Source organism: Ovis canadensis, chromosome 13 (assembly GCF_042477335.2).
Source record: "Ovis canadensis isolate MfBH-ARS-UI-01 breed Bighorn chromosome 13, ARS-UI_OviCan_v2, whole genome shotgun sequence".
Lineage (NCBI taxonomy): Eukaryota > Metazoa > Chordata > Mammalia > Artiodactyla > Bovidae > Ovis > Ovis canadensis.
This window is the reverse complement of record NC_091257.1, coordinates 42645781-42716825: the sequence shown is the minus strand read 5'-3', so window position 1 is coordinate 42716825 and position 71045 is coordinate 42645781. Positions and strand designations below refer to the sequence as shown.

The 71045-nt window shown below is 43.2% G+C and overlaps 2 protein-coding genes and 1 long non-coding RNA gene across 4 annotated transcripts; 2 read left to right on the top strand and 1 right to left on the bottom strand.

Moving 5' to 3' along the window:
* Window positions 1-4471: 4471 nt before the first annotated feature.
* Window positions 4472-31924, top strand: SEPHS1 (selenophosphate synthetase 1). 2 transcript variants are annotated; one of them, XM_069547499.1, is made up of 9 exons: window positions 4472-5345; window positions 8063-8332; window positions 13742-13845; window positions 15779-15886; window positions 16541-16695; window positions 18483-18573; window positions 20442-20541; window positions 28322-28534; window positions 30044-31924. In XM_069547499.1, the coding sequence occupies exons 2-9, from the start codon at window positions 8140-8142 to the stop codon at window positions 30256-30258; spliced, it is 1179 nt and encodes a 392-aa protein (XP_069403600.1). In that variant the 5' UTR covers window positions 4472-5345; window positions 8063-8139; the 3' UTR covers window positions 30259-31924. The 2 variants fall into 2 exon arrangements, with proteins under 2 accessions (XP_069403600.1, XP_069403601.1); XM_069547500.1 differs by lacking the exon at window positions 4472-5345 and adding an exon at window positions 5414-6180.
* Window positions 31925-41499: 9575 nt separating this feature from the next.
* PHYH (phytanoyl-CoA 2-hydroxylase) lies at window positions 41500-60159 on the top strand. The gene is made up of 9 exons (XM_069547501.1): window positions 41500-43469; window positions 47301-47359; window positions 48464-48574; window positions 49244-49412; window positions 52216-52297; window positions 53948-54129; window positions 56057-56206; window positions 57849-57980; window positions 59847-60159. The coding sequence occupies exons 1-9, from the start codon at window positions 43395-43397 to the stop codon at window positions 59898-59900; spliced, it is 1014 nt and encodes a 337-aa protein (XP_069403602.1). The 5' UTR covers window positions 41500-43394; the 3' UTR covers window positions 59901-60159.
* LOC138417416 (uncharacterized) lies at window positions 55472-66360 on the bottom strand. The gene is made up of 3 exons (XR_011248116.1): window positions 66108-66360; window positions 65711-65783; window positions 55472-56227 (listed from the first exon to the last, which is right to left on the bottom strand). It is a non-coding gene; the product is annotated as an uncharacterized lncRNA (long non-coding RNA).
* Window positions 66361-71045: the final 4685 nt, after the last annotated feature.

Sequence of the window (71045 nt, the reverse complement as noted above, 5' to 3'; positions counted from 1 at the left end):
TCCGTCCATGGGATTCTCCAGGCAAGAATACTGGAGTGGGTTGCCAGTTCCTTCTCCAGGGGTTCTTCTGGACCCAGGGATCAAACCCAGGTCTCGTGCATTGCAGGCAGACGCTTTAACCTCTGAGCCACCAGGGCAGTTTTCCTTTCAGTTCAGTTCAGTTCAGTCGCTCAGGCTCAGTCGTGTCCCACTCATTAACAATAATCTTTTGACATTCAGACTACTTGCCCTTTGTTGCAAAGCTTCTCTATAACCTGGCTGCCCCCCCCCACCTCACCTCTTGGAACAGTTATCTCAGGGTTATTTGAGTTGCTGCCTCCAGGGCTTGAAGTCCTAAAAATTCCTACCCAAGAAAACATAACTCCCAACTTTTAGGTTGTGAATATTTTTTAAGTTGACAGGATCCTGGTGTTACATTGGTTCATCCAAATAATCCAGGAAAATCTCACCACCACCACCACCCCCAAAAAATCTTTAATTTAATCACCTCTGCAAAATCCCTTTTGCCGACCAAGATACCATATTCACATGTGCATGATAACTCTGGGGACCATTATGCTGCCTACCATAGGTAGGGTTCCCCCATGCATTGCCAGAGAACTCTTCAGAGAGAGAAGACTCTCAGAGAAGAGTCTTATAGGTTTAGTTCTTATTTGCCAGAAGAGGGGGATGTGGTGGTACCACAAAGAACTACCACCTGATGAGATGCTATGTAGAGAAAGCAAAACTGAGCCTGGAGACCTGCAAGTATGTGGCACGGTTGTATGGCTAAAGAATAGAAAGGGGATACCTTCTGGAGATTATATTAGAGAGGACATTAGAAGCTGTGTTGTGAAGATTTTTTTTTTTAACCATATTGAGTCTGAAATGTATTGGAAATGCATTTACTTGACCAATCCCATTACTTTAGACTGTGCTATAGTTTCTTTAAAACTTTAGGGACTTCCCTGGTGGCCCAATGGTTAGGAATCCACCTGCCAATTCAGGGCACACAGGTTCGATCCCTGGCCTGGGAAGATTCCACATGCTGCAAGGCAACTAAGCCCATGTGCCACAACTACTGAGCCCAGGTTCTAGCATCCACAGGTTGCAACTACTGAAGCCCACTCACCTTAGAGCCCAGGTTCTACAACAAGAGAAGCCACCCCAATGAGAAGTCTGTATCACAACTAGGGAGTAGCCCCCGCTCACCACAGCTAAATTCCATGTGCAGCAACGAAGACCCAGCACAGCCAAAAATCAATCAATCAATCAAAAAAACTTTCTCTGACACACTTTTTATCCTAAAGAATAATCCTCATAAATCACAGGTTTTATCTGTTATATCTTTTCAGCGTATGTCAAGATGGGTATATAAGATGTTCCTCTCCGTATCCTTAAAATCATCCACACACACCCATGAATGAATGCCATACTCTGAGAAACAGAGCCAGAGGCACGGAAACCACCTAAAGGTTTGGAGCAGGGAAAGAACACGATCAGGTTTGCCTTGGATCAATATCATTCCCACAGCATTAATCGCTTTGAACTGAATGGAAATCAGTGAAAATGCCATACATGAGACTTTACAACAGTTGAGGGGAGAGACGAGAAATAAACAGAGAGACAGGGACTGTGGGAGGGGAGCGGAGGGTTTGGATATGAACAGTATGAAGGTGGTAGAGCTGATGGATAACAGCACGTGCAGCCTGCCAGGGTTCTGGCACGTGCAGTTCAGCAGATAATCGTCCGTCCGCCAAGATGGCAAACAGAGGGGGAGTTGGTGGGGCGGGGAAGAGTGGGCAGGGTTGGAAGAGAAATAATTGCTTTGGTCTGGAACATGGTCAAAGTGTTTGTGGAACACTCGTGTAAGTACGGAAACGCCTGTGTCTGGGGCTCTGGACTGGGGCATCATCCAGAGCTGAGCTGTCCAGGAGAAACAGGCTGTGAGCCATCTGTGTCATTTTAAAAGGTCAGATGACCACGTTTTTAAAAAAAGGAAATGAATAATATATTTCATATAACCAAACATATCCCTAATATTCTATTTCATGGACTTCCCTGGTGGTCCAGTAGTTGAAAGTGCACCTTCCAAAGGAGGGCACTTGGGTTCAAGCCCTGGTCAGGGAACTGGGATGCCACATTGCAGCAGAGGGGGCAACTAAGCCTGAGCATCACAACTAGATAGTGCCTCAACTAAGATCCGACACAGTCAAAATAAGTTAATTAAAAGAAAAATCAGTTGTCCATTTTTTTATTTCTGGACTCCATGTGGCTTCAAAAGAATATTCTATTTCAAGAGGAATCAGTATAAAAATCATTTATGTTTGTTTGTTTAAGTCTTCAAGATCCAGTGCATTTTCCACAGAGAGCACATTAGATGTGGGACATTCCAAGCTTTCAAAAGGGACTGTGAAGAGTAGTTACTGTATTTATTGGACAGCACGGCTCTAGAAGCACTTGCTGAAGGCAGGCCAGGGTGATCAAGCGCCTGGGCAATGGTGGAGGACAAGGACCCTGTTCAGACATTGAGGGTGATCAGATTTGCTAGGACTGGATTTTACAAGGAAGTGCATGGATGGGTCTAGGAGGAAGTTCAGGAGACCCACTACAGGTTCAGCCAAGCAAAGAATCTTTGTCACAATTCCACCCATTACACCTGATAGATATCATCTTTGGGGTGGGGCTGGTAAATTCGTAGTTGCAACAAGCCTCCAGCAGGTAACATGACCCAGGAGAACCATCTGTTCAGTAGGAGCTGGTAGGACCTGAGACCACAGGGGGATGGTTCTCAACAGGATGTGACTCTGATGAACCCCCAGGGGAATACTCATAGAAAGCTGATGGAGGGAAGCACAGAGAGAGAGGCTTGTGTTTAGGGCAAAGGAAGGGAGGGATGAGAGATCTGGTGGATTATCTGACCCTGAGACATCAAGGCATCGTGGCTTATATGAGTCCACAAACTCCACTTGGCAGAATTTGACTCAAGGTGTTCTGGAGCTGCCAAAGGGCTCCAACCCCAGGGGCTGGGGAGGAAGGAGCGGTTTCTGAGAACGCTTGCCTCCCGCACAAAGCAAGGATCAGCCTCAGCCTCGCCCAGCGATCCAGGTTTGAAGCTCCGCCAGGCTCTGTCCAAGGTCTCTTTCATTTTTTTCCCCCTCTACTCTCATTCCTGGTTAATCTCAACCCTTTCCGGGGCTTCAAACCCCATTTACATGCCGATGGTCCCCACATTTGCATCTCAGACTCAGAGTCCATCCCCACCCCAAGTGGCAGACCTCATTTTACCAACTGCCTTCTGCCTAGAATATCAGAAGGGTATTATAATTTAACATTTCCAAAGCTGAACTCACCTCAAACTTGTTTGCCTGCTAATAGTTCCTGTTTCAACAGTAGCCTCACTGTTCCCCCCAAACCAGAAATCTGGGGGTCATCTTACACTTCTTCTGATAACACATTAAATCATCTGAAATTCTTTCCTAGGTCCGAATTCCTGCAGCTTTGGGTCAGATGCGCTTGACTCTACGACTGACTTGCACAACTCCCTCCTCACTGTAACTGTGGCCCTGTTTTCCCTTCTGGCAGAGAGAGGATGTCCTCCCAAATGTGGTACAGCCTTCTTTTACAAGCTAAGCTTGTAAAAACCAAATCTGCCAAACTCTGTTACCGCAAAAACACCAAACTCAGCATGAGACATGACTCTTCAGAGAGGGTCCTATTCACCTCTCTTGAGTGAGCCACCTTACCCTTAATCTCCCAAGATGTTTTTTTTTTTTTTCTCAGTTGTGACTTTTTTTTTGCTAAAAAGTAAACACACAATACCAAAATGCCTCGGACAACTCACCAAATCGATTTTAAAAGGGCGGACATGAGAGGAATTAAGCGATCTTCATCCCCCTTTCCAGATTCTGGACATCTGGAGTGCTGCCTGGGGAGTGCCTGCACGTGGGTTACCCCAGGCGATTCAGAGGCAAATCTAGGTTTGTCAACCAGTAGGTTATGTCACTCTGACCAAACTCCAACACATCACATTAAAGAATCTAGGCTACTTTGTTCTTTCCTAACTTCCCGAAGCGCTACGGAGAAAAGACCGCGAGGAGCCTGCAACAGCCCAATCTCCTAGACTGCGCCCAGATCAAAACCCTGGGGGAACTTCCAAGCAGAAATTTTAAGAATGAAATAGGCATCTGCGTAGCCTACAAACCTGACAACAGAACCTACAGTACCTTTTGGTTAAAAAAACAAAACAAAACAGAAAAACAGTCCTGCCCCGAAATATATTTGGAAAATGCTGAACCACTCTAGAAAAGATTGGTCAGTTTCCAACTTCTCGGTTTCAAGGGAAGCACGAAAAGGCGTCGTAGGAAAGCATTTTACTTTATTGTCTTCAGCAATGTATTAGAAAGTTAAAAAGCTGAAAAAAGTAATCTCAGAAGCTGAATCTCTCCCTTGGGTGTTCATTCAAACACATGCAGTACTAGGCTGCCATGTTGACTTGGACCTGTGGAGAGCAAACAATGTAACTGAGAAACCTTAAACTCTGACTTCCTACCAAACGCACGAAACGTTCAAGAAACTTCGCAGGACGTGTGCGTGTTCACCAAGGCTCGGGGGATCTCCCGAGCCAGGCTGAACAATGGAAGGGAGAGTCGTTATTAATCAAACGCGCCGTCTGTGTTTCTAAATCTTTCGTCGCGGCAGAGGGGGCATTCCCTCTGCTCTCACCCGATCTTCAAATTGTCTCCGTGCTCATTGTCTGCCGGTAGGAACGACGGCAGCGCTCGGGGAGCAGGTACAGCGTCCCGCAGAACGCAGCACGGTTGAACCTCGCCAGGTTTTGGAAAACATTCCCAGCCCTTCCAGCGGGTCAAGGAAAAGGAGGTGGCCCGGGCGCCAAAGGCTGCTGCCAATGCAACTCGCAACTTTTGAAATCAATCCTTTTTGCATCGTGCAACGGATGCCACCGCTCGTCGGGCTTGCAACCCCCCACCCCTCCCCCGAGACCAATCATTGCCGCGCTCGGGCCTGCACATCGCCCCCGCCCCCTTTCCCGGGCCGCACGCAGCCACCGAGCCTCTCCGGCCGCGGCCCGCCGCCTCTTAAAGGGAGGGAGCCGGCCCTTAAAGGCCCCTCGCGTGCGGCGCACGGCGGAGCGCGGCGGCCCTGGTTCCCGGCAGGGGCCCGCCGAGCCAGGCCGAGCCCCCGCGGCGCCCAGGCGCGGCCCGGGGCCCTCCCGCCCTCCGCGCCGCCGCCGGGAGAAGCCTTTTTATTCAGGCGACGCTTAAGGGAGCCCGGCCGCGCCCGGTGCATTGTGGGAGCGGCGGAGTCCCGTTCGCGGGAGGAGGCGGAGGGCGCAAAGCGAACCGGTAAGCGCCTGGCTCGGGGAGGGGGGGCGAGACACCAGGCTTAAAGGGGAATATTCGTCCGCAGGCCCAAGGCGGCCGTGCGGATCCCCCCGCGGGCCGCCCGGGCGCGCCGGGAGCCGTGCACAACCGGCGCTCTGCAGCGCTGCCTGGAGAGGGGCCGAGCCAGGGCTTGGTGGGGCCGCTTTAAAAAAGAAGCACCGCCCGCGCCGCCGCCGCCGCGGCCGCGGCCGCCGCGCGGGGCCGGGGAAGGAGGGAGGGAGGAGAGGGCGGGGGAGGAGTGGAGGGGGAGGGCGGCGGCGGCGACGCAGGGGTTAATTTTTTCGCCCGCCGACATTTTTTGTGCGGCGGCGGCCCGCGCGCGCGGCGAGAGAGCCAAGCCCGGTCCCCGGGGCGCGGCGCCTTCGGGCCCTCCCCGCCTTCCCCCGGCACCCCCGCCCGCGCGCGCCCTCTCTTCGGCCCCGCGGGCGCCTTCTGATGCCTGGCGCCCCGGCCTGGCCGGCCCGCGAAACCGAAGTCCCATCGCGGCTAGTGGGGCCGTGCGGGCCTCGCGCCCTCCCCGCGGCCTGGGCCGCGCGGTTCCCGCTGCCGCCGGGACAGAGAGCGGGCGGGCGGGCATGGCCCCGTCGGCCGCCCCGCTCCGCCTCCTCCTGGCTGCGCCGCACAAAGAATCCGGGCCCGGGTGGCCTTTAAAGGCGGCAGCCAGGGATTTAAGGTGTCCCCGAGCGCTGCCCTCCGCCGCCCCGACGTGTGCTTCCAGCTGGGCACGCGCCTCTTGCGCCCAAGTCGTCGCGTCCTCCCCGTTGTTTGTTTCCTGGGCTTGGGGACCTTGGGGGAGGTAGGTACCGGGCCTGTGCTGCCCTCTTTCCCGCCCCCACTCACCGCGCTCCCCCGGCTCTGCGGCCCGCTTGGCGCCCTCGTTTGAAAAATTAAAACGTGGCTGGGAAAGAAAGGGTTAACCGTTGCTTTAAATATTCATGTCATTGTTTTAAAGGTGTAAACTGGCGGCTTTGGGGTTCTAGTGGACTGCATATTATGCAACCCACCTCCCCCCCCCCGCCCCGCCCCGCCATTAATTTCACCTTTCTGCAGGCCTCCCCCATCTCCAAAAAAAGTAAGATTTTTTTTTTTTTGGATTGAATACGTCCTTCATTCTATTTGGAATTTGGAAACTCCTGAGTGCCTTCTGGGCTTAAGGTGTTTTCAACTTTTTACTGTTAAAAATCTTGGAAGATTTAAAAGGAAGCTAGTCTCCTGAATTCCAGATTCTCCTCCCCGCCTTTATTTTTGGATAGAGATTGAAGGCAGGAAAATAACTGGATGCCTCGTGAGTTGGATTTTTTCTGCCCCTGGTAGGAGTGAGGCAGTGTTAAGTGCGAGGCATTTGGTGAGAAAAGGACTGTTGTTTTTAAACCCTTCCAAGTCAAAGTGCTGTTGGACTTTCCCAGCTGTAAAATGGCTTCAGAATTCCCAAGTCTGTAACTTGATTAACCTCGCGCCCTCCTTTTGCACAGGTGTTTTCTTGGACTGTCGGAAGGTTCACTCGTTTACAGTTGTATTTCAAACCAAAATCATTGCTCACCCCAAACATGGTTTTCTAAAGACAGTTTGGATGACTCCCTGAACTCAGGCTTTGTGAGATTTATTTTAAATGAGTGACGTGCTTCCCAAGGGATCGAAAACTCTATAAATGGGAATTATGTTCTTAATCATGAATTTTATAGGGGAAACTGACCTTAAAACTTAGGGTGTCTGTTATTCTGTGCCCAATAAAGCATCACTCTGGAAGTTTGTAAACCCCGGGAGCACAGGAAAGGTTTTCATTTAGCCCCAAGGCTTCAAACTTAGAAAGATTTGTTCCAGAAACTTCCAATGGTACCCCAAACTATAAATGCTAGTGATTTAGTACAATTTATCACTATAGATCTGCGATGAAACAGTAAGGAGGAGTAGTATACTTTGTCAATGATGTGTGTTTACTAGTTAGTTGGGCAGCGTTTGCTTTCTAGGAAATAGCACTGAATTAAAACATCAGAGAACTAACTTTCCACTGCTCTCTTGTAGAAAATGAACCTTGCTGTGTTAAAACAGCCATTCCAGGTTTCAAATTGTGTTGTTTAGACAGGCTTCCTATTAGTTTTGGATCATTTTGTGTACTTCTAACTTAGAATCAAGATCTATTTTTCTAAAAATCGAATTTAGCATCATAAAGAATTTCATCAAATGCATATCCATCAACTTCCATTTCAACACAAATGCCTGTTAGGTATTTTATTTTTCTTTTAGATAGCAAAAGGTCTTCCTGAAAAGTCACGTTAGCCAGGGCATCTCATTTCTAAACCATAGTACTTCCTGGTTGATAGGTGAAGTGACTCGTTTTCCTGTAATGCCACCAGCTAGAAGAACGTTGGGGACTTTTTGCTCAAGATGGCACTGTGTCCTGTAAGCCAGCTGGCCCATAGTTCTGTCTTCTTGGCTGCCCCTCACAGCCACAATTATAACACAGACTCAGAACGTGTCTAATGGTACAGTCACTTTTTAAGACTTACCTGGCTTATACATCACTTTGTCAAACCATTCTGGCCCCAGATGGCTGTTTTCCTGTGGTCTTGGTGATTTCAGCCCATTTCATGTTTACTTTTCACTGTCATATATTCACTTGATTCTTGGCAAGTACTGGTGAGAACTCAATGGTCTCTTTGTGTTTTGGTGCTACCCAGGTGGATCTATAAAGAAACCAGCTGCGTAGGAAAGGGAGGGGAGGAGCCCGGCCGTGAGGTGTGTGGGCCCAAGAACCATGTCTGCACGGGAGTCCTTTAACCCGGAAAGTTATGAATTGGACAAGAGTTTCCGGTTAACCAGATTCACTGAACTGAAGGGCACTGGCTGCAAAGTGCCCCAAGATGTCCTGCAGAAATTGCTGGAGTCCTTACAGGAGAACCACTTCCAAGAAGATGAGCAGTTTCTTGGAGCAGTTATGCCAAGACTTGGTATGTGAACCACTGTTTTCTTTCGTATTTCCCGAGTAGAGCATCTTGGATGCATTGTTGTCAATGAGTCAAAAACTGGAGTTCTCTTTTCCCATATTGCCTTAAAAAAAAAAAAAAGAAAAATTTCTCCAAGAAGGATTCAGAGCAAAGCAATGGTGAGTGAAGTCGCTCAGTCGTGTCCGACTCTTTGCGACCCCATGGACTGTAGCCTACCAGGCTCCTCTGTCCATGGGACTTTCCAGGCAAGAGTACTGGAGTGGATTGCCATTTCCTTCTCCAGGGGATCTTCCCAACCCAGGGATTGAACCCGGGTCTCCTGCATTGTAGACAGACGCTTTACCATCTGAGCCACCAGGGAAGTCCTTATTTGGAGGAACTACTTGAAAAGCATCAAGAAATGTGCTCTAACCATTTTTAAACTCTAAAGTATATGATTGAGACAACTGTTAACAGTAAAGGTATTTTTTATTCAATCAGATTAGAAAAGATAGTGGTTCTGCATCCTTGTATAGGACTGGGAGAGCAGTGACTGGGTTGGGGGAACTCAGGGCTCCTCTGCAATAGGCATCACTAGAGAAGTTCCCATGGGAGGAGGGAGAAGAAAAGTGCTCCAGACACAGAAGGCAGGAACACTGGACTGGGTCTATACTTGACCCCAGCTTGACATCGGGACTTGAGAGCTGTGTTTCCTTGACCCAGTTCCTGATGTCCTTAGTGATTTACCCTTCCCCAAACATTGAGCTCAGAAAGAAAGTCTTAGCTGCTGGGATGTCTGTTAGCTTCTGTGTGTGCTTTGTTCGGTGTGTCATGCAAGACTTGTGATCACTTTGCCTTTTGAGTGTTAGTTGTATATTCTAGGAGCTTGTAGATGTTTTGTAGTTACAGTGTGTGACTTGATCAGTTTTCCTGCATAAGATTTTAATTGCATTTCTTTTTGCTTATATATGATCACACTCTATCTCATAACATTGGTTTTGAACCCAGGGTACTCCTTTCTTTCCTGATTGTATAAAGCAGAGTTGCTTTGGGTAGGAGAGAGGAAAACTCACTTCCTGTAGTCTCAGGGCCTGTAAGGGCTCCTAGGAGCTCAGTTAGAAAACTGCCGTTGAGAATTCCCTGGGGATCCTTGGCTAAGACTTCGAGCTTCCAATGCAAGGAGCCCGTGTTTGGTCCCTGGTCAGGGAACTAGATCCCATATGCCACGACTAAGACCCGGTGTAGCCAAATAAATTATAGAAAAAGAAAACCGTCCTCATCTATCTAATGTCTCAGTGTGAAAAAATAACATGTGAATGAGGTAGAGTGGACGTCAGGTTACTTGTCAAGGAATGAGAATATATTGAGAAAATCATTAGATAACTGGGCAACAACAAATGCAGTAAAAACCTCATGGATGGGACTTCCCTGATGGTCTGCTGGTTAAGAATCCCCCTTGCAGTGCAGGGGGCAAAGGTTCAGTCCCTGGTGGGTGAACTAAGATTCCACATGCCTCGGATCAACTAAGCCTGCAGCCTACAGTTACTGCGCTCGTGCGCTCTCGAGCCCGTGTGCCACAGGTACTGAAGCCCATGAGCTATGGAGTCCATGCACTGCAGCTGGAGAGTCTGTGCACTGCAGCAGAAGATCCTGCATGATGCAGTGAAGATTCTGAGTGCCGCAGTTAAGACCCAACACAACCAAATAAATAATTAAATTTTAAAAAAAACCCAACAACTTTATGGATAAAGCAGTGATTCCCCTCTGTAACTGCCCTCGTTGACTTATTGAGCACTCAGGCAGTTGGTCCTTCCAGCAGCCCTGTGGTGCTCAGGAAACCTGGGTAGCCTGTTTCCTGTCACTTGGTGGGGGTCAGAACTTGAAATCCACACCTTTCCATTCCTCTGCTCACCATACTGCTTGTCATCTGATTTTTCAGTACAGACATGTTTGTGGGGAAAGGAGCTGCATCAGCTGTAACTCAGCAGTGACAGCAAGGGAACAGGCCAGGAGAAAGAGATAATAAGTGTTACTCTGTACACTCTTCTTAACCCTCCTGAGCCTCAGTTTCCCCATCTGTAATACGGGCTAATAATACCTGTGGTTTGCAGCTGTTCTGAGTACCAGAAATTATCTGTGTATGTATGTGCACTGTATCTGTACCCACATACATAATATATGTATGTTTTTATGTATGAAGTATGTATGTATACACATAAGTCTGTTGACATGTTTTAAAATTTTGTCTAAAAGTGTCAGATTTTTGGCATTCTAAGGGTAAGCCATAACAGTTGTTAAAGATACATGTTTATTGTATTCTAGTGAACTGTTAGGATAAGTATGTCTTGGAAATTGGTACATGTGGGACTTCCATGGTGGTCCAGTGGCTAAGACTCTGCCCAGGTTTGATCCCTGTTCAGGGAATTAGATCCCATGTATGGCAACTAAGACCCAGCTCAGCCAAATAAATTAATTTTTTTAAAATTCTTTAAAAAAAAAACACTTGGTATATCTGTTGCTGATGCATAAGCTTTATCACATGTTGACAGCTGCTGGCTATGGAGATAGTTTGATGATTTAGGTTATTTTTAAAATTTTATTTTTAATTTTTTTGCTGGATGGTTTCAGTCTTGCTGAAACCTTCTAGAATTCCCCTTCAGCCACTGATTAAGCACACCCTGCTCTGTATTTGAGGCTTCCTTCACTCTGGCATCTTCCTTTATTTCTACCTACGCTGTGCCTCTGTCCTGCTCTCTCATACTTGATATACTCGTTTTGAAAGCGCATGGCCTATCCTAGGCTCACCCTCTCTGTCTTCCTTTCTTGAAATTTGATAGGGGATTTGTAAACCAGTCACTACAGACTAGTGCTGTCCCAAAGAAAGATGAGATGAGCCCCCTGTGTCATTTAAATTTTTCTACTACAGGTAGTTCCAATTAAAAAAAAAAAAAAATCAGGGACTTCCCTGGTGGTCCAGTAGCTAAGACTTCTTGCTCCTAATGCAGGTGGCTTGGTCCAATCCCTAACTGAGGAATTAGATCCCACAACTAAGCATTCACATTCTGTGATGGAAGATCCTGATGCTAAAGTTAAGACCCAGCACAGCCATATAAGTAAATAAATAGTTTTAAAAAATATATCAGTTCAGTTGCTCAGTCATGTCCGATTCTTTGCGACCCCATGAATCACAGCATGCCAGGCCTCCCTGTCCATCCATCACCAACTCCTGGAGTTCACTCAAATTCATGTCCATCGAGTCGTGATGCCATCAAGCCATCTCATCCTCTGTCGTCCCCTTCTCCTCCTGACCCCAATCCCTCCAATAATTAGGGTCTTTTCCAATGAGTCAGCTCTTCGCATCAGGTGGCCAAAGTATTGGAGTTTCAGCTTCACCATCAGTCCCTCCAATGAATACCTAGGACTGATCTCCTTTAGGATGGACTGGTTGGATCTCCTTGCAGTCCAAGGGACTCTCAAGAGTCTTCTCCAACACCACAGTTCAAAAGCATCAATTCTTTGGTGCTCAGCTTTCTTCACAGTCCATCTCTCACATCCATACATGACCACTGGAAAAACCATAGCCTTGACTAGACAGACCTTTGTTGGCAAAGTAATACTCTGCTTTTGAATATGCTATCTAGGTTGGTCATAACTTTGCTTCCAAGGAGTAAGCGTCTCTCTCCTCTTTCACTTTCATCAAGAGGCTTTTTAGTTCCTCTTCACTTTCTGCCATAAGGGTGGTGTCATCTGCATATCTGAGGTTATTGATATTTCTCCCAGCAATCTTGATTCCAGCTTGTGCTTCTTCCAGCCCAGCGTTTCTCATGATGTACTCTGCATATAAGTTAAATAAGCAGGGTGACAATATGCAGCCTTGACATACTCCTTTTCCTATTTGAAACCAGTCTGTTGTTCCATGTCCAGTTCATGTGAATTTAATTCTACTATATTTTAACTTAATATATAAAAATGTCATTTTGATGCATAATTAATATAAAACACTGCTAGCTGAGATTTTTCTCAGGTCCAAGTGTTTAAAACTGAGTGTGTGTTTTAGTGTCTCTTTCTATAGTCCTATAGTTATATGGAAACCGAAAAGGGAACATTCCCTCTTTTCCAAAGTGAATAGTAATGTATTTGGAATACCCAGTTGTTGGAATGATCAATTTCAGGAGAATCATGTGAGTTTAATTGTGGTTCTTGCCCTGTTTCCACTTGAGTGCTGCAGAGTATCATTAGTGGGCATTTCTGTGCACGTGCACCAAATGAGAGGAACTATTGCACACTTTCTGATCACTGGTAATAAGTGTTCCATGGTCACAAATTTGTGAGGCTTGCCATTCTGAAACAAAGTCCTCCATTCCCTAACTGGATCTTCCATCAATAGTTTCTGCTTTGCCATCTAGTATGGTAATAAAAAAAATCAGCCTGCCATCACAGAGTGATGTTTTACCTAACTTGGTTTTATTTCTGTGTTAGTAATAATGGATCAGACCTTGACAGACTGCCCCTGAGACCCAGCCTGTCTGCGGGGTCAATTGTGAAAGCTCACAGGTAGTCCTGTCTATGGGATTCGGGTGTGATTTATTCTTGTTTCATTTGGGATTCTGGGTAAATCTACCTGCTTTTATACTTCCTCCTGATTTGTCCTTTGCCCATTGTGTTGCAAAGTCAAAATGCTTCCTAAGGGCCAGGGGGTGTCCCCTGGAGAGAAGTGTTGGGAAAGCACTCCATTCAGGTGGGAGGCCAGTCTAAACTTAGTGTTTGCATTGCAAGTGATTTTTTTTTTTTTTTTTAAGAAATAGTCTTGACTGTTTCTAAACCAATTTCAGGAAAAGGGAATTATTTCTAAATAGTCCATCAGTTGTAAGATCCCGTGGGTACCACAGTGCTTATGTGCATGCTTGATTGGAGTTGATAAATACTTGTTCTAGCTTTGTCTTTTTTCCTTTTTTGGTCATTTTTTTTACTAAAACGTAGAATAGCATTTTATATGTGTAAAATATTTTACAGATTTTCTGGTGGAAAAACAGAATGATGCCCAAAGATGTACTCTTGGCTAACTATGGAGAAGACAACCCAAGTTCCATCTGTGCTGTTCTCATCTTTGCAGAAACTCTCTATGGTGCCAAGCACGGGATAACAGTAAAAGAAAGGAAGATTTCTCTTCAAGGCATCATTAGAGTCGCAGAATTGTACCATGTTGACATTGAGTCTTCATGACTAACAAATTGTCTTCTCATTTGCTATCTTAAGCTGGTTTTGTTTCACATTTATTTCAGTTATACTTCTTGATAGGAAACACATTGCTTTGTTGGCAGTGAGCAGTGTTTCATAAGAGTCTTGTGCAGAACTCCTGTCAGTACACTGAAGGTGCAAAATGACCCCACTCTTCTGTTGACTTCTGGGTGATGGTGACTCCCATCTTTGCAGGCATCGGGATGGACACCTGTGTCATTCCTCTGAGGCACGGCGGCCTTTCCTTGGTTCAAACCACAGATTACATTTATCCCATCGTTGATGACCCTTACATGATGGTGAGTTTGACCCGACGTACTTTTACATCTGGAACTGCTTACTCTGGGTTTGGAGTGGTGGCTGGGTTTTGTACATGCATGTGTGGGTGGGTTTTTTGTTTTTGTTCTGTACAAACTGTTGTTATTCCTCCCACCATGACTCTGCCATTGTGGGTCCGATTTGACTGGTCCCTTGCTCACACTTGGTACCGTGTGTGAGGCAGGCAGGGCGGATGTAGGGCATCCCCTGGTGCTCTTGCACCTGCGCACGTCTCTCTGTCAGAGCACCTGTTCAGTGTGTCTATGGAGTGATGTGTTTCTAGTTTTCTCCTTTTGTTTCCTTGTCCATGTTTTTCTTTGACATTTGTAAACTCCACTTTCCTCTGTAATAGGACAGATCCTGCATGTCTCTGTCCAGAAATAGAGAGCTTAGCATCTCATCACAATGAACTTGACCATTGACCCTGATTCTGGTCACTCCTCTCGCCGTGTCTGTATTCCATAGGGTAACCCATGGGTCTCCCTGCTGATCATGCTCCGCTCAGATACCCCCGCCTGCTCATGGTGGGGTTGCTGCCAGGAGCCCCTCCATCTACCCAACTGGACCCTTCCTTGCACCCTGGCAGCTGGGAGCAGCCAATGAAGAGATTGGGAACATCCTATCTGTAGGAAGTGCCAAAGGCCCCTCCTGTTGCCAAGGGCACTGGGAACAAGGCGAGGAGGGAGTGTTCACCACTCAGGTCCCAAGACAAGCACATGGGCTCCCAGGAACCTGTTTCCTGCCCACGCAGCCAGCTGTCTCTCCGGTAAAGCAGTGCTCCCGTGCACGCCATGCCCCTGGTGTCCTACCTGACTGGGGGCCCAGGTGGCTGGAACCAGAATGCATCCTCTGCCAACATCTTGCTAAAGGACCTGAGAGCCTAGCACAGAAGGGGCAGCACACCTCTGCAGCCCAGCTTGTGGTTGGCACCTCCCAGCATGCCGACCACACTGCCCCAGTTGTCTCGTGAGTGAGTCACAGGAGGTGATCCAGCTCCCTGCCAACCTGCCCAGAGGTTGTAAGACAACATAATGATAAACCGGCAATGAAATGGCCACTGGAAGTGATAGTAACTTGCAGTTTGATTACCCTTAATGTCAAAAGAAAAGTGTGTCATTTTCTCCTTTCCTGTTTAGAGAAAGGCAACTTAAAAAATTTTTTTCAATCTCTGTCGGCAGGAGAAAATCTTTTATTTTCTGTAAGTAAATTATTAATAATTATTAATGTTATTGATAATTATTAAAATAATTATAAATTATTTTCTATTTTATATTCCACATTTCTATTGAGTACTAGTTCAGAGTTCCTCGATAAAACTATATAGTTTACTGGGAATTGCCTCCCTTTTTCTTTAAAAAACAGTCTGGTTTCAGAGCTAGGTGTTGTTCATTTCTTCTTTTTATTTTAACCAAGATGATTTTCCTGTTTATCTCGTACAACTTTGGAAAGGAGTCCAAAAATTTCTCCGAGTACGTAAAACCCATCTTCTCTGTAACCAATAAAAATTGGCCCTTTTTAAGAATCTGTTCAGGGTAAGTGACCGTTCCTACATTTTCTTTAAGACGGTTGTTTCCCAGCATTTCCACTCTGGCTCCTCTGCAGCCATCTGTACCATGCCCGCTTCTCTCCATCTCTCTGCTCTGGGTTCTGCACCTAAATAAATGGCAGGTTTCTCCTGATGTTTTAGAGTGGCGGAGAACACGGAAATGCTGTGTGCTGCACGGAGGAGAGGCGGTGGCAGGAGCGTCTGAGCTTGGTTCTGTGGTGGAGGAAAGGCAGCGAGTGTGTGAAGCACAGCTGCTGAGGCCCACGTCCTGGAAAGTCCCCTCCCGGGTGCCTCTGGGCAGCCCAGCTCTCTGTGTCTGCCCCGGAAAGTCCCCTGGGGTCCCTGCTCACGTCTGCCTTCTCTTCCAGGGCAGGATAGCCTGTGCCAACGTCCTCAGTGACCTCTACGCCATGGGGGTCACGGAGTGTGACAACATGCTGATGCTCCTCGGAGTCAGTAATAAAATGACCGACAGGGTGAGTAGGAGCCTTCCAGCCCAGGTTGTGGCACCGAGGCCGTCACCCTTCCCTTTGGTCACTGCCTGGATGGCGACATAGACACTGGTGGGGTCGGGGTGTCCCACTGCTCACCTGGAGCATCCGTGGCCTCGCTGCCTGGCCTGTTCTTTGACTCAGAGGTGAATTTCTGTTTAGATTATTTTTGACAGGTGATTGGTTTCATCCCCACCCCCTGCCATAGTTCTCCCTGCGCATAAGAATTGAGCGTTCGGTAGGCTCTTGTCTGCCCCCACAAGGTGCTCTTGGGCCTCTGCTTGGACACAGCCATCTGGGGCAGACGTGGGGTGCATGTGAGCTGGTCTTGGGTGGTTGAGGACCGTGTAGAGAGCGCATTCAGATGCAGGCAGCCCTGAACACCCAGCCCATTTCCAGAGTTTACTTCTCTTGTCCAAGCTCCATTCACATTGTAACCTGCAGCCTCTTCCAGCTTGTGATAAAAGGGCTACAGAGTGAGCTGTTCCTACCTCTTTCTGTTACTCCCTGCCCCTTCTGGAAACTCTGGTTTTATGATCTTTTCTGGTTTATGATCTTTTCATAGCTGTAAGTGTATAGACTCTCTTTTCCAGGTTTTAGCTGAATGATGTGACTTTTAATTTTCCTTTTAAACCCTAGGAAAGGGACAAAGTGATGCCCCTAATTATACAGGGTTTTAAAGATGCAGCAGAGGAGGCAGGAACGTCTGTAACGGGCGGCCAGACAGTGCTGAACCCCTGGATTGTTTTAGGAGGTGTGGCTACGACTGTCTGCCAGCCCAACGAGTTTATCATGTAAGTCATTTTTTTGTTTCATGTCACCTGGCCTGGTTCGCTCCCCAAAATTTCACATAACATAAAATTCAGTTTTTTAAAATATACAATTTATTGGTTTTCAGTATTCACAGGCTTATATAACCATCACCACTGTCCAATGCCAGAACATTTTCATCTCCTCAAAAAGAAACCTCGTACTCATAGCAGCTACTACTGACTCCCTCCTCCCCCACTCCCTGAAATCCACAGATCTACTTTTGGTCTCATGGATCTGCCTGTTTTGGACATTTCATATGAATGGAACCATGCAACAAATGATGTTTTTGTCCAACTTCTTAGCATGTTTTCAGGGTTCATCATGTTGCACGTGTGTTGGTACTTCATTCCTGTTTATGGCTGAGTAACAAACACTCCATTGTTTGGACAGACCACAGTGTGTTCATCCATTCATAGGTCACAGGCCTCTGGGTTATTTCCACCTGTTGTGAGTGATGCTGCTATGAACGTTCATGTGCAGGTTTTCCGTGTGGACATGGGTATCAAAAAGACAGTAAGCAAGTCTTGGTGAGCATGTGGCGACATCACAGACCTTGTCCGTGGCTGTGGGGAGTGTAAAATGGTGCAGCTGCTTTTGTTCCTCAGGGTCAGTAGTCAGCACATGACCCAGTAATTCTTAGATGTCTGTGCCTGGGAACTGGAATGTATGTCCACACAGAAAACTTGGACATGAATGTGTATAGCAGCATCCCCCACTTGTTTACTGTCTTTTTTGATAATAGCTGTCTCGGTGGGTGTGAGATGAAACCTCAGTGGGTTTTGATTTGCATCTCCCTGATGGCTAATGCTAAGAGCATCTTTTCATGTGCCTTCGGGCCATTGCCAGGTCTTTGGAGAAGTTTCTCTCTTAACACAAGTTGTCACTTTTCGTGTTTGACATCCTGTCAAGAAAACCACCTTGCCCTGTTCTCTGAAGGAATCAGAAGCTCTATTTGTGGGGTGGGTTTTGTGAGCGGGTGCCGGGTCCACGTGTTTCACAAATCCAGAAATGTGAAAGGGTGTGCCTGTGGGTTTTTAACCCACTTGGATGATTGTTGTCCAGTGTCGGGGGACCAGACGACTGTATGGACAGTTCCTTGAACCAGGACAAGAAAGACATGAGTGCTAGTCGTTAGGGTACTTAGTGAGACAGGAGTTTTGTTCGGGGGGCAGTCTTTCTGTTTTTAGGGGTGCCTTTTTTTTGATATTTGCCTTCTGTCTTTCAGACAGGGCCCAACCAGGGATCCTGTGTACCAAGGAAACTTATTGGTCATAACTCTGAATTTGACACACTGATGCTAAAATTACGAAAACATTAGACCCATAATCAAACAGCCTGAGAAATCCCACCTGTATCTCTGCTATATAAGTGATTGTAAAACAGAAAGTACAGTGTTTGTTTCAGAAGTCTTGTTGCCTCAGAACCCTGGTGGGTCTGTGTTGAAAAGTACAGGGCATGACTGAATCAGGGCCTGATGATGTCTTTGAAGTCTAAGCAGTTTGCCTTTTTGGGAAACTAGTAAGTCATTGTCCTGAGTGTTGAAGTCGTGGCCTCTCCACTTTTCATTTAATGTTTTGTTTTGTTCATCAGTCGTCCCAGTAGTAAATGATAAAGCTCTGCTGTCAGTACATAGCAGTAGTTGGCTTAAATATGAGTGACTGCAAACACACATGTGGTTTTACCAGCCTTTTCTTTCTTTTGTTTAACCAATGATGAGCTTATCTCCTTGGTTAATTTGATGAGAAACTGCCAGTGTTCTCTTCTTCAGGCCAGATAATGCAGTGCCGGGTGACGTGCTTGTCCTGACAAAACCTTTGGGGACGCAAGTGGCCGTGGCTGTGCACCAGTGGCTGGATATTGTAAGTGACCTTCACCTTCCGGTGGCTTCTAAAATGAGCTCCTGAGGACTCCCCTGGTGGTCCCATGGCTAAGACTCCATGCTCCCAGTGTAGGGGGCCCTGGGTTCGATCCCTGGTCAGGGAACTAGATCCCACATGCCCCAACTAGAGATGCTGCATGCTGCAACTAAAGATCTCGTGTACTGCAACTAAGACCTGGGCAGGCAAATAAATACATAGATATTAAAAAAAAAATTTTTTTTAATGCACTCTTCTAGTTGTAGTATCAGAGAGTATAGTGTCAGTCTAGACCTTATAGAAATCCTGGGAGTTGTCCCTATTCTTTTATTAAATCGAAGTTTTCATGTATTGAGTGCTTAAAGTTCAGAAGTACTCCATAAATAGAATTTGGGAAACAGTTGAGTTTATCTGTTAATTAGTTACTGAGCTGGCTATATCTTATCACTGAAAATTAATACATAAGAGAATGTGTGCAAACTTTGATATTTGAGGTATAAATAAGGCCAGGCTTATTGACAATTTAAATTATTTTAGTCATGAGTTTTTTGGTCATTTCTGGTTGCTTGTTTTATCTTTTTAAGCTAATTAGTAAATCAACATTTTGATAAATAATCATCTTATGGAGAAAGCATCTAGAATATAAAGATATTTATCCTGAGTCACTTTTCTGCTGCACTGTGATCAATCATTCTTCCTTTAAGACTTCCTTGATTGCTGTAGCAACTCAAAAATGAATGACTGTGGTATATTCTCACATCGCTCAGTGCTTTCAGTTTCTGCAGTTAACATCTGAAACGACTAGTCCTGAGAAACAATTGAAAAAGAGTAATTTTATGTTACTCATCAACCAGATAGATCTTAACTTGACAAACAGCAGAGAGAATCTCTAAGGAGGCCATATTTAGATATTTTTCTCTTCTCATTCAGCAATGATGGGGACATTTTCCATCTAGTATGATCACTTGTCAATCAGTCCACAGGACTTTGCTTTTTACCAGTTTCTTAAAGGTGCTCAGAACTGGAAAAAAGCAAGTTTCAAAGACTAAGTAACAGTGTGATACCCTTTCATAAAGGTCGGAAGCAACCAGAGTATTGTTGGGGCATCTGTATGTATAAGGATACTGCTTTTCAAAAGGCAGGAAAATGACAAGTATAAAATTCAGAATCGTTGTTACCTCTTGGGGAGGGCTGAGGGGCAGGGAGTAAGGGAGGTACACAGAGATAGATTTCCGTTGGGCGGTAGATTATTGTGTTGCTAAAAATGAGTGAATTCATGAATGCTGGCCATTAATGGACCATGACTGTATGTCATGAGCCCAGCATCGTGCTGCTAGGCTCTTTGACTATCAGACTGGGGAAGAAGAGGAAAGACAGTGGTGTTTCAGAGGATGTACTGTGTGGTCACTCTCAATGTCATCGGAGCCAATGCTAAGTTGAAGTTCTTTCCCATTCATTTGTTCCTCAAGAGGACTTGATCCCAGAATTCAGGGAGAGTCAGTAAAATATTAACACAGTTAACACGAGAAACATCAAAGTTGTCAGCTTACAAGGGCAGATGCAGAGGAGAACCTAAGGACATTCACAGCTGTCCCGCTGGTCTCACGTCTCCAGTAAACTGCAATGTTGGACTACAGAGGTGCGGCTGAGGGCAGAGAAGATGGCCGTGATAATAACGTCTAGCGGACACCTAAAATGATAATCTCGAGGGTTGGGGGAGTGGGGAGTTAGAAAACTTAATTTTGTGTGCAGAATTAGATAAGTAAAACGCCTCAAGATGACTAAGGAAAAAATAGGCTCTTTCAGTGGTTAGAAACAAAAATTGATCACATTTTTTCTCTTTTCTCCCTCATCTGTGTTCCTGTCATCAGCCTGAGAAGTGGAATAAAATCAAGCTAGTGGTCACCCAGGAGGATGTGGAGCTGGCTTACCAGGAGGCGATGATGAACATGGCTAGGCTCAACAGGACAGGTACGGCCAGGCTCGGGTCAGCAAGCTTTCTGAGACGCAGGAAGGGAGGTATTTCAGGCTCTGTGGGCCATAGTCTCAGTTGCACTGGTTTTTTTCCTCCTCATGACTCTTAACATTGTTTTTTTAAAAAAATCTTAGCTGGAGGAACTGGCCATCAGCCAGGTTTGGCCAGTGACTGCACAACCCCTTCTGTTGGTGCCTAGAGCCCTGGTGGGAATCCAGACACGTTTCGTGTTCTTGACATATGCACGGGGTAAATGTGATTTACCTTAGAGGAAAAAAAATCATATCCTTATTTTAGGAAAGTTTTTAGAAAATATAAAAAGGAAAGGAAAAACATTGTTCATAGCCCCACCACCCCAAAATAACTGCCGTTAATACTTTTATGTATTTTTCTAAGATTTTTATCCATGTTTGGTTGGTTGGTAGTTTACTTTTATCTTACTGTTGATGTTGTAAACTAAAGGTTAGCATACATTTTACTTGTATTTGGAGTTTGGCTGGGGCAGGTCATGGAGTGGCATGCCAGATCTTAGTTCCCTGACCAGGGAGAGACCAAACCCATGCCCCCTGGAATTGCATAGTCTTACCCACTGGACCACCAGGAAAGTCCCTGGGATTTGCTTTTATTCATTTAATATTACTAAATTCTTTTTTCCATATTATATAATTCTAATACACATGATTTTTAATGGCTAGATGTTCTATCAGACAGTATGCTGTAACTAATTTGCCTTTTACCTACTTTTGAAGAATTTATTTTGAGATAAAATTTTTCTGTAATTTTTTTTTCCTGCATTCCAAGAGTATTTCTTTGGCTTAATTCCAAATTAAGTTGAATTGTAATTATTTAATTCTTTGTTTTCTGATATTCTCATCACTTACAACCAAGGTTTTTCATACCTACTTCTTTTAGTGTGCCATGTTTAAGAAGTTTGTGGGTTGTCTTGTCCTTCAAATTAAGTAGTTTAACAGTTAGAAAGTGATTTGTAATGGATTTAGTTTTACTCATATAGGTTATTAGTTTATTTAATTTGTGCACTTAAGATTCCTCTATCCTTAAATTTTAGACATTCCTGATAGGGATATGGCAGAACACTTATGGAGGCATGTTCGGTCGTATGTGGCAAAATTAAGTGTACGTTTATTTTGACCCAGAAGTCCCACTTCCGAGAGTCTATCCCAAAGCTACAGTGGCCAGAATATGAAATAACATGTGTACAACACTATTCTTTGAAGCACCTTTTATAATTGCGAAAGAAGGGTATAATCTAAGGGTCCATCACTAGGTGACTGACTGGGATTATCTGGTCTCCATGAATGAGAGAGCTTTATTACCAGGAGCTATCTGTAGGATATGGCCAGTGAAAAAGCAAAGCACAGAGCATATATGTAGTATGCTGCGTTTTGCATATTCATAAATAAATATGAAGTAATAACATGTATTTTATACTTTCAAAAAGAAACAGTGGAAAAATAAAGACTAACAAAAATTATTATATATACAAGAGAACAGGGAGGAAGCAGACCCTCTGAACATGCTTTGTTTCATAAGTTGAACTTGGAAACAAATGTTTTATGTAGTTTTCTACACTTAAAAATTAAATGAAAAGAGCATATTTTATGAATCCAAATCAAATTTTTTAAGGTTGTCCAACATACGTCTAAGCTAGTGGCAAAACCACATGAAGAATTATTTCAAATCTCTTTGAGCATGGTATTTTCTGTGTACATCCTGAAGACAAAAATCCACAAAAATATTTCATTGTTGTCAATGGGTTTGTGTTTGTGAGAATGTTGTATATTGAGGTAAATAAGTGAATGTAATTAGGAACAGAGACTTTAGAGAGAAGATCAAAGAAGCTAGATTAATTCATCTTTAATTTTGAATTATCAGTGTGAACTCAGGATTATTTTTTTTTCCTCTGAAAATGTTTATTTCTGAACCTGTTGAAAAGACCTAGAAGCAGTGAAGGGTGAAGTCTTATTGCCCCTGGTCGGAAAGTTGCTGTTTTCCACTAAAAAGTACCAGGACTCCCTGGGGAAATGGCAGGCTCCAGCTCTGGGGCAGGAAGTATGGAAGATAAGCTTGATTTCCTGTGCCTGGAAGTGGTGGTGGTGTCACATCCTGACAACTCCAAGGGGCTCCCACTTGATGGGAGCTGGAGGGTACAGTTTGAATATCAAAGACCAGAGTGACCATATCAAGTATCTGAACAAATGATAATTAAAACTTTTTGGTCACCTGGGTCACCAACTTATTCTGAAGTAAAAGTGGTCATCCTCTTATTTTACCTGTCTTGTATGGGGTGAATTTCAGGGAAACTGAATTTTCTAAAGAATTATTTATCAAAATCACATCTAATAAATACAGGAAGAATGGTTGAATTACAGAGTTGCCATGTTTGCTGTCCCCTTGATTAAATGAACCTTATCACCAAACATCAGTGGCTGCTAACAGCTTTTGGCAAAAGGTTCATGTTGATGATATTACCCCCCATCCCCCGTGAAGGATTCTTGGCAAAAAAAAATGAACCTGAGTTTCTTCGAGCCTTGGTCCTAAACGCCAGTACAGGAAATAGGGAAAATGGTAGAACATGCGCGAATCGGAGATCCCCAAATCCAGAATGGAGGAGAGGTTTTAGGAAAAAGTGGCTCAGTTTCCACAAATAAATGACTCTGAGAGGGAACTGTTGTGACGTTTCAGAGAGAGCAATCAATATAGTGTTCATTTTGTTGGTGTGATAATGATATTGTGGCTGTGTTACAAGTTTTTTTATCTTTTAGAGGCACACACAGAAATTCCGATAGCTGAAGGGTTGGCTTTAAAGTTTCCATATCACCTCTCACATCCCCCAACAAGCAGGCAGGAAAAGATGAGACCCCAGCAGATCGGTGGTAACACTTGAGGCTGGGTATTGTTAGGTATGTGGGAATTTGTGGTGGTGTGTTCCTCTCTCTGCTTTTGTGTTTCATTGAAATTTTTATAATAAAAATGAGCAACAGTCATTCCAAAATGATGCTGTGAAAGTGCTGCACTCAATATGCTAGCAAATTTGGAAAACTCACCAGTGGCCTCAGCACTGGAAAAGGTCAGTTTTCATTCCAAGCCCAAAGAAAGGCAATGCCAAAGAATGCTCAAACTACCACACAATTGCACTCATCTCACATGCTAGTAAAGTAATGCTCAAAATTATCCAAGCCAGGCTTCAGCAATAGGTAAACCGTGAACTCCCTGACGTTCAAGCTGGTTTTAGAAAAGGCAGAGGAACCAGAGATCAAATTGCCGACATCCGCTGGATCATGGAAAAAGCAGGAGAGTTCCAGAAAAACATCTATTTCTGCTTTATTGACTATGCCAAAGCCTTTGACTGTGTGGATCACAATAAACTGGGGAAAATTCTGAAAGAGATGGGAATACCAGAGCACCTGACCTGCCTCTTGAGAAATCTGTATGCAGGTCAGGAAGCAACAGTTAGAACTGGACATGGACCAACAGACTGGTTCCAAATAGGAAAAGGAGTACGTCAAGGCTGTATATTGTCACCCTGCTTATTTAACTTCTATGCAGAGTACATGATGAGAAACGCTGGACTAGAAGAAACACAAGTTGGAATCAAGATTGCCGGGAGAAATATCAACAACCTCAGATATGCAGATGACACCATCCTTATGGCAGAAAGTGAAGAGGAGCTAAAAAGCCTCTTGATGAAAGTGAAAGAGGAGAGTGAAAAAGTTGGCTTAAAGGTCAACATTCAGAAAACGAAGATCATGGCATCTGGTCCCATCACTTCATGGGAAATAGCGTCAGACTTTATTTTTCTGGGCTCCAAAATCACTGCAGATGGTGACTGCAGCCATGAAATTAAAAGACGCTTACTCCTTGGAAGAAAAGTTATGACCAACCTAGATAGTATATTCAAAAGCAGAGACATTACTTTGCCAACTAAGGTCCGTCTAGTCAAGGCTATGGTTTTTCCTGTGGTCATGTATGGATGTGAGAGTTGGACTGTGAAGAAGGCTGAGTGCCGAAGAATTGATGCTTTTGAACTGTGGTGTTGGAGAAGACTCTTGAGAGTCCTTTGGACTGCAAGGAGATCCAACCAGTCCATTCTGAAGGAGATCAACCCTTGGATTTCTTTGGAAGGAATGATGCTAAAGCTGAAACTCCAGTACTTTGGCCACCTCATGCGAAGAGTTGACTCATTGGAAAAGACTCTGATGCTGGGAGGGATTGGGGGCAGGAGGAGAAGGGGACAACAGAGGATGAGATGGCTGGATGGCATCATGGACTCGATGGACGTGAGTCTGAGTGAACTCCAGGAGATGGTGATGAACAGGGAGGCCTGGCGTGCTGCAATTCATGAGGTCGCAAAGAGTTGGACACGACTGAACTGAACTGAACTGATTCCCTATATAAGAGAAGTGGTGACCAATACTTTAAAAGTAGAATCCCTTTTCCCTAGTGGCTCAGAAGGTAAAGAATCTGCCTACAATGCAAGAGACCTGGGTTTGATCCCTGGGTCAGGAAGATCCCCTGGAGAAGGGAATGGCTACCCACTCCAATATTCTTGCCTGGAGAATTCCGTGGACAGAGGAGCCTGGCGGGCTACAGTCCACAGGGTCACAGAGTTGGACACGACTAAGCGCCTGACACACACTTACTGACCATAGGACTCAGTGTGTCCCCTTGTCTGCTCGCGTACTCAGAGCTTGTCTAGGACGGCGTTGGGAAGAGCTGAAGTGGAGGTCATGGCTTTGCTGAATGTCCTTGACTGCCCCACTGTGCCACGTGTAGGTGTGTGAATAGTATGGCCTTTTCTCAGTGTTGCTTAGCTAGCACTAGGAACCAGAGTAGGGTCAGTTCTCCTCTCAGCGTGTGTTGTTGAGGATATACGTAAGTAAAAGATTCTGTTGTAAGCAAAGATAAAAGAGAGGTTTGGTGAACTTGTGCTTAGTCACTAAGTTATGTCTGACTCTTTGGGACCCCATGGACTGCCTCCCACCACACTCCTCCGTCTGTGGGATTTCCCAGCCAGGAATACTGGAGTGGTTAGCCATTCCCTTCTCCAGGGGATCTTCCTGACCCAGGGATCGAACCCAGGTCTCCTGCATTGCAGATGGATTCTTTACTTTCTGAGCCACCAGGGAAGCCCAAAGAGAAAAAATGTATATCAAAAAGCAGGTCTTTACTAGTGGTATAGTGGATAAGAATTTGCCTGCCAGTGCAGGGGACAAAGGTTCAGTCCCCAGTCCTGGAAGATTCTTCATGCCATGGAGCAGCTAAGCCTGCATGTCACAACTACTGAAGCCCACACGCCCTAGAGTCCGTGCTGTGCAACAAGAGGAACCACTGCAGTGAGAAGCCTGAGCGCAGCAATGAAGACCTGCTGCTGCTGCTGCTGCTGCTAAGTCGCTTCAGTCGTGTCCGACTCTGTGCGGCCCCATAGACAGTAGCCCACCAGGCTCCCCTGTCCCTGGGATTCTCCAGGCAAGAACACTGGAGTGGGTTGCCGTTTCCTTCTCAAATGCATGAAAGTGAAAAGTGAAAGTGACGTCGCTCAGTCCTGTCTAGCGACCCCATGGACTGCAGCCCACCAGGCTCCTCCGTCCATGGGGTTTTCCAGGCAAGAGTACTGGAGTGGGGTGCCATCGCCTTCTCCAGCAAAGACCTAGTGTAGCCAAAAAAAGAGAAAGCATTTAACCCAGAGCACTTCTATAAACATATGGCGTATTTCATTTCATCAAAAAGACATTTAGTTTTTTAAAAATAAGCAATTCAGTTACTCCCCTCATCCCCAAAATGAAATACATAGGTGTGACTCTAAAAACATGTCCAAGTTCTGTATGAGGAAAACTATAGAACTGATGAAACAAATTAAAGATGTAAATAAATGGAGGTATTCCATGCACATGGATAGAACTCAGTATTGTCAAGATGTCAGTTCTTCCCAGCTGTAGGTATAATGCAATCTCAATTGCAGTTCTAGCAAGTTATTTTGTGAGTATCAGCAAACTGATTCTGAAGTTTATATGGAAAAGCAATGGACCCAGAACAGCGAACACAGTGTTGAGGTTTTGGAGAACTGATACCTCCTGACTTCAAGACTTCATATAAAACTGCAGACATCAAGATAGTGTGTTGTTGGTTAAAAAGAGATCAATGGAATAGAATAGAAAGCTGAGAAATGGGCCCACATAAGTATAGTTGAACTGATTTTTGACAAAGGAGCAAAGGATAAATCTTTTAAACAAATGGTTCTTGAAAAATTAGACATCCATAGGTAAAAGAATCTGGACACAGGTATTAAACCCATCATAAAAATAAACTAAAAATGGATTGTAGACCTAAATGCAAACCTGCTAAACTCCTAGAAGATGACATAGGAGAAAACTTGGGTGATCTTGGGTTTGATAATAGCTACTGAGATAACACCAGAAGCACAAATCCATAAAATAAAAAATGGACAAGTTGGATTTAATTAATATAAAAAAACTTCTCTATAGAAGAGACTGGGGATGAAAAGACAAGCCACAGACTGGAAGAAAATCTTTACAAAACACATGTGACAGAGGACTGGTATCCAGAATTTGCAACGAACTCTTGAGACCCAACAATAAGAAAATCCAATTAAAAAACGGGGGTCGGGGGGAGAGCTGAACAGAAACCTCACCAAAGAAGATATACTGATGGCAAATAATTATATGAAAAGATGCTCCACGTCATGTGTCATTAGGGAACTGCACAGCTGCTAGAACAGCTATAGTCAATACCAAATGCTAGTGAGGGTGTGGAGCAGCCCGTTGCTGATGGGAATGCAAAGTGGTGCAGCTGCTTTGGAAGATAGTTTGGCAGTTTCATACAAAACTAAATCTGCTAATATGATCTAGCAATTGTGTGCCTTGGTGTTTGCTCAAATGAATTGAAAGCTTCTATCCACCCACCCAAAAACCTGCACATGGATGTTTGTCGTAGGTTTATTCAAAATTGCCAAAACTTGGAAGTAGTTGGTAAGTATATAAATTTATATTTATATAAATTAATATTTATTAAAGTCCTTCAGTAGTTGGTAAATATATAAATAAACTGTGGTCCATCTAAACAGTGGAGTATTACTCAGTGCTGAAGAGAAGTGAGCTATCACGACATGGAGGAGCCTTAAGAACACATTACTGAGAGAAAGATATCAATCCAAAAAGATCAAATACTGTATAATTCCAGCTCTGACCTTGTGGAAAAGGCAAAATGATGGAGAAAGTTGAAAGATCAGGGGTTGGAGGAATGGGTGAAAAAGTGGAACTTGGGATTTTCAGGGAAGTGAAAACACTGTGTATGATACTCTAATGACTGGATACATGAGCTCATACATCTGCCGCACGCATAGACATCAAGAGTGAACTCCAGTGTAAACTGTGAACTGGAGTTAACAGTAATATATGAATACTGACCTGTCAAGGTAGCACACTGATGCCGGCTATTACTGTCGGAGAGATGGGTGGGGGCAGGGACAGTATGGCAACTGCTAAATTTTCTGTAAACCTAAGACTTCTAAAAAATAAAATGTGCTAATTTTTTTAATTAAAAAATAAAAGATTAACCTTTCAGTTATCAGGAATGTACCTTGAATTTAGATCAGACAGTCTTAAAAGGTCTTGTTCTTATTTTAGGAGAGTATGTTTGAGACTAAAGCATCTGTAAAATTTTGAGTTGAGGAGGAGTGTTTTCTAGGAGTCTCTGTTCACGACACCAGATGACAAAGGCTTCTCTGTCCTCTGGCAGCGGCAGGACTCATGCACACGTTCAACGCCCATGCAGCTACTGATATCACGGGCTTCGGGATTCTGGGCCACGCACAGAACCTGGCCAAACAGCAGAGGAATGAGGTATCCTTTGTGATTCACAACCTTCCCGTCCTGGCCAAGATGGCAGCTGTGAGCAAGGCCTGCGGAAACATGTTTGGGCTCATGCACGGGACCTGCCCAGAGACATCAGGTACCAGGGCCCTGGCCCGGGTCAGGGGTTAACGCTAGTGAGGCCAGTGGGACCTCCCTGAGGAGGAGGAAGCCAGGTCCAGGAGCAGGGCCCTAGGGTGTGAGGTCTTGGCTGGGAGCATCTCAGCCTGCTGTCATCTGCCACGGTGTCTCATGCCATCCTTCCTGTGATGAGTAGCACTGTTTTCAGTCCAGTGTTGTTTGGTGATGGGATGGGAAGAAGGGAGGATATGGGGAAAATAGGTCATCACCTAGTTTCCATTGGAAACTCAAGAAATAGCCAGTGTATCCATAGGTTACATTGACGAGGCTGTATTTTTTCCTTGCAAAAGTCTAAAATTAGTGTTTTAAGAATGAAATAGTATATGATATCTCCAAATTACCATTTTTCTGTTTGTCCCTTTTTTTTTTTTCCTTTACCTGGACTCTGTTTCATCCTTTCAGTTCCATCCCCCACCCCACCCCCCTTCCTCCCCCTAGTCTCTCTTACTTCTGTTATACTCCCTCTATAACTCAGGAACTGTTTCCCTGTCCTGGTAAAAGAGTTGAAACATCTGGGAATGAAGTAAAGTACCCATGCCTGGACTAAACCCCGAGGTAGTCAGTCTAAGGTGGGCCAGGTCATAAGAAATTCTGACCCCTAGAAGCTAAGACCACGAAACCCCACCCATGCACCCGCCCTGGGGGTGGGGATGGGGGGTTCGTTTCAGGTGGGCCTCTCAGCCATAGAGAGGACCCTGCCACTTCCTGACCTCAGAATTATGAAATCCACTTCTTCGAAGTGTGCTACAAGAGGGTAGCTGAACTGTTGGTAGAACAGTACCTGCTGCCTGGCAGGCGTGGAATCAGAGTGAATAAACTAATGAATATTCCCAACTAACGCAGTCTGTCTCTATTAAAAAATGAGAAGTTTCTCATTTTTTGTAAAAGGTCATATATATTTTTTCCCCGATTGGGTTTCTTCTACTTACAAATACATGAAATTATTTTGGCTTAGCTACTCGGGTACCAGTGAAGATTTATTTTCGCATATTTTGTATTTTTCTATTTTGAAGTTAATGACAGAGCCAGGGACAGAACCTAGATACTTTGAGGCACACACACTTCTTTGGCCTTAGTTTTTAAATTAAATTAAAAAAAAAAAAAAAAACATGAAAAGCCTTTTTTGGTAAATTGAGGACTCCATGTAGAGAATCAGATTGAAAATGAAAAATTCTCTTTTGTTAATCCTTTCAAGTGTTGCCTGGGAAAGATTGGCACCACATACGTTACTGCGTCTCAGACGCTTCACTCCTACACAGCATCAGATGATTCATAAGGAGGGTGTTTTCATGACTTAAAAGTTTGTTGTTGTGTGTGTCTTGAAATATAGTAGAAGTTGAGCAAGGACTCACTTAGCGACTCCACCGCGCAGTCTGTGGAGTAGACGCAGGCAGTGCAGATCTGTTCTGGGGAGACAGCAGCATCACCGCTAACCGTGCTCCTTTTTTCTCCCTTTCCCTTTTGCCAGGCGGCCTCCTGATCTGTCTACCACGTGAGCAAGCAGCTCGATTCTGTGCAGAGATCAAGTCCCCCAAGTATGGTGAAGGCCACCAAGCATGGATTATTGGGATCGTGGAGAAGGGTAACCGCACAGCCAGGATCATAGACAAGCCCCGGATCATTGAGGTCGCACCACAGGTGGCCACCCAGAATGTGAACCCCACACCTGGTGCCACCTCGTAATCTAGGCCAAGGCAGCTGTGTGGTTTTGTTTTTAAATAGCTCTATTTCCTTTATCATCATTTCAATTAAAGACTATAAACAACAACGAAAAATCTCATTGTGTCTACACATCTGGTGACCTTAGGTCGATTTGTGAGTGGATGCAATTAATCAAATAAAATCCATTGCCTTTTTTTCCCGTTACATTAACTGAAGATGCACCTAATCTTGAGGCAGCTTCTGAGTTGAGAATTATATTGTTATCCAATACTGTTGATTCATTTTGAATCTTTAGACACTTATCTCTTGCCGAGTAGGCTCTTTTTAAAGGTGCTTTCACGTAGCACAGACATTGCCTGTCGTAGTGTCATAGCAGTTTGTGTTTTTTCATTTTATGTATATTTATCGTTATCCTCCTGATCCTTTTTGAAGTGTCTGGAATGGTATTCTGGTGGTATTCTGGAAAGACAGGATTGGTGAGGGAGTGACACAGTGGTGTCCCGGTAGCAAGAGGGTTGCATGAATCCTAGTCTTCTAATTCAGGAGCATCTCTTTGACCCAAGGGTGCATTCAGCTAAACCAGGCAAGTGCTTAACTGCATGGAAAGCACTTTGAAGACAAAAAAGAAATGTTCTTTTTTTCTTTTTTTTTGTAGCCTTCCTAATACTTGCAGTAGTATCATTAACTGTTTTCTTTATTGATAGCAAAAAAGGACACTTTTTGCAATGTAATTAGATGTTCAATAGCACAGCAAGGAATTGCCTCTGAAAGGGGGTTCATGTATAATACTCATTTACAAGTCAGCATATAATTAACTACACAAATAATTTTTAAATATAATCAATAATAAAGACTGTTCTGTGGATAGTCGTGTTTAATACATTTTATATTTTGTATAGTGATTTCAGACCTTTTGTTTCCTTAAAATCCAGCTGTTTAGCCTGATTCTTAGCATTATTTTGTCCTTTGTGCCAGTACTTCTCCGTGCACGCTTCCTGTGATCTATGTGGAAACCTGCATTGGCCAACCATGCAGCTCGAACTTCGACTTGTTATTCAAATAAATATTTAATTTTTTTTATTGCTCTTGTATAATCAGATGCCCCGTTTAGTATTATTTTAGAAGCATCAAGAGGGTTTTGGCTAAAATACAATTTATTGGGGGAAAATTAGATTTTAGTTTTATAAAACTTTCAAGTCTTTCACGGGACCTATATTTTCTTGAATTAAATTTTGTAGTTCTAGAACAAATAGGTGATCTAAAAAGGTGTTTATCCGTGTTCCTTAAAAACAGAGGCTTCCTTTTATTTTCACCTACTGAACCAGTAGGAGAGGCTCCTCTCCTCACATGTCACACTGTCCCCGCATGTCCCACCGCCCACTTCTGAGTGCTTCCTGCCTACAGGCACCAAAGTCGAGAATGGCTCAACTTCTTGCCAAAGGAAACCACCACGCGGAAGCAAAGCCCTGGAAGAGGCTCTACCTTGGACTCGCCCTCCTTCAGGAGCCAAAGCGCAGCCTCTTGGCACATGTTACTGGAACTCAAGCCATTAACTTCAGTGTGTAGGACCAAGGGGCTGCAGCAGAACTGAAACTAACTGGACATTGGGTAGGGACTGATAACCGTGTCGGTCCTCAGAAGCTGCAAACTGGTGGTCAGCAAAATAAAATGTGTTGGAAACCTCTGAGTGAGATGAACATACTGTTGAGCTTTCTTTTTTTTTTTTCCCCCTTTAAGGTTCGGTGTGATGGCTAAATCGGAACTACTTTCAGAGTTGATCGTGTCTTGAATGCTGATGGTTTCCTTGGTGGCAGATTTGTCGAGAAAGTGAGCTAATTGAATGATGCTCTGAGGAAATGATCATGAAGATTCATGTTTTATAAAGAGGAAATGCTGGGTATTTAGAGGTCCATGTAACTGAGGAGGAATAACTAGGCTTTACAGGAGTGTTTCTTAGAGAGTGGGTCCAGGTCACACAGGCATTAGAATCACCTGGGGATGCTTGTCAGAGTCAAATTATTGGGCTCCAACCCAGGCCAACAACAAAATTTTGGGGGTGTGGGACTAAGGGAATCCTTAGATGAGCACCCTGTTTGGCTGGGCCACACATGCCAGGGTCCTCCAGTAAAACCCACAGAGCCTTAGTCTTAAAGGTGGAACATGGAAATGCCATTTTGCCTCTGGTCTGTGTGGAAAGAATGGGAGTGGGTGGATTTGCAGGCCTTCAATGAAATAATTGGTAAAATGGGGAGTTCATAGGTTTCCGGACACATTCAAGAATTGACTGAATGAAATTCTGCCACCTGCTGTGGGTTAGCAAACGCTGGGTGAGTCGAGTTCCTGTGTTTCAGGGTCCTTAAATATTTGATGTCCAATTCTGAATATGCAGTTGATGTTTTCAGTGGGTTCTGATGGTCTTTTTAGTCCTATTGCTTTTAGAGGGAGTCTGCTTGGGAGGACTGCATGTAATTAGCCCATTAAATCTTCGTGGGAAGAAATGGAAAAGAACTTCCAGAGTATGAAATAATGGAGGTAAATAAAACTAAGAGAAATACCAAACGGGTAATGGAGCTGTTTAAAATTTGATATATATTTTGTTGTGGAGAAGGCAATGGCACCCCACTCCAGTACTCTTGCCTGGAAAAAATCCCATGGATGGAGGAGCCTGGTAGGCTGCAGTCCATGGGGTTGCTAAGAGTCAGACATAACTGAGCGATTTCACTTTGACTTTTCACTTTCATGCATTGGAGAAGGAAATGGCACCCCACTCCAGTGTTCTTGCCTGGAGAATCCTGGGGATGGGGGAGCCTGGTGGGCTGCTGTCTATGGGGTTGCACAGAGTCGGACAGGACTGAAGCGACTTAGCAGCAGCAGCACCAGCAGATATATTGTGCAACTTGTTTTTTTCTCACTTTATATACCCTGGACCTAATTTCCTGTCATATTTAATAATAGAAATATCACCATTCACATTAGCCCTGATGTTGTATCCCATTGTATGGCTGCAGGATACTCGGACCTTGAAACAGAAATATTGAAGTTATTTCTAATCGTCCAGTTCACTCACTTCAGTTCTGTAGAACACTAATCCTTAAAATGTTGAAAACCCTCTGTTCTTCCATGCCCAAGCTAATCAGATTGGGGGATTTTTCAAGTATTGTAGCTATGTACAGAGCCCTCCAGGGCAGTCTGCTAGAGCTCACTCCTGTTCCAGGCAAGTGTTAGCTCAAACACAGTACTTTTTCAGTAAATTAACAAGAAATTGCTTATGTGGCCTTGCCTTTCTACGGTGCAAGGATAAGCCAGTAGATTGTGAGCAGTATTCTTGGAAACAAATATTTTGGAAATATCCAACCCCCGAGTGGCTTCTCAGGTGGCTCACTGGTGAAGAATCTGCCTGCACCCTGGGTTGGGAAGACCCTATGGAGTAGGCTGTCACAACCCACTCCAGGATTCTTGCCTGGAGAATGCCATGGACAAAGAGTTGGACATGACTGAGCACGCATGCACGCCAATCCCCAACTCCTTGAATCATAAAACAAAAAATCTGGATTTGCTGTATCTTCTAAGGATCTTTCCCTCCTCTGGTTTATGGTGTTTCCTTCTGACCTACCAGCTTCTCTCCCCATCCCCTGTGCCCTCTGTCTGCACTTCTCAAGGAGAAGTGCCTCATGCAGATCCTTAAGCAAGGACAGGTACTCACTATCTTTCTCTTTGAACCCTCTGCTAATATGAATGGTTCCTGCATCCCTCTCTATTTTTCCCTGTAGATGGAGACAGCCCTGGGCAAATTCAGTACCCAAGAAGTGTGTGAAGTTGTGTTGGTTGATTTATCTTCATTTCGTGGCTGATAATTTACCCTAGTCCTCTTGACAGTTTTCAATCCAAACAATTCCACAAGTGATAATTTTATCCACTCATCTGCCAAGTTTGTACATACATACATATATATTTTAGTTTCTAGTTCCTACTAAAAGATTAAAAAACTACACCACACGTTGTCTCAGTTCTTCAACTGGTTATAATTATGGCTGACTTCAGAAATGGGCCTCCAGAAAATAAAGCCCAAATCTCTGTCTGGAATGAATTTATAGGAAGTTTGTCTTCTAACGACAACACACAGCTTAATTATACTTGTGCCGTTTCAGTTCAGTCGCTCAGTCGTGTCTGACTGTGATGCCATGAACTGCAGCATGCCAGGCTTCTCTGTCCACCAACTCCTGGAGCCTACCCAAATTCACGTCCATTGAGTTGGTGATGCCACCCAACCGTCTCATCCTCTGTTGTCTCCTTTTCCTCCTGCCCTCAATCTTTCCCAGCATCAGGGTCTTATTCCAATGCATCGGCTCTTCGCAATCAGGTGGCCAAAGTATTGGAGTTTCAGCTGCAACATCAGTCCTTCCAATGAATACCCAGGACTGATCTCCTTTAGGATGGACTGGTTGGATCTCCTTGCAGTCCAAGGGACTCTCGAGTCTCCTCCAACACTACAGTTTTAAAGCATCAATTCTTCGGCGCTCAGCTTTCTTTATAGTCCAACTCTCACATCCATACATGACTACTGGAAAAACCATAGCTTTGACTAGACCTTTGTTGGCAAAATAATGTCTCTGCTTTTTAATATGCTGTCTAGGTTGGTCATAACTGTCCTTCCAAGGAGTAAGCATCTTTTAGTTTCATGGATGCAATCACATCAGTGATTTTGGAGCTCCGCCAAAAATAAAGTCAGCCACTGTTTCCCCATCTATTTGCCATGAAGTGATGGGACCGGATGCCATGATCTTAGTTTTCATGAATGTTGAACTTTAAGCCAACTTTTCCACTCTCCTCTTTCAGTTTCATCAAGAGGCTCTTTAGTTCTTCACTTACTGCCATAATGGTGGTGTCATCTGCTTATCTGAGGTTACTAATATTTCTCCCAGCAATCTTGATTCCAGCTTGTGCTTCATCCAGCCCAGCGTTTCTCATGATGTACTCTGCATGTAAGTTAAATAAGCAGGGTGACAATATACAACCTTGATATACCCGTTTTTCCTATTTGGGACCAGTCTATTGTTTCATGTCCAGTTCGAACTGTTGCTTCCTGACCTGCAACAGGTTTCTCAAGAGGCAGGTCAGGTGGTCTGGTATTAACATATCTTTCAGAATTTTCCACAGTTTATTGTCCACATAGTCAAAGGCTTTGGCATAGTCGATCAAGCAGAAATAGATGTTTTTCTGGAATTCTCTTGATTTTTCAATCATGCAGTGAATGTTGGCAATTTGATCTCTGGTTCCTCTGCCTTTTCTAAAACCAACTTGAACATTTGGAAGTTCATGGTTCGTGTATTCCTGAAGCCTGGCTTGGAGAATTTTGAGCATTACTTTACTAGCGTGTGAGATGAGAGCAATTGTGTGGTAGTTTGAGCATTCTTTGGCATTTCCTTTCTTCGGGCTTGGAATGAAAACTGACCTTTTCCAGTCCTGTGGCCACTGCTGAGTTTTCCAAATTTGCTGGCATATTGAGTGCAGCACTTTCACAGCATCATCTTTTAGGATTTGAAATAGCTTCACTGGAATTCCATCACCTCTGCTAGCTTTGTTTGTAGTGATACTTCATAAGGCCCCCTTGACTTTGCATTCCAGGATGTCTGGCTCTAGATGAGTGATCACACCATCGTGATTATCTTGGTCGTGAAGATCTTTTTTGTACAGTTCTTCTGTGTATTCTTGCCACCTCTTCTTAATATCTTCTGCTTCTGTTAGGTGCACACCATTTCTGTCCTTTATCGAGCCCATCTTTGCATGAAATGTTCCCTTGGTATCTCTAATTTTCTTGAAGAGATCTCTAGTCTTTCCCATTCTATTGTTTTCCTCTATTTCTTTGCATTGATCGCTGAGGAAGGCTTTCTTATCTCTTGCTATTCTTTGGAACTCTGCATTCAAATGAGTATACCTTTCCTTTTCTCCTTTGCTTTTTGCTTCTCTTCTTTTCACAGCTATTTGTACGGCCTCCTCAGACAGCCATTTTGCTTTTTGCTTCTCTTCTTTTCACAGCTATTTGTAAGGCCTCCTCAGACAGCCATTTTGCTTTTTTGCATTTCTTTTTCTTGGGGATGGTCTTGATCCCTGTCTCCTGTACATTGTCACAAACCTCTGTCCATAGTTCATCAGGCACTCTGTCTATCAGATCTAGTCCCTTAAGTCTATTTCTCACTTACACTGTATAATCAGTGGTTTCCCCCACTTTCTTCAATTTAAGTCTGAATTTGGCAATAAGGTGTTCATGCTCTGAGCCACAGTTCACTCCTGGTCTTGTTTTTGCTGACTGTATAGAGCTTCTCCATCTTTGGCAGCAAAGAATATAATCAGTCTGATTTCAGTGTTGGCCATCTGGTGATGTCTTTGTGTAGAGTCTTCTCTTGTGTTGTGGGAAGAGGGAGTTTGCTATGACCAGTGCATTCTCTTGGCAAAACTATATTAGCCTTTGCCCTGCTTCATTCTGTACTCCAAAGCCAAATTTGCCTGTTACTCCATGTTTTTCTTGACTTCTTACTTTTGCATTCCAGTCCCCTATAATGAAAAGGACATCTTTTGGGGGTGTTAATTCTAGGAGGTCTTGTAGGTCTTTATAGAACCATTCAGCTTCTTCAGCATTATTCGTCGGGGCATAGACTTGGATTACCGTGCTATTGAATGGTTTGCCTTGGAAATGAATAGAGACCATTCGGTCTTTTTTGAGATTGCATCCAAGTACTGCATTTTGGACTCTTTTGTTGACCATGATGGCTGCTCCATTTCTTCTGAGGGATTCCTGCCTGCAGTAGTAGATATAATGGTCATCTGAGCTAAATTCACCCATTCCAGTCCATTTGAGTTTGCTGATTCCTAGAATGTCAATGTTCACTCTTGCCATCTCCTGTTTGACCACTTCCAATTTGCCTTGATTCATGGACCTAACATTCCAGGTTCCTATGCTTTTTACAGCATCGGACCTTGCTTCTATCACCAGTCACATCCACAACTGGGTGTTGTTTTTGCTTTGGCTCCATCCCTTCATTCTTTCTGGAGTTATTTCTCCACTGATCTCTGGCGGCATATTGGGCACCTCCCAACCTGGGGAGTTCCTCTTTCAGTGTCCTGCCTTTTTGCCTTTCCATACTGTTCATGAAGGGCATAGTTGTACCCTTAGAAATATCTTTATCCTGTTTTCCTTAAATTATTTCCATAAGAAAAGACCATGCTCTTCATGGGATAGAGGTAGAAAATGTAATCCAGAGCTAAAGGAATGGAAATAATTAGTGTGTGATTGTTTTTTTCTTGTTTCTTTCCTCCCTACCCTACTACCCACCACAAAATGCCAGAGATCAATGGTTCCCATCAGGATGAGAGTGGGGGTGATGATATGTGAAAGTTACCTGGAGAAGGTTTTCCTTGGGTTTATGGCTCACCCAGGATGAGCTCATCTCGAGGTTCTTAACATGATCAGATCTTTATGGACAAAGAATGTCACCTGCCATAGCAGTAACCAGAGGGTGTTGCAGCCACCTAGTCAGGAGCTGCCCCTGACCATGCTGGCTGAGGGGTTGAGGAGAAAACAGGCTACTGGCCCTAGATAGTTTAGGTGCATATCAAGGAAGTGATTTCAATGATCCCAGACTCTTGCATCTTCCTAAGCAAAAGAAAAGGGCTAAATCAGTAACTTGAGATGTTTCATTTTTCCTTAATAAATGGTAATCTTTTGATACGCCACTACCTGGGGGTTTTGTTTTGTCTGTTGTCCCAAAAACTATATATCCCGGCTTCTCGACCTCTTCAGAACAGTTTCTCAGAGCTATCGAAGAGCTGGCTTCCCAGGCTCAAGTCCTCAACAAGTTTGCTGAATAAGACTTAATTCTTCACTTTAAGGTTGTGTGTGTGTGTGTGTGTTTTTCAGTCGACAACTGCAAAGGCCCTTTTTCCAAATGAGGTCACATTTATCCTTTCAGGTGTTAGGACATGGACGTATCTTTTGGAGGGGCGGCTTTTTTGAGGGAAGATCAGAAATTCTGTTCTGAGGCATCTGTTAGAAATCCTAGCGATGATGTGAAGTAGGATACGTAGGGTCTGGAATTTATATTGGAGAGCCTAGGCCAGAGATAGATGTGTGGGGATCACCAGTTAAGGGGAACTTAATGTCATGATGCTCGAGGAAATTACTGGGGGAACTAGAGTTTAAATGATTCTAAGAAATGTCTAAGCCACAGTGTAGGTATAATTTTAAATTTGCTGAAGAACTAGATTCTTTTTTTTTTTTTTTCAATTCAGTGAGTTTGGGAAAGAACATAGGTGATGGTGTTGACCCTTTAAATTGTACATACAAGTAGTATCAAGTAGCATATGTCCTTCCGTGACTAGCTTATTTCACTTAGCATAATGCTCTCCAAATTTACTACATGTTGTCCCCTATAGCTAGGTTTTCTTTATTAAGGCTGAATAACTTTCCATTGTATGTGCATACTCCATCTTCTCTACCCATTCATCCACTGGTAGACACTACACTTGATACGTACAGAAAAGAGAATATGCATCTCTCTGAAACTTTCTGAGAAAAAGCCCTGCCAGAATGTGTGTGTGCGTAGTCGCTTAGTCATGTCCAACTCTTTGGGACCCAGTGAACTGTAGCCTCCCACAGGGACTGCTACTTAGCCATAAGAAAGAAGGAAATATTTCCATTTGCAGCAACACGGGTAGTTCTAGAGAAATCCACTTGGTTTTCACAAATCAGACAAAGACAAATGTATTATATTACTTACATGTGGAATCTAAAAGATGATACAAGTGAACTTCAAAAGAGAAAGACTTGTCAGTATAGAAAACAAACTTATGGTTACTAAAGGGGGAAAGAGGATAAATTAGGAGTATGGGATTAACAGATACACACTACTATATATAAAATAGGCAGAAACAAGTATTGCATAGCACAGAGAATTATTTAAATACTCAGTATCTTGTAATTACCTATAACGAAAAGAATCTTAAAAAGACTATATACACATAAATGTTCATGTAATCACTTTTCTGTACACCTGAAACTAACACAATACAACTATACTTCAATAAAAAACAAAAAAATGAAAAATGTTGAGTAGATACAAACCGAATTGACCTATTTATTTTTCCCTCCTCTCTGCAGTCCCCACGTCTCACCAGGAGAGGGAAGTATGAGACACCCATTTGACCATTCCCATTGCCTCAGGGAAGGTCCCCTGGAGGTGGGCATAGCAACCCACTCCAGCATTCTGCCTGGAGAATGTCACCACGGACAGAGGAACCTGGCGGGCTACAGTCCATGGGGTGTCAAAGAGTCAGACGCAACTGGGCGGCTAAGCACACACGCGCAATCCAGCAGGGCTTTTTCTCAGAAAGTTTCAGAGATGCAGATTCTCTTTTCTGTAGCTATCAAAAGCCAGACACTTCATTTCAAACTATGATAAACATAAGTGCACCTCTTGAAAACGCTTGATGATCCAGTTGACAAATACAGGATCAGTCTCCAGCTGTGTGATGAGAAGTTTGAGGGGAATCAGATTAAGAGCTGATAAGGATAGGCCCATGGTCCTTCTGTTAAGTAAAAGAATCTAGGAGTCTTGGTAAGGAGGAATCATGGGAAAAGAATAAAGAACTCAGGTGGAAGCCCAAGGGCAGCCCTTCTTTCTGCCTCTGAAAAAACAGGCAGCAGCTAGTAACTAAGTCCTGCTTCTCTCTTTGACTATGGCAGTTTCATCATATTATATAAAGGCATCATTCAAAAATGAAAACAGGTTTATGATGTGAGACATTCTGATAGTAATTCTTTAAGATAAAGAAACAAAAACTAAGAGGAAAAAAACCCAGTGAAACAGTAAGTCAGCTTATCTGTAGATATGGAATGGGAAAGAGATCTTATGGAAAGAATTTCTAGTTCTTACAGCCACTATGGTAACCACTATATAACATTACCTCAAAAAATTAAAATAGAACTACCATATGATTCAGCAATCCCAGTTCTAGGTATTTATCTAAATGACTTGAAATCCAGATTTTGAAGAAATACCTACACCCCCATGTTCACTGCAGCAGTAATTACAATAGCCAAGATACAGAAACAACTCGTGTCCATCAGTGGATGAATGGGTAGAGAAGACGGAGTATGTATAAACATGGAAAGTGATTCAGCCTTAGTAAACAAGTAACTCTGGCATATGGAACATATGAGAGCATTATGCTAAGTGAAATAAGCTACTCACAGAAGGACATATGCTACTTGATACTACTTGTATGTAGAATTTAAAGGGTCAACACCATCACCCATACTCTTCCCCAAACTCAATGAATTGGAAAAAAAGAATCTGGTTCTTCAGCAAATTTAAAATTACATCTTATACCATGGCTTAGACATTTCATAGAATCACATTTCCTAAACAACTTTAAACAAAAATAACCAAACTGTTTCTAATATTTCAGACTGGATTCCTGCTAAATTAAAGGGCACCTTTGGAAACCACATGTTACTTTCAATGCCGAACATGTGAATTTTCATTCCGTCAGCAGATGAGTGGAAGGATCAGTTCAATTGCTAAGTCATGTCCAACATTTTGAGACCCCATGGACTGCAGCATGCCAGGCTTCCCTGTCCATCACCAATTCCCAGAGCTTACCCAAACTCATGTCCATTGAGTCAGTGATGCCATCCAACCATCTCATCCTCTGTTGTCCCCTTTTCCTCCTGCCCTCAATCTTTCCCAGCATCAGGGTCTTTTCCAATGAGTCAGCTCTTCACATCAGGTGCCCAGAGTATTGCAGTTTCAGCTTCAGCATCAGTCCTTCCAATGAATATTCAGGGTTGATTTTCTTTAGGATTGACTGGTTTGATCTCCTTGGAGTTCAAGGGACTCTCAAGAGTCTTCTCCAACACTACAGTTCAAAAGCATCAATTCTTTGGGGTTCAGGTTTCTTCATGGTCAAACTCTCACATTCATGCATGACTACTGGAAAAACCATAGCTTTGACTAGATGGACCTTTGTCAGCAAAGTAATGTCTCTGTGTTTTAATACGCTGTCTAGGTTGGTCATAGCTTTTCTTCCAAGGAGCAAGCGTCTTTTAATTTCATGGCTGTAGTCACCATCTGCTGGAGCCCCCCAAAATAAAGTCTCCCACTGTTTCAATTGTTTCTCCATCTATTTGACATGAAGTGATGGGACCTGATGCCATGATCTTAGTTTTCTGAATGTTGAGTTTTAAGCCAACTTTTTCTCTCTCCTATTTCACTTTCATCAAGAGGCTTTTTAGTTCTTCTTTGCTTTCTGTGTCATCTGCATATATGAGGTTATTGATATTTCTTCTGGCAATCTTGATTCCAGCTTGTGCTTCATCCAGCCCAGCATTTTGCATGATGTACCCTGCATATAATTTAAATAAGCAGGGTGACAATATACAGCCTTGATGTACTCCTTTCCTGATTTAGAACTAGTCTGTTGTTCCATGTCCAGTTCTAACTGTTTCTCCTTGATCTGCATACAGATTTCTCAGGAGGCAGATAAGGTGGCCTGGTATTCCCATCTCTTGAAGAATTTTCCACAGTTTGTTGTGATCCACACAGTCAAAGGCTTTGGCATACTCAAAGAAGAAATTGATGTTTTTCTGGAAGTTTCTTGGTTTTTTGATGATCCAGTGGATGTTGGCAATTTAATATCTGGTTTCTCTGTCTTTTCTAAATCCAGCCTGAACATCTGGATGTTCACAGTTCACATATTGTTGACACCTGGCTTGGGAATTTTGAGCATGACTTTGCTAGCATGTGAGGTGAGTGTAATTGTGCAGTAGTGTGAACATCTTTTGGCATTGCCTTTCTTTGGGATTGGAATGAAAATTGACCTTTTCCAGTCCTGTGGCCACTGCTGAGTTTTCCAAACTTGCTGCATACTGAGTGCAGCACTTTCACAGCATCATCTTTTAGGATTTGAAATACCTCAACAGGAATTCCATCACCTCCACTAGCTTTGTTTGTAGTGATGCTTCCTAAGACCCGCTTGACTTCGCATTCCAGGATGTCTAGCTCTAGGTGAGTGATCACATCATTGAGAGTATCTGGGTCGTGAAGATCTTTTTCGTATAGTTCTTCTGTGTACTCTTGCCACTTCTTTTTAACATCTTCTGCTTCTGTTAGGTCCATACCAGTTCCGTCCTTTATTGTGCCCATCTTTGCATGAAATGTTCTCTTGGTATCTCGAATTTTCTTGACGAGATAGCTAATCTTTCCCATTCTATTGTTTTCCTCTATTTCTTTGTATTGATCACTGTGAAGGCTTTCTTATCTCTCCTTGCTATTCTTTGGAACTCTGCATTCAGAGTTTGGAAGGATCAGTCCTGTAGAATAAAGTGGAACGATGCAGTTAAGAACGTGAGTTCTGTTCTGGTTCTATTACTCCAGGGAGATTTGCCCCTGGGGATTAGTCTCCCGCTTGGTGTGACAGAGCCGGTCTTCGGACTCTCGTAAAAGCAATAAAGGCTTCCCTGATGGCTCAGCTGGTAAAGAATCCGCCTACAATATGGGAGACCTAGGTGTGAGCCCTGGGTTGGGAAGATCCCCTGGAGAAAAGAATGGCTACCCACTCCATTATTCTGGCCTGGAGAATTCCATGGACTGTATAGTCCATGAGGTTGCAAAGAGCTGGACACGACTAAGCGACTTTCATTTTATAGACTTCCCTGGTGGCTCAGACGGTAAAGCCACCCTCACCCTAACCCTAACCGTAACCCTATCTGCCTGCAATGCAGGAGACCTGGGTTCGATCCCTGGGTTGTGGGGAAGGTCCTTTGGAGAAGGAAATGGCAACCCATTCCAGTACTCTTGCCTGGAAAATCCCATGGACGGAGGAACCTCGTAGGCTACAGTCCATGGGGTCGCAAAGAGTCACGACTGAGCGACTTCCCTTCATTTCAAAAGCAATTATCTCCGGCAGGAAACACCCTCTCCCACAGGCCCATGAGGCGAATCTGCGGGCAGCGCCTTGGCCAACTCGGGAGGCGGTGCTACCCTAGCCCCGCCTCCTCGTCGAGCCACGTTCGCTCTAAGCCCCTCCCTCTAAGCGGAGGCGGGGCCGCCCACCTGAATTAAGTGCCTGGAGACCAGGCGCCCCGGTATTGCTCGCCGGCCATGGACCGAAACCGAGCTTCCGCGCGCTTGAGTGTCTTGCTGCGACACCTTGGTTGCCGCTCGGCCGGGACCATTGTATCCTTTGGGTTCGCGGGGTTCGAGCGTGAAGGGTGGCGGCTTTCAGGGCGCATTGCATAACCTCCCCGCTGGCTCTTTCCTGGCTCCGCAGCCTTTGTCCTCGTTCTGATCACAGCTCTTTCGGGCGCTAGCGGGCCAGGGCAGGTGCGTCCCGAAGGCCCAAGAGGGGACTTTTCCGCCCGGTGGGGCTGCGGCTGCTGGCTCCAGCTCCTGGAGCGGCGTCGCTGCAGCCTTCCGGGCCCTCTGGGAGGGGAGGGTGCGAAGTCCAAGCAGGCCTGCTCTCTGCTGCCCTGTCACTTTGTGTACTTGACCGCACCTGATCGCCGGGCAGCCCAGAGACAGAGACGTGACCCGGGGCCTCTCGGGGTGGAGCTGCCCCCCAGCTCTTCTTTCTCCAGGCGAGCCCGGTGGAGCTTCCACTGTTTCCTGGAGAAGGGCTGGGTGTCCTGTGTCCGCTCCTTATCAGGCCTTCTGAAATTAATCCCATGTCAGTCTGCGCGCCACCGGTGTTAGATCCAGAGAGATGTCACTGTGTGCCTCAGAAATCAGCTTGCTGGGTCCCCCTTCCCCCCACCAAGTGACATGATTAGACTCTGCTCTGCTACATTTAGTTTCTGAAATTTCTCCTAAAACGATTATACTGTTTCTTTTACTTCCACTGTTGCTCTCCCAACTGTGTTCCAAGCCTTGACATATTCGAATCGTTATAAATTTAAAATCTCCTCCACAAACTGGTAAAGGGAACCCAAGTGACTATGTAATCTCACTTTACAGGTGAGAAAACATTTGAGGTTAGGAGAAATTCACTTTCCTGAGCAAGGTCATTTACTGGAACCGGTGGTTGTCAAAGCGTGTTCCCCAGAGCAGCAGCAGCAGGACTACCTAGGTGCTTGTTAGAAATGCAGGTACTCAGGCTCCTCTTAGACCTGTGGTATCAAACGCCTGGGAGTGACTAGCAACCTGTTTTCACTTAGTGTGATACTATTAATAGTTCAGTTGTGAGAAGTGCCAATATATTGGGCCTGGATATAACTGGAAGTAGATTAAGGTTTCTGGATCCAGTCTGTTATTACTTTAAAATTTTAATTGTGTTCTTTTTTTTTTTTTTTTTTTTGCGGGGGTGGGAGGAGGGAGGGCAAGCTCACAGCACAGAGGCTTTTAGTTCCCCCAGCAGGGATCAAACCCATCTGTGCCTGCTGCAGTGGAAGTACTAACCACTGGACCGACAGGAAATTCCCTAAAATTTAATATTCTGATCTCACTGGACTTAGTTATAATAGTGTCGAGGTCAGAGCTTGTTTTTTTTTTTTTTCATCTCTATTTCCTAGAATAGTGCTGTCGAATACAAGCTCCTTGTGATGGTGGAAAAATGTTCTTTGCCGGTAGGATTCAATGTGGCAGCCACATGTTGCTATGAGCACTTGAAATGTGACAGTGCAGTTAAGGAACTGAAGTTTTCATTTTGATTCATTTCAATTTACATAGCCAGAAGTGGTGAGCGTCTCTACCTAAATTTTCAGTGAATATGTGTGTGGTTTAGGCTTAAAGAAACTGCTAGACATTACGTGGCAATTTCCTCCCAACCTTAATTATTCCTTTAAGAAATAAGGAATAATTTTTGAAGTAACAGTGCAGTGTTTAAATGCAGATAAAGAAGAAAATCTATATAATATATAATTTCACTTCTCACAGATTATTATTTGTAAACACCTTGGTCTGTTTCTTTTCTATATATTTACATAATTGCATAATAACATATTCAGGACTGTGCTGTATGGTACCGATTTTTGCATCCATTTTTTTCCAGGCTTACTAGCTTTGTATAGTAAACATAGTAAATGATTATTAGCTTTGTAAACATTTCCACATATTAAGAAAATTCTCCAAGAACAACAATAACAAAAATAAAAACCATAATGCAGGAGTGGGAGAGAGTAGAAAAGGATTGGAAGGCTGATGTCTGGACTGTCCTGGAAGCTTCATTTTGTTGAGAACATCTGACAAAGAGGTTAACTCTCTCCCTTGGGGAAAACAGACAGTAGCTAGCAATTCTGACTCTTGGCCCCCCTCTCCACCTTTTTCCACATTGGAGGCTTGTGGGATCTTAGTTTCCTGACCGGAGCCTGAACCCAGGCGCTGAGCAGTGAAAGGCCTGGGTCCATACCATTGGACTGCCAGGGAATTCCCATCTTCTTCACTATTATATTGTCCCCACTTAGATACAGACATCATTCAAAAAGGATAACATGTTTATGTGAAGCGTCATTCAGAACGTAGCTCTTTCAGCTAAAGAAACAATGAAAAAAAATGACCAAAACAAATGAGATCCTAAGTCAATCATCTGGTGATGACTGGACAGAAAACTAGAAGGAACTTTTAGATGTTTTAAGATATTTAAAAATGATACTCTACTATGTGGATCATATTTTTCTTGGAGTCATTGTTTACTTTATGAACTTTTTTTTTCTTTTGAGAAACCACAGGTAATTCAGAGGCCTGTGAAAGGCTGTATGCTGCAGATCTTAAATTGAAGGCAGCTAGCAGTGGCACCCCACTCCAGTACTCCTGCCTGGAAAATCCCAGGGACGGAGGAGCCTGGTGGGCTGCAGTCCATGGGGTTGCAAAGAGTCAGACATGACTGAGCGACTTCACTTTGACTTTTCACTTTCATGCATTGGAGAAGGAAATGGCAACCCACTCCAGTGTTCTTGCCTGGAGAATCCCAGGGACAGGGGAGCCTGGTGGGCTGCTGTCTATGGGGTCGCACAGAGTCGGACACGACTGAGGCAACTTAGCAGCAGCAGCAGCAGCAGTATTTCTTTACCCCATTCATTGTCCAAGTATTTTCCAGCCTCAATACAACTGAAAGATGCAACTCAGTTCTATCAGAGTGATTTTAAAAACTTTTTATTTTATATTGGAGTCTGTGGATTAACAATTTTGATAGTCTCAGGTAGACCAGCAGAGGGACTCAGCAATACATATACATGTATCCATTCTCCCACAAACTCCCTCCCATCCAGGCTACCACATAACTGAATAGAGTTCCCTGTGCTATACAGTAGGACTTTGTTGGTTGTCCATTTAAAATATAACAGTGTGGATGTGTCAATCCCAAGCCAGAGTGATTTTTTAACTGAGGGTAGCATCTTGAAGCTTGAACTCTAGGGGTTTGAAAAAGTTCTCTGGGTGAATCTGACACCCGTCATATTCACTTCTTCTGAGAAACAGTGCTTTATAGAGAGACACTCCACTAAACTGACAAGTGCTTGTTCTTGAGCCAGAGTTGGCAAACATTTTTTATAAAGATGTTCTTTTTTTTTTTTTTTTAAATGACCAGTCAAACTGTTTCTAATATTTTGGAAGAACTCCCACTAAGAGAAAAACTTCTTTTGAATAGAGCAGGATTCTCCTTATTTCTAGAATAGAATAGAAAAAAAATTTTCCATTTTTATTCACTCAGTAGTTTAGTGGAAGGAATATCCAGGGCGAATAAAATAGATGGAAGGTATGAATACAATGTTGGTCAAGTCTCAGCTCAGCTGTTTTCTGCTGGGTGACCTTGGACCAGTTACTGAACCCTGACCCCAGCCAAGGGTTTCTGCTCTGTGCAGTTGGCATAATAAAGCTCTTGGCTTCCAGGCACCTCCTTAGGCTGTTGTGAAATGAGATGATCGAAGCAATAGTGCATCGGATCGTTTGTGTGTAGTCAGTGTGCCTGATGAGTGTGTAGGGCTGGTCTTCCCTTGTGAAAACCAATCCAGGGTGGGCTGATTCTAGAAGGGTGACGCCTGGACTTCACTTGATTTGCCTTAAGTCACATCCTAGATAGCTCACCACACTTCGGGGGTTGGTTCCCTTGCCAGTTTCCATCCTCAACAATTCCAGTAAGTAGATATAATTTTAATTCTTAGCCATCAATGTATATAAACTTTTTTTCCCCCAGTGATAACTCAGATATAAAATACATATTGACTGATAAGAATTCATTATACAAATCCCCTGAATCCAGGACTTGTTCTCATTGGAACAGTTATGGAAATTTTTGAAGACACTTTCTATATGTATTTAAAATTTAGAAAGAAGGGAAAACATCACAAAGTGCATAAGTTTATTTTATAAAATTCAGGCATGGTCTATCTCATTTAACTTAGCCATTTTTTTGGTCACTCTGATATCTCAGCTAGCATCTTTGGTTTATCTTAAAGTCACCTTTGAAGTGGAAGACATTGATCTCCATGGAATATTCTCATAGAGTCACAGTTCCAAACCAGAGGAATGGACAGGGGGATTTGAGTTCATGTGTGTGGTGTACACTTATTTAGATTTTATTACTTTGATTTCTTCCGTAAATGCATGAAGCAGACAATTAAAAACATAAAATATGTTGTTTGTTTCCTCTCTGAAAAACCATACATATTCATTACAGAATATATTTTATTTTATTTTCAAAATATATTTTAAAATCATAGAAATAGGGTGAATTTAAAAAATCACTCATAATGCCATTACATAAAGGCAATCACTGTGAAAAATTTTTGTTTTGGCTTTATTTCTTTACAGTCTTCTTGTTTTAAACAAATAGTGTCTTGGTTTTATATCACTGTCAGCACATTTTAATGTAATAAGCACTGTCCTTGCTATTATATGTTCTTCATTTTTAATGTCAAGTCATATCCCATTGAAAGGATATAATATAACCAGTTAATTATTCTTCCATTTCTTGGTGAGAGTAATTCATGTTTCAGATTTAAAACTGAAAATTTGTTCAGATTATTTCTTTAAAGTTCTAGAAATAAAAGTGCTGAGTGGAAGAGTACAAACATTTCTCAGGTTCTTGATAAATATTGTTAGCTTATGATTTTTATTTTTAAATATAAATTTATTTATTTTGCTTGGAGGCTAATTTACAATATATTGGTTTTGCCATACATTGACATGAAGGTTTTCATTTTTAAACTGGACTTATTTGAGATTTTTTTTTCCTTTAGGTATACTCGGGAGAATAATGTTCTAAGCCTAGAACAGAGAAAATTTTATGAAGAAAATGGATTTCTTGTCATTAAAAATTTGGTGTCTGATGCTGATATTCAACGCTTTAGGTACAGTAACACTCTTTGATATATAACAGGAATGTGTATTCTGTGTATGCAAAGGGACTATGTGTAGGATTACCTTGTGTGTGTTCAGATATTTTTCAGGGATCGGGTTTGTAAGGAAATGGCTTGTTAGAACCTGGGTTCAAGCCAGAGTGGCTTTAATCTCAGTCTCTTCAGTTAATGTTGTAGGTATAGGGCAGTTTCCTTAACTTTTCCATGCCTGTTTCTATATCTGCAGAATGGGGAAAATAACAGTACTTATGCGCTAGCGTGGTTTTAGGACTAAACAGGTAAAGTAGAGACAGAGTTTGTTGAACAGGGCCTGGTGCATGGTGATGCTAGGGAGGTGTTTGCTATTTTGTTCTGATGAAACCAAATCACACACACACACACAAAAAGAAACCAAATCACAATATTTCCCCACTGGTCCACTAAGCTATGGACTATTCAAATTCTGGTAGCGAATTTCAACTCCACAGTTAGGAGGCAGGCACTTCTGAGTTGGCCATTTTCTCCTTCCTGTCCTCAGAACTATTTGACCTGGAGCTTGAGGACCACTTAGTGCAGAGAACCCACTCCCAAGTCTTTGAGTCTTTCCACAGAACAAGTGGAAGGCCAGGCAGGTGCTTAGTGCCTGTGGTACTGACATCATTTACTAATTGAATTTTCTAGGAATGAGTTTGAAAGAATCTGCAGAGAGGAGGTGAAACCGTTGGGATTGTCGGTGATGAGAGATGTCACCATTGCAAAATCAGAATATGTGCCAAGTGAGAAAGTGGTTTCCAAGGTCCAGGATTTCCAAGAAGATGAGGAACTCTTCAGATACTGCTCCCTCCCTGAGGTTCAAGACCTTCCTGTGCTTTCTTTCTCTTTAAGCTAATAGCTTAAAGGCATCTGCATGCCTGCCATCTTAGAGGCATCTGCATGTCTGCCTCTGAAATCTTCGTAACTTTTTTGTTTCCATTTTTTCTTGCTGTTTTCTACTGGCCTTCCCAGGTGGTGCTAGTGGTAAAGAACCCCTCTCCACTGCAGGAGACTTAAGAGACATGGATTCAATCCCTGGTTTGAGGAGGTTCCCTGGAGAAGGAAATGGCAAACCACTCCAGTATTCTTGCCTAGGGAAGCTCATGGACAGAGGAGCCTGGCAGGCTATAGTCCATGGGGTCACAAAGGATTAGACTCTTGCCCTTTTCTATTGGGGCCCTATAGCAGTGGTTCTTAATCAGAGACAGACATTTGGCAATGTTTGGACACATGTTTGCTTGTCAGGCAGGAGGGGCAGTGGGTTTTAATGTGTAGACATCCGGATCCCTGCCACTGGGTCCAGGGATGCTATAATGCAGAGAATAGCCTGTTGCAGCAAACAAAGAATGATGCAGCCCAAAATGTCATTAGTGCCAAGACTGAGAAATCCTCATAATTTTGCTATTTTTGCTGGAGAAGAGCAGGAATTCTGTGGTAAAGAGAGAGCCTTCTCACACTCCCTACAGGCATGTCCACAAGGATAAAATTGCTGAGGCTTACCTATTGCAGATCGTTTTTCAATTTGTTTTATGAATCTGGTCAGTAGAGGTGTATGTTTTTAAATTTAAAATAGGTTTTAAAAAAATTATTCTTTAAGAGTAGTTCATAGTTATGAAAATATCTGGTGTGGAATGACATGAAGGGAAAAGGAAATTCTCACACCCCCTGCACTGTTCAGTTTTATGTATTCATCTAGAATCATTTCAGGTATAATCAAGAATATTTGTATATCCCCACCTTTTGTGTACCAGGAAGCATCCTGGTTGTCACCTTGTTTTTTCCATTGGTAGTACATATGAGAGAGACATCTTTCCATTGGTATCTATGGATCTACTTTATACTTTGTAAACTATTGCATAGTATTCCCTTGCGTGAATATATTACAGTTTCATTTTTTAAAGACTTTATTATTTTTTCTCATTTACTTATGTTTGCTGGTGCTGTGTCTTCGTTGCTGCGCATGGGCTCCTCTCTAGTTGAGGTGCATGGGCTTCTCATTTCGGTGGCTTCTCTTGCTGTGGCTGGCAGGCTCCAGAGCTGGCGCTCGGCAGTTGTGGTGTGTGGGCTTAGGTGCTCCTTGTGTGTGGAATCTTCCTGGAGCAGAGATGAAATCCATGTCCCCCACACTGGCAGTGGGGTTCTTATCCACTGTAGCATAAGGAAGTCCTGTACTATGGTTTCTGACCAGTTTTAGAATGGTTTAAAAGGACACTTTGCACAAAATACTTATTAGAACGTATACCCCAAGTGCTGTTAGAAATTCTGATTCATGAAGACTGCACAGCTGAGGCACCTGGGAGGTCCGGCCTCTTGAATTGGGGACGAGAAGGGAAGAGGCCTCTCTGAACCACGCATTCTTCCCAACCTCATGTCCTGTTTTGGAAATGAAAATTGTGTGGGTGGATCATGATAAAAGCTGGAAATTATAGGCAACATGTGGTAGAATGTCTTGTCAGGATGTTCCTACTTCTGTAACTTGCAAACCATGTGTCTGGTGGTTCATGCAATGAATTTTTAGGAGGTAGGTATTCTTCTAATAGCTAGGTGTTTATTTTAATATGTATTGGAAAAATGAACCAGCACCTCAAACCCATGATTTGAAGAATATTATTAATCAGGATAAGACTAAGATAAGATGTAGGGAGAATATCTGTAAAGCAGGACAGAAAATCTGAGGATGGCTCTTGAATGATGACAGTTTAGAAAATGCAGCCTAGGAGAGATAAATTGGAAGACTGGGATTGACACATACATACGCTGTATATAAAACAGACAACTAATAACGATTACTGTATAGCACAGGGAATTCTACTCAATACTCAATAATGGCCTATATGGGAAAAGAATCTTAGTGTATATATGTATATGTTTAACACTTTCATTTCACTGTACACCTGAAACTAACACAACATTATAATTCAACTATACCCCAATCAAAATTAAAAAAAGAAATGAAAAGAACCACTCTTTCTCCATTTTTTGAATACCCCCCAAAATGACAAAAAGAAACTTTTTATTAAAAAAAACAAGCATTAGGCCGGACTCCTGGGATTTTTGTAACATTTCAAGTGTTTTATACTCAAATTGCCTGCATTCTTTATACAGAAGAGATCATATAAGTGAAAGCCATAGAATGTGCTTCAATTTTTGTAGTCAGACAGAATTAGAGATTGAATATGGATATGAATTTGAGCGAACTCCGAGAGACAATGAAGGACAGGGAAGCCTGGTGTGCTGCAGTCTGTGGGGTCTCAAAGAGTCAGACAGGACTTAGTGACTGAACAACATCATTGTCTTTTTCATTCAATTGGCCCTGCCATTTTGGGCATCATTTTCATGGGAGATCTTATTCCTGCCTTTTGTAGCTGGTGTCTCAGAGAAACTCATGACTCTCTTGTAGAAGGAGCACTTAGATTTTCAGCTGGTTCTAAGAAGCCTGTTTCAGAGTGTTTCCGATGATTTCCAGTTACTCACTTTTGCGTGGTTTGTTTGCCAGGTTGTGAAATATTGGTTGATTGATTTAAATGACTGCCAACGGGGTTCTAGTATAGACAGATGTACTTTGTGCCGCATACTTGTGCATCTGATTTCCCATGAACTTTTCCCTCCTTTTTCCTTAGATTCTGAAATATGTGGAGTGCTTCACTGGACCCAATATTATGGCCATGCATACAATGCTGATAAATAAACCTCCAGATTCTGGTAAAGAGCTCTTATTGGTAAAGGAAAAGCAAAAGCAAACAAATAAAAAAGAAAGTGTTTAATTAAATTACATAAGATTGATGTGCTAACTAATAGCAAAGTTCACAACTGCTAAATTTTTGCATAAATGAATATATGTACTTTCACTTAAGTCTCGAAGTAGCTTACATCATAACAATACTGAAGTATAGTAGTGATGCTGATATTAACTTGGGTTATTGCTGGGACTGTAGACAAGTAGCTTCTGAAAGATGCAGCTTAATAAAACATGACTGTCTCTCTACCCCACAGACTCCTGATATTCAACATCTCTAAGTTTTGTTACCCACTCTCACCTATGCATGAGGGTGTGGACTTTGGCTTCCTGATCTGAAGACAGCATTATTACTAACAAATTTAAAACTGAACTTATATATCAAATACTATAGCTATTCTTAAAATTCCCTGTGCTTGGTAAAATGTAGCTTCTAAGCCCTCCCTCCTAGAGAGACTGATTCAGAAAATAGAAACTAGGAACCTGGATTTTATTAACCATACTCAGATGCTAATGCAGATGGCTCTTGGGCCACACTGAGAAATTCAGCTGTATCAGTGGTATGAAGTCAGCCATTAGAGATCTTTAATCCGTTTCTACTTTGTCTCTGTCCTCTCCAAGAGAGGTTTATGCACTAAGCCTGTAGCTTAACATTAGCAGGCCTTTCCCTCCCTGGGTGTCCTGCCTGGAGAAATCCCCTGGCCTGGGGAACCACGCTCAGAAGGCAATTTTTAGGGAGAATGTGAATGTGGGCATAGTATCTCCGATTCTCCACAGTGATTGTATACCAAATTGTTCTAGTTTGGTGCTGAAACCTCTGAAAGTCCTTCTATTTATACATTTAGTTAATTAAGGAATACTTTTTTAATATCAGCCACTTAGAAGTTTATCAGAAGGACTCAGATTGACCACTCTAATTAGTCAACCTTTTTGGGGAATACTTGCCAATATGTTGGCCACCTGATGGAAAGAACTGACTCATTAGAAAAGACCCTGATGCTGGGAAAGATTGAAGGCAGAAAGAGAAGGGGACAACAGAGAACGATGTGGTTGAATGGGATCACCGACTCAATGGCACGAGTTTGATCAAGCTCTGGGAGTGGGTGATGGACAGGGAAGCCTGGTGTGCTGCAGTCCATGGGGTCACAAAGAGTCAGACTCAACTGAGCAACTGAGCTGGCTTGGAAAATGCTAAGCTCTGTGCCCAAACCAGAGTTAGGGAGGAATAAAGCACAGATTTCTAGAAAATAGTGTTAGTAGACCTCGGTTACCAGAAACCCAGAAAGAATTACAGGATCCAAAGGCATTGTGCTGATTCAGTCTTCTAATTTGGAGAAGGCAATGGCACCCCACTCCAGTACTCTTGCCTGGTAAATCCCATGGATGGAGGAGCCTGGTAGGCTTCTGTCTATGGGGTCACACAGAGTTGGACTTGACTGAGCTACTTAGCAGCAGCAGCAGCAGTCTTCTAATTTGGTGCTCATCTGTAGAGGTGGCTTTCTTCAGCATTGTCTCATGTATTTGGCTTTTTCAAGGATAGTTCATTGTTCCGGCTTTTCAGGCAGAGGAGAATAATTCTGGGACTTGAGTTTACTTAACAACAGATTCTGTTTCAGGCAAGAAGACATCCCGTCATCCCTTGCACCAGGATCTGCACTATTTCCCATTCAGGCCCAGCAATAGCATCGTTTGTGCCTGGACAGCCATGGAGCACATTGACCGGAACAATGGCTGTCTGGTTGTGCTCCCAGGGACACACAAAGGCCCCTTGAAACCACATGATTATCCCCAGTGGGAGGTAAGTCTGCTAGATGGCTGAGTCTTGATCAGAACCTTTTGTTGTTTTCATTTCACATCAGTATACATAAGGAGCTTTGCCAATAAGATGACATTTCCTTTCTTAGCAAAACATTGTTCTAGGATTTAGAATGAGCAGGGAAAATTCCAGGATGGCTGACCATATGATCACGTTTATTCTTCCAACAAGTACTTGAAGACCAACCAAAGTGGTGGACTTTGGTGATGCTATAAAAGATCTGAGATTATAAAGCCTAACTGCAGAGGTCAGACACAAACACGGTAACACTAGATGTGTGTGCCAAGTGAGTCGTACACACTGACTGTTAGTTTTCTCAGTAAAGAAGAGGATCATCTGCTTCCACCTGAAGAGAGCAGCAGAGAGAGGCTCTGGGGAGGGCTGAGCAGTGTTCCATTATGAAGCTGTTCCATGGTTTATCAATTCAGCTGGTGATGCTGGAGGACTGTTCAATGCTTTGGGGCCCATGAGTGAGGAGATCAAATCATTTCTTCAAGAACGAGAACCCTGTGGTCTGGCACAGAATGTACTGCAGGAATAGGAGTCCAGAGACAGAGAAACTGGAGAGGACTCCCATAGTGTTTTAGATGTTAGGCAATAAGGTCTCAGAATCCCGTAATAATGATCAAGGTGGGAAGAGCACATTTTGTTAAGGCAGAAAGAGTACTCATGGTTCTGTGAGATGTAAAGAATATGGCTTTCAGGACTTCAGTGTCCACTAGTTAGAATTCTTGAACTGAGGATTAGTCCTAGGTGAAAATACCTTGAGTCTAGATTCTGCTATAAAATCGGAAATTCTTCAGTTAAGTTGTGGTTTAGGAAAGGTTGGTGCAAGCAAGAGAAGTGGGCTCTCAGTGACTCAAGCTGAAGGGAGGGCCACAGGGACATGCAGAATCCGTGGGCAGGCTGCCAGCTCTGGAGGGTGAGGAGGAAAGAGGAAGTCCTTCAGTGGGAACAGTTGGGCTGCAGCACCTGCAGTGGTCAGATGAAACTTGACTATGTCCAGTTGCTTCAGTCATCTGCTTAGATTCAAAGTGGCAGCAATGGGAGGTCAGAGGAGCTTATCTTGCTCTCATACCCACATTGGGTAGGAGGCAAAGACTCAACACAGTGCAGTAGGGAAGGAGTCATTCCTAAAAGGAATTTGGAGTTGGAATATTCTTAGGAAAGGAAATGGGATGCTCTCCTCCAAAGACCCATAAAAGATTGCAAATGTTACTTCTCATTTCAGTGTTTCATAAAGATATAACTATTATCTAATGCAATAACTAACCTTGAAAATATTTTTTAAATAGTTAGAAAATAGTTTGAAAACAAATGATGATTTTTGTTTTTTTTTTTGTGTGTGGTGATTCACTTGGAAAAACAGGGAGTGGAAAATATTTTAAAAGATAATGTTTTTATTTACTGTTCTTTCTTACTCTGGATGTGACCTACGTGGTTTCTGGGCTGAGAAAGACTGAGCATTTTCTCTCTGTGACTTGGGAGAATATTAGCTTCTCAGAGATACTTCTGAGTAATAGAGGAGTGATTGATACAAGTTCCAGGTGAGGAGAAGAGCATGCTAGGGAAGAATGAGCATGGTTCACCAGAAAAGGTGGTCTCCTGTATTCCTGCAAAACGCAAAGCTGATCTGGCTCTTCAGTTATCATTCAGTAATGAACCATAGGTGGAAATTCCAAATTTTTCATCAGGTCTAAAAAATTCACGATTTTAACATCAACACATGGCTTTCTAAAAGCAGTCAACTGAGAAAGTTTGGTATACGTAAGTTTTTTTAAAATCTAATTTATTTATCTCTTTCTCTTGAAAGAACTTAGAGAAGCTTTGTTTTCCCTGATGAATCATCGATAAGAGTTTTAATTCTTGGCTTCTTCACTTTTGGACTTGGCTTCTCTTGTGATTTTAGGGAGGAGTCAACATCATGTTCCACGGGATCCAGGACTATGACGAAAACAACGCCCGGGTGCACTTGGTAATGGAGAAGGGAGACACAGTCTTCTTTCACCCTTTGCTCATCCATGGATCTGGTCGGAACAAAAGTCAAGGATTCCGGAAGGTACACATTCACATCACAGCACTGTTTGAAGATGAATGCATGAGGAAGAAAAATATCCCGATACATGAAAAGTTAAAGGATTTGTAACTTTTAACTCAGCTGCCCTTTAGTCTGGTGTATTTACCAGGAAATTTTTTTTTTTCCCTCGTGCTTTGTTGCTCACAGCAGTAAGAAGCCAGATGACCTTAGGATGCCATCACTAGTGAACATTCATGGAATTGCTCCAGACAGAGAGCTTAGTTACTTGGCAACTGACAGCACGTTTTCAGAGGGAAAGATAAAAGCAGACATACATACCAAATAATAACATTTGGAAGGTATACAGCTCATATAAGGGGAACATCTGTAATATTATTGCTATTGGTAAAATATTATTGATTGGAAAGGAAGGTGTGAATTGGCCACCCAGAAATCAGGTATGGCCATATTTTTCACTCCTTAGCCTCAGAGTGTTTTCAGGTTTATGAGATCAGTGCTTACATTAAAAACTGACAGAATTTCTCATAAGTTCCCAGATTTCTTGCTTCTCTAAAATTCAGCAGATCTGATGATACACTGGGTTCACATTTCCCTAGGATGACATGGCTGTTGATACTAAATATTAGTGGGGCTGATACTAAATATTCTGTGGGGCTGAGTGAAGCTTTCCAGTTTATCACAACAGCTGTTTCCCTGTGGCTGAGGGTTAGTTGTCAGATTTCATTCTCCATTCGTTCAGACATCCACCAGGCTCAACAGGACTGAGATGAGTGTGAGGCAAGAAGGCAGTTCCCTCAGAGGCTCAAAAAACTCAGTATCCAGTTAAATAATATCTTAATGCCAATTAAAAGAAAATAAAAATTAATGCCAAAAAGTCCATGGTAAGCACAATACCAAAATTTAAAAAAAGATCAGACCCTCTAATACCATGACACCCAGAACTGTGCAAAAGGAAGATACAGGCACTACACTGGAAACAGTGTGTTTTAATATACTAACTTGGTGGTTTCTCAATATTTTTGGCTGCTTTAAAGTTTGGGAAATAGTAACCATTGAAAAGTGCATAACAGCGTACAGGCAGGAGTGTACATTTCTTCTCTTTTGCCTCAGGCTCCCACATGGTGTAGAATAGTACTAGGGTTTCCATGGGGAAGAACGTTTGTGACTCAACTGCCTAGAAATCTGTAAGAAGTAGGAAGATCTTCTGATGGGTGCAGTCACCCTAAGAGAACTAACTTGTGGCAAGGAAGGTAGTTTCAACTATCGCTTTGCAAGTTAGATCTGTTGATAAGTCCTTCAAGACTGGGGAGAACCAAGTAACTTCCATCTTACCTTCAAAAGGAAACGAGATGAGTATTTTATGTGAATGCTATCAGACTGGAACTGTGCTTTGGATTGGAGGTGGGTGTCTGTGTATTATTTTCCGTTGAAAGGTTTTTTCAGTTTTTCTTCCCCATCATCTGTGGCCATTGAAATACCAACTCCTTACACCCTCCACTAAATTCTGTAGCTGAGAAGGTGATGAGAAACCCTGCAAAACATTCCTTAGTAGGACTTGGCAATATCCTTCATTCAAAAAATCAAATGCCAAAAACACACTTCTTCCTTACATAATTCTGTTCCCTTCCTTGGATATACTTTTGGATCATAATAATTTCCACAGGCAATTTCCTGCCATTTTGCGGATGCCAACTGTCACTACATAGATGTGGAGGGCACCAGTCAAGAAAACATTGCAAAGGAAGTTGTCAATATGGTCAGCAAAAAGCATGGATTTAAAGACATCACTCTGAAGGTATGTTTGTATGAAATGACAAAGTAAAGATCTCAGTTTTTTCTTTAGATGCTTAATAGTGTCATACCTGATTCATTGTGAAGGTATAAAATGCTTAGGTTTACAACTCCTTTTGGAAACATTGCTGAGACCTTCTAGGAACGACAGTGGGTTTTGCTTGTACTACTTGCTTCCCTAGTGTGGGGGACCTGGTTTCTGTAAGTCTTTGGGCAGGCCATCTTGTTCTAGAATGGGCAAGTAGGAGAGGAAATAGCAGATTCAGAGATGAGGAAATGGAAGACAAAGAAACTTTCTGAACTCATAGCTGTAAAAGGTTTGGGCTGTCAATCATAGGCCTCCTTTATTTGTAAAGAAAGCAATTCTCAAGCAAGTGTTTGTTTGGGTCAGTTTGCACTGGGATTTTAAGGAGAGCCTGCATGTAGTAGAGATGGGTGATCACTGATGCTTTTCATAGGGGTGTTAAGACAGTATTTCATATGCCTGCCCTATTAATACACCTCATTGTAGATTATTTGTTTTTTTTTTTTAACTTTTTACTTTGTATTGAGGTATGAAGCCAATTAACAACGTTGTTATGCTTAGATTGTTTGTTCTTTACTGGTGACCATTCCATGCTGTCGCTGATCAATAACAAATTATCAGTCAAGGCAACTAAATAAAGTTAGTTTGTATTGTAGGTGATTATATTTGGGGCTCTGAAGCAAGAAGCTGAACTTATTAGATAATCATAAATGCATCATCTATTTTGGGGTGACATGACCCCCAAGTAGACTGAATGTAATGACAACGCAGGGCCTCCCCATACTTTGAAGAACCTCGCATGCCAACAACAGCCTTCTGAAAAAACTTCCCACCTCAAGAGTCTTCCTCCACCCTTGAGCCATTTTCTGTCTAGAATCTCTGAATGTATCCCCATATCCGAAGATGCTCTAACCTCACATTTGCACCTCCTGGACAGTCTTGTCCTTCCTTTGTCCCGCAATTAAATGACCTAGAAAGGCAACCTATTTTGCCAGCTGGGTCTTCCATCCAACACCCTGAATTTTAAGGCAGGATAAAAAACATATATATTCTGTTTGAGGTCTGTCAGGGTTGTACTAATCAAGCAGTTCCTCTATTTCTTTTCATGACTGTCTCAGCTATAGTTTTTTGACTTTATTAGAAGAACAACACTAACTCTGCTATAGAGTCCTTTCCAGGCACAAAAGCATGTCCCTGTCCCTTTTCTTCACCAAAACTCAATGGAGCAGCCAAGATAGCTCCATGCTATTAATGAGAAAATGAAAAGTTCAAGAGACTGGCCTTAGTTACTTAAGTGACTGAGACTTCAGGGGAGGTCCAATTCCAAAATCATTCTTCTAGCATACTTTGCTGTTTGCAGAAATATAAGCAAAAAAAGTTTGAATTGTCTTATTAGGAACAAAGAAGAAAAAACAAATCCAGTAGCATAGGACTTCATTTTCAAGAGCAGATCACTCAGAATGGGGCAGGCAAACATCACCAAGGATAGCAGGAGCTTAGGTATTAAACTGTTTTGTGACCAAACATAACAGCCAGTCCCAACACCTGTAATCAACACAAGTGCCAAGTAAAGCATAATGACAGTGTGAGGACTCACTGTCTTGGCTTATGAAACGTGATTTTAGATATTGGCAAGTAAATTAATTGGAGTCTCAGAATGCGGTTTGTATTTACTAACTTATGACTTGTGGAAGGCTGTCTCTCCCCGCCTGCCGCCCCCCGCCCGCTGCTGCCCCCCCACCCCCGCCACCATTTAACGATGAGTAGATGCCAGAAATCTTTGTCTTATGGTGATTAGGTAAATCCAAGTTCCCAGAAACTCATTGTGTTTGGTATTATTTGCAGGATGTTTGGACATTTCGAGGGCGTGTCGTGAAAGGAGAAAGAATCAACCTCTGAAATAGCCCTTCGCTCAAACTCTTGTCAAGAAAACCAAGGTGGAACAAGATGTCAGAGGAAAGTCTTTTCTCAGTGAGATGATCTGATCATTTCTATCCATGTTAACAAAATCCAAGTGCATGGATACAGTACTTAATTGCATGTGGGTAATAATGCAGTATGTTGGGATGCCTTTAATGGATATAAAATAGTAAAAGTGAAATATTACTGTTTTAAGGAAAACTTGGGGTTGCAACTAATAAAGGTGATGCATAAAGAAGTGTGTTAGATCAGTTTCTTTCATTCAGTTAACTCTTTACCCAAGCAAGGTTTACTGCTCTGAAACAGAGAACGCACCACCTGCCAGTTTTGTGTGGTGTGAGATTTCTTTGCAAATCTGGAACAATGAATACTAGAGATGCAGTTAGTGAAGGGTTTAAGAAGGGCATCGGTTGTAAAATAAGGGTGGAAATTCACATTCTGACACAGGATTCCTCCCATGGCCTCTCTAGGCCACCATGCTCCTTAAAAAAACAGACTGGATCTTTCCAAGTCTTTCTCTCTAAAGAAAGAAGACCAGGGTAACTTTCTCTGTCAATTCATATTCAGCATGGCAACTGAAAACATTCAGCATTTATGAATGAAACCTAATCTCTTTGAAGGTCCAGGAAAGCTTTTAAAATACTTCTGGTTTTGATTTCAAGTGGCATGGGCTACAGAGATTTAATAGAGCATTGTATTTCTCCACCAGCTGAGGGCAGCAAGGAGTCATAATTCTTTTTTTTTTATAAATTCTATTTGAAGCTTTAATAAGAAAAACAGAATAAGGAAAGGGTCCCTTTCTTTAAGCAAAGCATGCGTTTTCCTAAGTGTCAAGTCACTGTTTCTGTCAGTTTCTCTGTAAGGACATCCAGTTTAAGCTCAGGTCCAGATGGAAACTGGGGAAGAGATGAGAATCCCTGACATGCTCTCAGGACTATAGAATAACTGGAAATAAAATGTATATGTGGAAAGTCAGCATAAACAGCATGTATAGGACACTGTTTGCAAGAAACTGTTCAAATAAACTTTAAAATACATTTGAAAACTTAGACTTCAAGAGGAAAATCAGACAGCAGAATGTCATCTCCCTGGTGCAATTCTGAGTGAACTGCAGCTAGTCAGGAAACATTTCCCCTCTTCTCTGTGTCCCCTGTGTCAACTAGTTCACCTAACAAATATCCTAGCATCTATTAGTGAACAAGGTTCATTTTGCACCAGTTTCTAGAAATGTTTTTCTAGCGAAAATTTTGGGACCAGAGATTTGCAGCAAAGAGAAAAGACAGAACTGTTTCAGGTCTGCCTCCTGCAAAAAGGAGTGTGGGAGTGCTCCATGTGGAAGTGCATGGAAGCACAGGGGAAAGGGAACCGGGAGAGTGCAGGCAGGTATGAGTGCGCAGGTGTGAGTAAGCCTCAGGCCTCTGAAAGTTCAGAAATAGAGATGCTTGCCAGAGATGGAGCTTCCCAAGGTAGCTCAGCTGGTAAAGAATCCACCTGAAATGAAGGAGGCCTCAGTTGCTTTCTTGGGTCAGGAAGTTCCCCTGGAGAAGATGAAAGGTTGTTGCTGAACCATGCAAGACGCTGGGATTCTGGGCTCCGGAGGAGAAGACTTCAATCAGGGGCCAGAAATGAAGCTTGATTGCTCAAAGCTTTTGTGCAATAAAGTCTCATTAAACTATACAAGAGAGAATGCTTTTGACATAGATGTCAGAAGGGGGCAGAAAGAGTACCTCCCCTGCTAGTCTTTAGCTGGATGTTATATAGGTAGTAGCAGTCTGCTAATTAAAGAAAGGAAATGTCTCAAAACATTTCCCGGTGAGTCATCCCGGTCCATCCCGGTCCATAAAATGATTGACATGAATCTTGAAGAAAGGCAGTTTTCCATACAAATATTCAGTTTCATGAACATAGATTAGGAGAAAAATATATGAGTATAACATACTGGCTTGTCATATCAGTTCTGAGCCTTTAGGCGGAACCGACTTGAAGATAGAGTCTAGGGTAAATGCATAGTACATTAATATAGCTTAAGACAAACGTTTCCATAAGAAAAGTGCATTGGTTAGCTCACGGTTTGAGAAAAATTAAGTTCAGTTGGAACTAGGCATCTTTATGGCAACACAGAATTTCGAAGAGAAACTTCTTTTTAAATTTGTATAGAGAAGGGGAAAAAATATAACACTAGTTTGTTTCTTCCTGCCGCTTAAGAGAGAGATAAAAAAATGTCTGCTACTTGCAGCCTATTTGCTCTGTTTGGTGACCCCTGGCCTTCCTATCTGTTACCTTCTCAAAGGGATAGGCTACCCATTCTGGTATTCTTGGGCTTTCCTGATGGCTCAGATGATAAATGGCCTGCAATGTGGGAGAGGCCTGGGTTTGATCCCTGGGTTGGGAAGATCCCCTGGACGAGGGCATGGCAACCCATTCCAGTATTAGTCCATGGGGTTGCAAAGAGTGGGACACAACAGAGCAACTAAGCACAGCACAGCAGAGACTGAGGATGGGATTCAGCCCTCTGGTGTCAAAAGTTCATCTAGCAGACACTGGCACATTCCCAGATGGAAGGTCGGTGGTCCTGTTATAGCCACGCATTCTGGGAAACAAACTCACTCAGAAGGACAATGCAGATTGTGGAGTGCAGTTTATTACACTGGTGGGCCCAAGGCAGAGTCTCCTTTTAGCCAAGGACCCCAACTGACTTTTGTGAAAACCTCATATACCTTATGTGTACTGCTCAAGCCCACACCCCCAAATTCCTTAAACCTAGCCTGGAAAGTGTTAAAGGGAGACACAATCAGGTTACAGCCATGATTCATAATCAGAAGGGTCAGCTGGTTATACATTGTAGCCTACACCAATGGGTGCCATAAAGATTACAAAGGTGATTGACTACATAGGGGATTATTACATTCTTTTTGGCTATGGGAAATCTTGGTATGGAATCCGGAGTTTATCAGTCCAGGAGGGCGGTTTGGCTGTAGGTATGTTATCCTCAAGGCTACCAGGCACATAGTCCAAAGCTCACTGAAAGTGCAAGATGTTTGTTTCCTTCTTTTTCCAGATGGAGTCAGCTCAGCCTGTTCCTTTCCTCCCTCTCTCCTACTCAGTCTTAATCAGTTCACTTGCAAGTAGACACAGCCAACTCCAAGTTCTGGGTCAAGAACTCAGGGAAACATCTTATTACTTAGCCTACGTGGCAGCTGGAGGATGTGCGAGCCTTCAGTAGCGCAGTGAAAACAACCTCTCTTAGTGGGGGCAGGTGAGATGGATTTGACTGACCATTTACCCATGCTTTCAAATCCACTCCATGTAGCAGGACCACATATGGAAGGAAGACAGTAGCAGGATGTGTTTGGACTGTCTACTTTGTTTATGGGACACCCTGAAAAGGTAGGAGCTGGTAATTGAAGGGTTGGATGGAATGTTACCAGATCATGGCAGAATGAGGGTAAAGCCTGGCTTCACCGTGGGTGAAAGGTGATTTATCCTGGGAATATATGTATTTCACCAGAGATTCATCTAAAAAGAGTACATGAGGTCCTCACAGTGCAGAACAAAAGAAATAGGACAGATCCTCTTCTGTGATATTTGGGATGAGTGTAAGGAAACAAAACTTTGCTCCTGGTATCTGCTTGGAGTTCACCCCTTTAAAGCAGCAGATTAAATGAGTTCGAAAAGCTTATGCTTGCATCAACAAAACATGGTAACATTTCCCAAAGCAAATTCTAGTAAATACAGTTTCGTGGTTCAAACCAGCGCAAATCTACCTGAAAAAAATCTTTTCTTACTAACACAACACAGCCTGAATTAATCTCTCCTTCCACCCAACTCTGATATCCATCCTATATATAGTACATGCCGCCACTTGGCCCTTAATACATTTACTGAAAGTATGATTTTCCCATTTGTAAATATCCTGCCTTCCTGAATAGAGAAGGGTAGGACTCTTGAAGGTCCTGCCTCTTACTTGGGCACTTTGGTTAACACTCACAGCACCCTCCCCTACGAGACACTTGCTATATATTGCTTGTTCAATATGAACAGCAAATTTCTCTACTCTCCCTCTTTCTCTCTCTCCTGTGGCACACGGGATCTTATTTCCCAACAGGAGATTGAGAACCTCTGCCCTCTGCAGTGGAGGCATGGTGTCTTAATCACTGGCCTCATTTTTGTAATTGCAACTGTCCCTCATTTTTGTAACTGTTTCTCTTACATAAGAGAGCATGTCCCTATAACCCTTCTAGTTTGTTGGTGGGAATGTAAATTGGTACAACCATTGTGGAAAACAGTATGAAGGTTCCTTAAGAAACTGAAGACAGAATTAACATATGATCCAGCAATCCCTCTCTTTGGCATATATCTGGAGAAAACTCTAATCTGAAAAGATACATGCACTCCTATGTTCATTGCAGCACTATTTAGCCAAGACAGGGAAGCAACCTGAATGTCTGTTGACAGATGAATAAATAAAGACAATGTGGTAGCTATTTTATATATACAATGGAATATTACTGAGCCATAAAAAGGAATGAAATGACGCCATTTGCAGCAACATGGATGGACCTGGAGATTATCACACTGAGAAAGAGAAATATTATATATGATATATACCTGGAATGAACTTACAAAACAGAAACAGAATCACAGATACAGAAAACAAAGTTATGGTTACTAGAGGGGAAAAGGATGTGGGATGCACAAATTGGAAGATTGGGGTTGACGTATACACACTACTATATATAAAACAGATAACTAATCCTTGGAAGAAAAGGTATGACCAACCTAGATAGCATATTCAAAAGCAGAGACATTACTTTGCCGACTAAGATCTGCCTAGTCAAGGCTATGGTTTTCCCAGTAGTCATGTATGGATGTGAGAGTTGGACTGTGAAGAAGGCTGAGCGCCAAAGAATTGATGCGTTTGAACTGTGGTGTTGGAGAAGACTCTTGAGAGTCCCTTGGACTGCAAGGAGATCCAACCAGTCCATTCTGAAAGAGATCAGCCCCGGGATTTCTTTGGAAGGAATGATGCTAAAGCTGAAACTCCAGTACTTTGGCCACCTCATGCAAACAGTTGACTCATTGGGAAAGACTGATGCTGGGAGGGGTTGGGGGCAGGAGGAGAAGGGGATGACAGAGGATGAGATGGCTGGATGGCATCACTGACTCGATGGATGTGAGTCTGAGTGAACTCCGGGAGTTGGTGATGGACAGGGAGGCCTGGCGTGCTGCGAACCATGGGGTCGCAAAGAGTCGGACATGACTGGGCGACTGAACTGAAAGACATAGTATAATATACAGCACAGAGAACTCTATTGCATACTCTGTGATGATCTATGTGGGAAAATAATCTAAGAAAGAGTGGATATATGTATATGTGCAAGTATTCAGTTTGCTGTATACCTGAAACTAACACAACAATGTAAATAAAAAAGGAGAAAGTGTGTGTCCCTCTGACATAGACTTGGTCTGTGCAGCCTTGGCACCTGTTTCTGGTTCCTGACATGTTCTTCCCTGAGTTTTCCAGCCAGCTCTGACTCCACTGCATTCTTCACCAGTACCTCTTTTATATATGTTGGGGGCAGGGTGGCCAGGAAAGGAGGTGACTGTGACCAAGAAGTTTGGTAACTCATCCGAAGCTCCACAATCGTTGTGATGGTATTGAGTTTGATATCTTTTTTTTTAAGTCTGATATTCTTTAAAAATTAACTTGTAGTAAAGTGCACATAACATAAAATTTACCACCTTAACCATCTCAAAGTGTGTGTTTCACTGGTATTGAGAACACTTACAGGGTTGTGCAACCATTTTTGCCATCCATCTCCAGAACTCTTTTCATTTTAGAAACTGAAGGAGCCTTTGGGCCTAGAAAAGAAAACAGTCTCAAAGGCCCTTGCTGAATCATCTAACTTCAGAGAAAATACAACCAAACTTTAGGTCCCGCTCTAATGCTCCGGGCCAGTTGCATCTACCTGGGACTTATCACCCCTCGCCCAAAACCTCCCATCCCTGTCCAACTACAAATGATATCTCAACTAAAGAATACCCAAAACATCCTGCCTGACTAATGTTTCCCTTATCACTTCCACAAACCTCCCTTTAAATATGAAGCCTCCCTGATCCCTCTCGCATTCAGCCTGGTCGTTAGGCTGACTGTTGCCCCTCCTTGCCTGAATAAAGGTAACCTACCTCCGTTGAGGTCGTCTCTCCTTCTCTTCTGCTTCAGCCTAAACTATACCTTACACAAACTAAACCCCAACTTCCCATTTAGCTGCTGCCGGGAGCCAGCGTGAGGAGCTCCACCCATGGCAAAGGTCATGAGGAAGGAGGCTTCGGCATACACAAAGGCAGGATCGAGCCTCAGGAAACCCCCTGTTCCCGAGCATCTACCCCCAAAACCAGAGTCTGCCTACTTTACTGTTCTATGCTCTCACCTACACCTATGACTTTACGGGGGGCCGACCCCCACCACCTCTTTCAGAGAAGGAGTTAACTTACAGCTCCAAGTTAATAAAAATTCCTGGGCGTGACAAGAGTGTTTCAACTTACAAACTCCTCTGAAGTTTCTCTAGCCTGCCTGAGCAGGTTCGTCCGGCCACATGTGATTGTTTACAGCCTCCCAACCATGAAAGGCATGAGATGCTTTAAAAGTTTCTAAGTACAGACTCTTTTGAGAAGTTAGAAAATTATTAGTATAGTATAGTGGGTTGATTAGAAATTATATTGGTGAAGGGTTTTTCATTTTTGAGCCAATATTTGCTGCTAAATCTCCATATTCCCTGCCCTTATAATGAATATAACTAGCATATAGGAGAAATAAGCATTAACCTTTAAGATTAATCATGTTAAACCTTAGGCTAAGTAAACTCCTTTCTTGATTGTAACCCACTACACCCTCACCCTATAGGAATGCAACTTTAATTGGAGGGTGGAGCCTGGTTTAAGAAAAAATCACCCCTGGAAAAAATAAGTTTTCTGGTTGACTGACCATTACCAGAAAGGGCCATAAAATGTCAGCAGGCCTCACGGCCAGAAGATGATGTAAAACCCCTAAGATCTTTGTATAATTTTATATGAAGCACCTGATTTTGACAAGGGTCAGGTCTGCTGACCCTGCGTGACTCTGTGTTTATCCCTGTGTATAACAAAAAGTATATAAGCAAACCTGAAAATAAAGAAAATGGATCAGTTTCTGGAAAGACTGATTCCCCCATGTCGTTCTTTCTTTCCCCTTCTGGCTGAATTCCCCTCTGGAGCGTGGGTACTCACCAAGCCTGCTAATTTTGTCTGGGCTTCTAAGATCAGACCGGGGAGGCCTCAGTGCCTCCTTTCCTTCGGGAGAACAGAAAGATGCCTGTAGCCTGTGTAAGTGGTGCAAGCTTCTTGTCTCGAAGCTTTATTGGTATCCCATGTAAACCAAGTTATTCAGCCTCTTTTTCTCCACTAATTTTCCTACTACACTATCCTTTTCTAATCTCTCTTTATATCTGTAATTAAATAAGTTTTTTCCTAGGACGCTGATCCTATCTCCCCTCTGAATTACCCTGGATCCACTGGGGCTGGACCCCGGCAACCCGCCCCCACCCCCAACCCATGTTGCCAGTAGTCTTCCTTTTATCACTAAGAATTTGACTATTCCAGATTCCTCATATAGGAGGAGGTATACAGTATTTTTCTTTTTGTGACTGGCTTATTTCCAAACTCTCTCTGCCCTTCCGGGGATTTCTGTTCTAGGTTGCTGCGAAGTCACTTCAGTCGTGTTTGACTCTGTGCGATGCCATAGACAGCAGCCCACCAGGCTCCCCTGTCCCTGGGATTCTCCAGGCAAGAACACTGGAGTGGGTTGCCATTTGCATCTCCAATGCATGAAAGTGAAAAGTGAAAATGAAGTCACTCAGTCGTATCCGACTCTTAACGACCCCATGGACTGCAGCCTACCAGGCTCCTCCATCCATAGGATTTTCCAGGCAAGAGTACTGGAGTGGGGTGCCATTGCCTTCTCCTGTTCTAGGTTAGGAGTCAGTGATCCTTTTTTGGTAAATACTTTTGGCTTCATTGGCTTTACTGTCTATTGCAACAACTCAGGGACGCTGCCAGAGTCAACTATTATGGGAACAGGCATTGGCCATGGCCCCGTAACATTCTATTTACAAACCAGGGTGGTATGCCACATTGCCCTGGCTCCCATTTGCTCACCTGATCCTGATACATGGAGTCAGTAGAGCAACAAGTCCTTTGCACTTTGGTAAGAAGCACTTGGCCCGGTGTGAGCTGTGTGTGGGGTGCCCACATCTCACTGCTTCTTCAGGACAAAGAGGTGCCAAGGAGTCTAGCCCTGCCCAGTGAGAGGATGACTTGCTTCCACATGTGCTGGACGGCTGCTTCTGTTTCTCTCTTTTCTTTGTAATAATGTAATTTTATCTTTTTAAATTGAGAAATAATGGACATATAGTATTGTAACAGTCTCAGGTGTACAACATAATGATGATTTATGTATATACTGAGAAATGACTACCCCACAGTAAGTTTAGTTATCATCCTCATCTTTTTCCTTGATGTGGCCTGTTAAACTTAATTAAGTCTGGGACATCCCTGAGAGTCTATATCCCAGAAAGGAGTTGTTTGATGTGTGGTGGAGATGCTGATATAGTCACAGATTCCACTTAGATATAAATATCAGTATCCACCAAAACGTGCTGTCTAATCAAAACTATTTTTTTCCAGTAGTCATGGATGGGTGTGAGAGTTGAACTGTAAAGAAAGCTGAGCGCCAAAGAATTGATGCTTTTGAACTGTGGTGTTGGAGAAGACTCTTGAGAGTCCCTTGGACTGCAAGGAGATCCAGCCAGTCCATCCTAAGGGATATTAATCCTGAATATTCATTGGAAGGACTGACGCTGAAGCTGAAGCTCCAATTCCTTGGGCACCTGTTGCATAAAGCTGACCCATTGGAAAAGACCCTGATGCTGGGAAAGACGGAAGGCAGGAGGAGAAGGGGACAATTTAGAGGATAAGATGGTTGGATGGCATCACCAACTCGATGGACATGAGTTTGAGCAGTCTCTGGGAATTGGTAATGGACAGGGAAGCCTGCCTTGCTGCAGTTCATGCGTCGCGAAGAGTCAGACACGACTGAGAGACTGAACTGAACTGAACTGAACTGAATCCATCAAAAATCTTGACTACAAACATCAGACACAGATCCCAACCACGGGTAACAAATGTGTGCCATGTTGGCAGGCTCTTCGGGGCTCTGAGACATATGGGAAGGGCAGGCTGGGCCGGTGGCCAAAGCCATGACTGTGACCCTTCCCACCCCCACCCCTGACCCTGAGGCCCTTGCTCTGGAGCCAAGAGCTGGGGCAAGCTCTGGGGACAGAATGTGAGTAACATGCCACCACCTGGTAGCTGCAGAGGTGGAGACAGAACACTGGCCCTTTGTTACTCATCTGAGACAATTTTTAAAAATTGTGGCAAGGATGGAGTGTGGAGGTATCTTTAGCAAAAAGAAGGAGCTAGGGGCCAAAAGAATATACTAAAAGACTTAATTTCTGTCTCTCTGCATCAATGACTTTGTGTCTTCTCTCCAGAACAAAAGGCCTCAAAGAACACGGACTTTATTAGAGGGTAAAACTATCTAGCTTGTGATAGATATCAAAGAGATCATACAGTGTAGCAGGCATTCAATGAGTTAGTTCCAATGTTTATTAACTCTCACACATGGGAGATGAAAGATAAATAGGTTTTGCTCCATTTTTTGGCAATCCCCTCTCTGAACAGTAAGTCAGTTGGTTTGAATAAGAGATGAGACTCGAAGGCTCAGGAGTTCTAATTCCTGCTTTCTATCACACCACACTCAGAATATCTGCTGATGGTCTTTACTCATTTGTTGTTGTTTAGTCACTCAGTCATGTCTAAGTCTTTGCCATCCCATGGACTGCAGCATACCAGGCTTCTCTGTCCTTCACTATCTCCCTGAGTTTGCTCAAACTCATGTCCACTGAATCAGTGATGCCATCCAACCGTCTCATCCTCTACTGCCACTTCTCCTCCTGCCCTCAATCTTTCCCAGCATGAGGGCCTTTTCTGATGAGTCAGCTCTTCACATCAGGTGGCCAAATTTTTGGAGCTTCAGCTTCAGCATCACTCCTTCCAATCAATATTCAGGGTTGATTTCCTTCAGGATTGACTGGTTTGAACTCCTTGCTGTCCAAGTCACTATCAAGAGTTTTCTCCAGCACCATAGTTCAAAAGCATCAATTCTTTCAGCCATCTTTATGGTCCAACTCTCACATCCACACATGACTACTGGAGAAACCATAGCTTTGACTATATGGAACTTTGTCAGCAAAGTGATATCTCTGCTTTTTAGTATGCTGTCTAGGTTTGTCATAGCTTTTCTTCTAAGGAGCAAGCATCTTTTAATTTCATGGCTGTAGTCACTGTCTGCAGTGACTTTGGAACTCAAGAAAATAAAGTCTGTCACTGTCTCCATTTTCTCCCCATCTATCTGTCATGACGTGATGGGACTGGATGCCATGATCTTAGTTTTTTGAATGTTGACTATTAAGCCAGCTTTTTCATTCTTCTCTTTCACCTTCATCAAGAGGCTCTTTAGTTCCTCTTCGCTTTGTGCCTTTAGCGTGGTGTCATCTGCATATCTTAGGCTATGGATATTTCTCCCGGCAGTACTGGTTCCAGGTTGTGATTCATCCAGCCTGGCATTTCACATGATGTACTTTGCATAGAAGTTAAATAAGCAGGGCGACAAAATACAGCCTTGAGGTACTATTTTTCCAATTATGAACCAGTCCATTGTCCCATGTCTGGTTCTAACTGTTGCTTCTTGACCTGCATACAGGTTTCTCAGGAGGCAAGTAAGGTGGTTTGGTATTCCCATCTCTACATGAATTTTCCACAGTTTGTTGTGATCCACACAGTCAAAGGGTTTAGCATAGTCAATGAAGCAGAAGTAGACAGTTTTCTGGGATTCTCTTGGTTTTGCTATGATCCAACAGATGTTGGCAATTTGATCTCTGGTTCCTCTGGCCTTTTCTAAACTGAGATTGTACGTCTGGATGTTCTCAATTCATGTACTGTTGAAGCCTAGCTTGAAGGGTTTTGAAC

Excerpts from the sequence above, each read along its gene's own strand:
- SEPHS1 (XM_069547499.1), top strand. The coding sequence starts at position 8,140 with ATGTCTGCACGGGAGTCCTTTAACCCGGAAAGTTATGAATTGGACAAG. Across the intron at positions 13,846-15,778 it reads TTGATGACCCTTACATGATG|GGCAGGATAGCCTGTGCCAA; the intron begins GTGAGTTTGACC and ends CTTCTCTTCCAG. Across the intron at positions 16,696-18,482 it reads CAGCCCAACGAGTTTATCAT|GCCAGATAATGCAGTGCCGG; the intron begins GTAAGTCATTTT and ends TCTCTTCTTCAG.
- PHYH (XM_069547501.1), top strand. The coding sequence starts at position 43,395 with ATGGACCGAAACCGAGCTTCCGCGCGCTTGAGTGTCTTGCTGCGACAC. Across the intron at positions 54,130-56,056 it reads ATGATTATCCCCAGTGGGAG|GGAGGAGTCAACATCATGTT; the intron begins GTAAGTCTGCTA and ends TTGTGATTTTAG. Across the intron at positions 56,207-57,848 it reads AAAGTCAAGGATTCCGGAAG|GCAATTTCCTGCCATTTTGC; the intron begins GTACACATTCAC and ends TAATTTCCACAG.